This window comes from Gossypium arboreum, chromosome 12, assembly GCF_025698485.1.
Source record: "Gossypium arboreum isolate Shixiya-1 chromosome 12, ASM2569848v2, whole genome shotgun sequence".
Classification (NCBI taxonomy): Eukaryota; Viridiplantae; Streptophyta; class Magnoliopsida; order Malvales; family Malvaceae; genus Gossypium; species Gossypium arboreum.
This window is the reverse complement of record NC_069081.1, coordinates 66,427,573-66,499,661: the sequence shown is the minus strand read 5'-3', so window position 1 is coordinate 66,499,661 and position 72,089 is coordinate 66,427,573. Positions and strand designations below refer to the sequence as shown.

General features: G+C 36.2%; 2 protein-coding genes across 2 annotated transcripts; both read left to right on the top strand.

Moving 5' to 3' along the window:
- Nucleotides 1-43,224: 43,224 nt before the first annotated feature.
- On the top strand, nucleotides 43,225-43,800 carry LOC108477469 (uncharacterized). The gene is made up of 2 exons (XM_017780016.1): nucleotides 43,225-43,602; nucleotides 43,696-43,800. The coding sequence occupies exons 1-2, from the start codon at nucleotides 43,225-43,227 to the stop codon at nucleotides 43,798-43,800; spliced, it is 483 nt and encodes a 160-aa protein (XP_017635505.1).
- Nucleotides 43,801-46,225: 2,425 nt separating this feature from the next.
- LOC108477470 (uncharacterized) lies at nucleotides 46,226-46,600 on the top strand. The gene has a single exon (XM_017780017.1). The coding sequence runs from the start codon at nucleotides 46,226-46,228 to the stop codon at nucleotides 46,598-46,600; it is 375 nt and encodes a 124-aa protein (XP_017635506.1).
- Nucleotides 46,601-72,089: the final 25,489 nt, after the last annotated feature.

The window sequence follows — 72,089 nt, the reverse complement described above, 5'->3', positions numbered from 1 at the left end:
ATATCTTCTATGTGTGATATTGCATGTGTGAAAAATTGATGTTTTAATTTAGTTTATTGAATGTAAATTTTCTTGAAAGGACTTAGTTGAGAAAATTAGAAAATATGAGAGGTAAATATGTAAGGACATAATAACTACAAAGTTTGAAAGCTTGGGTTTGCATGTCAAAATGCCTAAAATACATGTAGTTTCCAGCCAAGCAATGATGTTCTTCCACTAAGTTTAATTAATTATAATTTCATATTGACAAATGATTAAAATAATCTAAATAAAAAAAAGATGAATAAAAGAAGAAATGGAAGGAGAGAGAGAGTGATCATCTTCTTCTTGCAAAACCGAAACTTAAGTGAAAGAAGAAGGAAATTGGTTAAAGACATTCGGCCATCTTAAGGGTTAATTAAGGTAGGATTTCATGTTATTTTCATTAAACTTTATGAAAATTTAGTTAGTAGTCAAGCTCTTATTATAACCCATATGTTGATTTTTTTTATTTGGTGACAAAATGTGCATACGGTTATAATGGTTAATGTTAAGAGGATAGTGTTTTGATGCTTTGGATGGAAATATTAGAAAGGTGAAGAATGAGTTAGCTAATAGATATATGTGTATTTGAATGATGGTATAAATAAATGTGGAGTTTTTGCTAGTTAGAAGTATTTGGTCAAAATGTTTATGTGGTGAAACTATGTGTTAAATGAAAAAGTGATGTACAATTGTTATTTTGGTAGTGATAATGCATTCGGCCTTGAGACATTAGATAAGCATTAGTTGAGGTTTTAATGTCTTGAACAAGGATGGTTGTAAGATGAAGTGGAAACCATCAAATTTGTATATGTGAGTAATTAGCAAGGGGTGGTTGCCTTATAGACATATATATATGTATATAGATGTGCTTCATTGAAGTATTGATTGGTTATCGATAGTAATTGGATATTAGGTGGTCAATAGCCGAATGGCTTAGTTTTCATAAAAGCATAAGGTGGATAAAAACCAAGTTTATGTCGTGTGATTCTTGTGATATGAAACTATTAATAGTATGGGATATAATTAACTAACAAGGTAATTAAATTATTAAATTTATTTATTCTAGCTCAAGAACCCAAAGGAGGGGAATCAAGCAAGAGTAAAGCAAAGAGTATCGAGTAGTCGATTGGAACCATTTCATCCAACATAAGGTAAGTCCATAAGCAATTATAAGATTGGTTATTTTATACATAAATGGTGCTCGCATATCATGAAAGAATTTCTTTTGTTTAGATATTCTTTTGATTGATAAATATATGTGGCCATATATATTATTTGAATTAAATCAATTGCTTTGCTATAATGAAAAGACATTGGCACTAAGTGTGCGGATTTTGAATGGCACTATGTGTGCTGATTTGAATGTCAATACGAGTGTGTGGATTTCTAAGGCACTATGTGTGCGGGTTAGCATGGCACTAAGTGTGCGGATTTGAATAGCACTATGTGTGCAAATCGATTGATGATATAATAAGTGCAGGAAATGAATGAAGGGTTAGAGCTATTGATTGAAATAAGAAAATTGGAGACATGAAATGTATATGCATGGATCCATCTAGTTCATCATTGTTTAATACTTTGAGAAAAGGATTTGAGCCATCTGGTTGTTTGATATTTGATTGAATAGCAAGACTTGACTTGTAGTTGGATCAATAATCTAAGTAATATAATGTATAGCTCGGTATGGCTGAAATAGTTGATTTTATTTTATTTTTTTTTTATGATCTCAAGTTAATGGTCTTCATTATATTGCTTACGACTTACTGAGTTGAATATTCATTTAGTGTGTTTACTTGTCTCTCATTTAGATTTTCTTTTGATCCATTTTGTGTGCTCGTGACCATCGTCGAAGTCATCACACCTGCCTGCAACGTTTTGGTACTCCTTCTTAGTTAATCTTAAGTATAACATTATGGCATGTATAGATATTATATTTGGGATTTCCATGTTATAATACTAAATTTTGTAATTCTGGCCATACGAATATGGCTTAACCTTTAATATTTCAAAAATGGCTATGTTTGTTTTTATAATACAACTCTTTTGATTAAGTAAAATGTTACTAAATGGGTGGTTAAATTATTATATTAATAGGTCAAAGTTAGGCTTATGGAATGTGGTTATTTAATTGTGTATATGAACTAAATACTATATGTATTTAAATTTTGCTATGCATTCGACCATTACGGCAAATCACGAAATGAATAGTGATCCTCTTTTATGATGCATGTGTGTGTGCAAGGCACGTTGCACATCAAATATATGGTTGGGTTATGAAATTGTTTAATTATAATAAATTAATACCTTGTAAATTCGGTTTTGTTTTAATTGCAAAGATCGGTGAAATAATTATCCACTATTTAATTTTGTTCAACTGTTCGCTCATGAAATTTTTAGTAATACTCCGTAACCCTTCTGGCGACGGATACGGGTTAGGGGTGTTACAAAGCAATCATCCTAGCTTAAATAAAATTAAGCTAACATTGTTGTAAACAAGAACAAAGAACACATAGTAAACATCTTTAAATTAAACTGAAGAAAAGAAATATTAAACCCAATTCAAAGTGGCTGTCAACCAAGACTTTAACTGACGAGGCTCCTTCGTTCCTTTGCTTCGCTCATTTGCTGATGGCTCTCCAAGGTGGTCAACCAAAGGTTCTTTAAGAGGCTCAAATGCTAAAATCTTTATGAAAAGATGATGATAGGCGTGGGGAGAAAAGAAGAATTCTAAGAGAATTTAGAGAGGAGAGAATGATGAATGATGAGGGATGAGTGATGAGGGATGATTAGAAATGTGAGAATGAGGTCTTATTTATAGGTGAGGAGAGGGGTATAGTTTACTAAAAATAGGAGTTTTCATCTTTTGAAGCATCTTCCATGGGTGGTCGGCCATAAATGGAGGAAGTTGAGCTGATTTTTCATTGATTTTTGGTCAATTTGAGTGCCATAACAACTCAGGACTGAGACTTGGTCAAGTGCAAATCTTCAGGTAAATATCTAATTTCTTCAACTCTTCAAGGACCTTGTGCAATTAAACCAAAAATTGGTTTATGGACAGCCATGTGCAGCCAAATTTTGGGTTGACTTGGTCCCTAATTTGGACAGTTTTGTAATCCAACAAAGCTATCTGACCTATCTAGAATAAATCAACAAGTTAGAGGACCAAAGAATAAATTTTATTCAATTTAATTAATTAATTTAAAACCAAAATTATTAATGAAATATTTTAAAATGAATTCTTAAATATAATTTTATATTTTATTATTTAATTTAATCATGCATGGCCCATTTTATGTCTTAAAATATAATATATTCAAATTAATATAAAATAAGTCATTTATTGCATGAAAACTATATAATAAAGTATAAAATCACATTTTAATAATTTCTATGTCCTAATTTCATATTTTCACATATTTCATTAATTTATTAAACAATTACTTAGTTTTAACAACAATTTTAAGTAAAAAGGTGATAAATTACATAGGAAAAATCCTATATATTTTTCCATTTACACTTTCCTGCAGACTTTTATGTAGTGAAAATGGAAGAGGATAACACTCTTGGGTCTTCGGACATCTTGCTGGTCTGACCTTTCTTTAGTACCGCTAGCACTAAGATTGACGTGCGTAGCGGAACCCTCACGGTGGAATTTGACAAGGAGATCGTGAAGTTTAACGTTTACAATGCTATTAGTCACCCAAGTAAAATCTTGAACGTAAATCGTGTCGACATAATTAACTCATTAGTAGCAGAAACTTTTGAGTCACCTTATGAAGATAAAACCTGAAACGATGTTTGATGATTTTGAATCTGTTAATGAATTGTTGTCTCTGATGAACACTAAATTTCTACCTTCTATTGTGCAGGCACCAGTTTTGGAATTGAAACCACCTCTCGAGCACCTCAAATATACATTTCTGGGGAAAGATAATACCTTACCAATCATTTTCTCAAATAGACTCTCCGAGCTCAAAGAGGAAAGTTTGATACAAGTACTAAAAAACCGTAAGGAGGCGACTAGCTGGACCATTGCTTGTAATAGCCCGTTTTTAGTCAAATTAGAACTGTGGTTTTGGGATCATAAATCTGAAGTTGAAATAATTATTTTATTATTATTTTAATATTTATAGCATGATATTATGATTGTGTGAAAATTTCATCGTTTGAGTGCTTAATTTGATAAAAATGACTAAATCACGTAAAGTGTAAAACTTGTGTTCTATTAGCTAAAGGTGTCTAATAGCTATAGAACTTTAAAGTGGAGGTCCTTATGTGGTAAATAATGCAATAACATGATAATGGATGATAGTGGCTTGGTAATTTTAAAATTTAAATTAACTTTAAAGGTTATAATTGTAAATAGGTAATAAAATGATAAAATAAATAAAAAAAATTAAGTATCATCTTCCATTATCATTTTAGCAACCGAAATTAAGAAAGAATGGCAGCCATGGTAGCTTAAAGTTTCAAAAACCCTAATCCCTTTGATTAGGTATGCATTTTTAATTTGTTTTTGATGATTTCTATGTTTTTGAAATCGTTTGTACCTTAGTCTAGCTAGTTCAGGGACTATTTTACAAAATTGTTAATAGTTTAGGGTTTTTCTATTGATGAATCTATATGTGCTTTGATGTTTGATGATAGAAAATGTATGCTTGTTGTTAGATAAACAACATTTGTAAAGTGATTTTTGACAAAATTGTCAATTAGGGGTTAAATAGTAAAATGTGTAAATTTTTTAGTTAAATTGTTAAATAAATGAAAAATATGAAATGATAGGGACCTAATTGAAATTCGGCTAGCATGAGTTTTGGTTGAATTGCATGAATTTATAATTTTATGAAATAAGGACTAATTTATAAAAAATGTGAAATGTTAGGGGTAAAAGTGTTAAATTTCCTTAATGTGTATTTTAGACTAAATTGAGTAGAATGATAATTAAATAAGTTAATTTTGATTATGATTAGATCAAGAAAAATGAAATACGGAGTTAGATCGGGGAAAGAACAAGATTTCAGATTAATCGACTTAATTCACGATTTTTACATTCGAGGTAAGTTCGTATGTAATAAGCTTTGTTATAATTGTATTTTAAATGCTTTAATATTGCATAAATTGTAGGTATGACTCTACGAACATGTTCAATGACGATTTGGAAAATGAGAAATCCCGATTGAACCTTAGGAATAGATTAGGATATGAATGACATGTCATTAGGAGTTATGTGATTTGGGTGTTGTCCGTACGTCTTACCGGTGTCTGAGTCATCCAGCATGTATTGCTGAACTTGTCAGCTTGTGTAAGCAGCATTGTGTAACTTCATTATGATCGTCAGCTTGTGTGAGCAGACCCGTTGATAGCTCTAGTGTGAGTATTATATGTGATACAAGATCGAGATAGCTTCGACTATATATGTGGCACTTGGGGTGCGAGTTTCCCGAGTATCCGATAGTATTCCGAATTGTACAACAGGTAAATTAAGGATAAGGATGAGCATGAGATCGATATAAGTCTGTATAGGTATGTATAAGAACTGTACAAGTATTGAATCGATGAAACTTGAGAAGTTCCTATTTAATCTTGAGAATGAACATGTGAAAGGTTTGTGAATCATTAAGAATTATGTTATGTTATGCTTAATGCTTAAATTGTATTTTAATGGTAAGTCAAGTTTATTATCATACGAGCTTACTAAGCTTTATAGCTTACATTGTTTATTTTTTTCGTGTTTTATAGTGAAATCAAAGCTAGCTCAGATTCGGGAATTGTCAGAGACTTCATCACACTATCCAACTATCACTTTGGTACTTTTGAACTTAAGTATTTGAGTATATGGCATGTATAGGGACTTTAGTCATTTTGGTATGTGTTGTTAATGAATTTCTTCATTTGAAATGACTTGTAAATATTAATAGTTTGGTTTTGTATATAGCCATGAGAGTTGGCTTAATTTGGTTAGTTTGGTTGTGTATACATATATGCATATGGTTTTAGTTATGTGTTTAATGATGGATATGTTATGCTTGTTGATAATTGGTAATGAGGGATACAAATGGTTGACATTTCAGTTTGTTATGTTTGTGAATTTAGGTAAAATAATGCATGTTTAGAAAATGACCATATTGATGATTTGAGAAAGTGGAATTTGGTATGAAATTGGATGGCACATTGTGAGATTTTATATCTTGTATTTGTTCGTGTTGGAAATGGTATGAAATATGCTTGGTTGAGGTTGATTGAATGCCTATTATATGCTATGTTTTAGTGCCATTTGGGTTTATGTTGGTGTAAGCAAGTTTGGATGGCACAATGTCTTGGTGAATAGCCTATCTTTATCCACACGGGCAGAGACACGGGCGTGTGTCTCAGCCGTGTGTGGCACACGGTCAAGTTTCACGGCCGTGTGTCCCCTGGTGTTGAATTAAAAATCAAGTCAGTATGCTCCACACGGCCTAGCACACAGGTTTGCCACGGCCTAACACACAGCCTGGCACACGGATGTGTAAGGCCATTTCTTAGGGCACATGGGCGTGTGTGTTGGCTGTGTGACTCAAGTCAGAGAGTTACAAAGGGTAGGAAATGGGCTGGGACACAGCTATGTGATCCCATTTTGAATGTCCACACGAGCTGTGACTCGGGCATGTTTTTGGCCATGTGAAACACACGGCTAGGCCACACGGGTGTGTGTCCCCTATAGTTTAAAAAATTTTCTACATTTCGTAAAAATCTCTTGAGTTATCGGTTTAGTCTCGAACCACCCTGAATGCATGTTTTGGGCCTCGTAGGCTCGTTTTAGGGACAATATGATTGATGTTGATTGATGATTACATGAAGTTGAAATATGTATGTGAAATGTATGTTTGTTTGTGTTATAAGTCTAGTAATACTCTGTAACCCTATTACAGGTGATGGGTGTTACATTGCTGACTTAAAAGGGATAAGCACTTTGACATGCACACACAAGATTTACTTGGAGGAAAACACGAAACCAAAGTGAGAGGCATAAAGACGATTGAACCCGAACATGATGGATATGGTAAAAAATGAAATAATTAAGCTACTAGATGCTGACGTAATCAACCCCATTTCTGACAGCAAATGGGTAAGTTCGGTGCAGGTCGTGCCCAAGAAAACAGGCGTGACAGAAAAGAAAAATGCTGAGGGTGACTTGGAACCAACTCGAGTGCAAAATGGGTGGCGTGTCTGCATTGATTACAAGAAGTTGAATTCTTATACTAGAAAAGACTATTTCCCTCTTCCTTTTATAAGTCAAACGCTTGAACGTTTAACAGGAAAAACTTACCTTTGCTATCTTGATGGATATTTAGGTTTCTTCCAAATCCCAGTTGCACCAGAGGAACAAGAAAATACCACTTTTACATGCCCATTGGCATATTTGCATACAGAAGAATGCCATTCAGACTTTGCAACGCACTGGCCACTTTCCAGAGATGCATGATGAGCATATTTTCTGAATATGTAGAAAACATTATCGAAGTTTTTATAGATGATTTTACTGTGCATGGGGAATTTTTTGATGAATGCTTTAAAAATCTTATGATAATTTTAAGTAGATGCATAGAATTTAATCTTGTCTTGAATTATGAAAAGTGTCATTTTATGGTAGAGAAAGGTTTGATTCTACCACATATAGTTTCAGCTAAAGGGATTGAGGCCGATAAGGCAAAAACTAACATTATAAATTCTTTGTCATATCCCTCGACTGTAAGGGAAATCTGTTCTTTCCTTGGCCATGCAGGGTTTTACAGACGCTTTATAATGAACTTCTCAAAGGTAGCTGAACCATTGTGCGAATTATTGCAGAAAGATAAGAAATTTAAGTTCGACCTAAAATACAAAGAGGCTTTTGACACACTTAAACAGAAGTTGGTTTCTACTCCAATAGTACAAAAACCAAATTGGTACTACCCCTTTGAAATCATGTGCGATGCAAGTGAACGAAGTGTGGGGGCCGTGTTAGGGAAAACGATAGACAAAGAGCCCTATGTCATTTCTTATGCCTCAAAAACCCTAAATGCTACACAAAGCAACTACACCACCACAGAAAAAGAACTTTTAGTTATTATATTTACTTTGGATAAATTTCAGCCTTATCTATTGTGATCTAAAGTAATTATTTTTTCTGACCATATAGCTCTTAGGTATTTTATCACAAAGAAGGAAGTGAAACTGAGGCTTCTTAGATGGATTTTTTATAGCACTAAAAGGAACATAGGTTTTCCCCCTACTTATTGGTTAAATTGTTCCCATTTAGTTATCCTTAGCATACATTTTAGCATTTTCAATTTAGTAAATTGCATTTTATAATTGAATGAATCCTAGCCTATTTTATCATTAATTTTGCTATCTTATTATGTTAATGTCGTTGTATGAGTTAATTCCAGATTGCGTCCAGAATTATCGCTGCACCTGACAGCTTTCTGAAAAAGAACCAAAATTGCGTGAGCTGTCCATTATGGTATAACTGACCTGTACGAACAAGGACAAAATAATTTTAGGGAAAGGACACATGTACTGTAGGGGAGGACATAAAAGGTGGACATGAGAAGAAAAAAGGACCTTCTTGAGTTTTTTTTCTCTCCATCATCATCTTTATCATCCAACCTGGTAGCTTATGGCCATGGCAGCTTAAACTTTTCACGGGTGAGCCAATGTGAAAACCAGATGTAGACTAGCTCCTGATGAGAAAACCTGAGTGCTTGACAAGTGGGAGTAGAGAGATTCAGTCAAGTTGTCTAGGGATAATATTCTCCATTCGGTTCTTTCTTATTTATTTCTAAATTTTGGTGATTACTTTCTGATTGTTGATTGTATGGAAGTACTGATGAATTCTTGGTGAAATGTTATCTTATTTAATCTTGCTTTAATGGTTTAATCTTGGGGTTTAAATTTTTTTAACACGGAAGTGTTATTGCAGCCACTGACACTGGAAAGTGCAGTGACAGTTTGAGCCAACAGGCATTACAATGAAAGTTGAGTGAGGATTAGAGGAATTTAGTCCACTTGTAACACCCCGTACTCGTACGCGAGACCGAGACCAGGTATGAGGCATTACCAAGCATGTATTCAAACATTTTCAGGAAATACGAGTTATAAAATTTCGTTCCAAATTTAAAACCAATCAGGCAACATCTTAGTGTCCCTATTATGGGCCTACGAGGCCCAAAACATACATTCAAAATGGTCCGGGAGTAAACCGAGGACCGATGAAAATTTTTAGAAAATTCCTAGGTTAATGCCTCCTACGCTAGTGTAGAGGCAATGTACACGCCTGTGTGCTTTAGGACACACCCGTGTCCTCTACCCGTGTGGAATTAATTGAATTTATTTCTCATTTTGAACCTACAGGGGTTTTCACACAGCCAAGCACACACCCGTGTCCCTGGCCCGTGTCCTTCACACGGCCTAGACACGCCAGTGTGGTCATCCATGTCCAAAAACTCGAGCATTCTGTTTATGACGTCAGCATGCATTTAAGGACACACAGCCAAGACACACGCCCGTGTGCTAGGCCGTGCTCTCCACACAGTTGAGACACACGGCCGTGCCTCTACCTGTGTGTTTACTACCATGCATTCTGACTTAAAAATTTTAGGTGCAGGGGACACACGGACGGACTACACACCCATGGGGCTACCCGTGTGGACCTTATTGGGCTATTTTCTAAACCTTTGGTCACCCTCTAATATTCATATCCACCTATAGTTTTCAATAACACTTAACATGGTCTAATTATACTCTTAAATGACCTTAATATGCCTCATTGCATGTAAGCCTCATCTTATCAGTTTTTATACATGCTAGGTTATCCCCTTTATATTAAGGATTTCCATGACTTGTAACTTAATTAAGCTTGGCTCGTTATCTTAACTCATTGCCAAATTGTGGCCTAAACACCTCATTTGATTTGGTCATATTATATATGACTAATTGTAACACACCGTATTTAATTATCACAAGAACATTGGAACATAACATGCACAATTAGGTCGTAACCTACACCAAAATGAGTCAATTCCCCTGGCCATATACAAGTGAATATATATACTTTTATAAGCCTTCATATTGGCTAATCAAATGACACGTATAACAAAATAACAAAAGCCCTATACATGCCATTGAACAAAATAAAAGTATCTATATACCAAAGCTAGACAAGATGATAGTATGAGCTCTGTAAGACAGAGAAAAGAGAGGGTTAAGCATTTACATGCTTAGTAAGCCCGAATAATTGGAAAGTAAACTTATCGATTAATTAGTATGCATCCATATTAAGCAATAAAACCAATAAGCATGAAATAGTTTCCCTATCACATGCACTCAATCAACAAGTTAGTCCAATAACAATACGCCATGTAATTTTAGTCCCATAACAATACGCCATGTAATTTGTCTCAGATGAGCTCATCATCCAACAAATTTCATTTTTACATCTCGTATTAATCCTATGGAGTTCCTCAAAAATCTCGATGGATTATCCATTTACTGTCAAATCGTAAGAGCGATCGTCTCTAGTACGCACTCCCACGAACCTCTCATCATACGGCGGGATTACCAGTCTAGGCTAAATCCCCCGTAATGTAAACTCATAAGGTGATGTCGGGATTACCAGTCCAAGCTAAATCCCTTATAGCGACAAACACCCTTAATGAGCTTAGATCTGAATTACCAGTCCAGACTAAATTTAGATCTTAATTGGATTACCAATCCGGGCTAAATCCACAATGCACACATGTGACACCCCTAAAGTGACCCCAGTCGGAAAGTGGTTTCGGGACCACAAAACCGAGTCATAAAAATAATTAACCATTATAGTTGATGCTCATTATATGTACATATGCATGTGTGAAAATTTCATGTTTGAATTTTGTTAATTGTAAGTGAATTTTATCAAATAAGACTTATGTGAGAAAATTTAGAAATGTGCTAGGCAAATTTAAAGTGGCCAAATAATGCGTGAGTTATTGACATGAGGGACTTGCATGTCAAATGGACCACTTTTAATTTAGTGGCCGCCATGATGATGGTTGATAGATATTATATGCATTTTTTTAGCATGATAATAGTTAATGGTTTTATAGTATGGAAGAAAGATTGATTAAAAGAATGGAAGAGTGATAGAAACAAGGCATGTTCATCCTCCTTCCCCCCATTGCCGTACCTAAAGAGAAAAATGGAAGTTAAGGCATGGGTCACCTTTAAGGAAATAAAGGTAAGAGTGTTCATCTTCCTTACCTTCTTGCACAAAAAACAAAAAAAGGAAAGAGGAAGGAGCTTGTCTAGGGCATTCGGCTATCTTGGAGGTTAAATAAGGTAGGAGTTCATGTTATTTCTATTGATTTTTATGAGAATCTAGCTAGTAGTCAAGCTCTTATTGCAACCCATATGTTGATTTTTCTTTAGTTTTGGTGACAAATTGTGCATACGGTATTATGGGGTAAATGCAAAAAAGGATAGTGTTTTGATGTTTTGGATAGAAATATTAGAAAGGGGAAAATATGAGCTACCTAAATAGATATATGTGAATTTAAAAGATGGTATGAACAAATGTGGAGTTTTGCTAGTTTAGGATTATTCGGCCAAGTGTTTATGTGGTGGAAATTAAGTGTTAAATGAAATGAAAATGATATTATATGGGGTATATATATTCGCCATATGAGTAGATATGATTGGCATGATTTGTGTTTTGGAGATGTGTTGTGATGTTGATTATATGATTCAAAAATGAGGTATGTTAATGATGAAATATAATCGGCCATGGAAGTAGCTCATTTTGGGAGTGTGATTTGTGGTATATTTTTCTTTGTGGTTGATTATAAAAATTTGGCTTAAGTGAGGTAATTGGTAAAAGATGTGTTTATGATGTAATACATATGTTCTCATAAGCTAAGTTATGTATATGTGATATCTTGCATATTGGTTGTTATGGTAAGGTTTGAGATATTGACGTATGAATATGTTTTGTTTGTGGTTCGGCAACTAATGGTTAAGTTGTTAAGTTACATGCTTGAGTAGTAAATATGTTAAGAATGGTTCTAAAATGTATATGGATGTCGTGTGATTGTGTTTGATTGGGAAGTAAATTATTTGATTTAGCTCAAGAGCCTAGAGGATCAAAGTCGGATAAGGGAAAAGAGGAAGTAAACGGATAGCCGTGCATATCTAGTCGTCGACCACTTTCGAGGTAAGTTTTAAGTGATTAAATGTTGAGTAAATTCAACTATAATAGGATATAATGAGTTGATTTAATAAGATGTGATGTGGCCATGATATGTCTTAAACCCAAATGGTAAGTTCATAAGTGTTTGGACTTGGAAATTTAAGAGCAAATTGTAATAAATTGCTTGGACAGCAGCAGTGATGCGATTTTAGAAAATCACTATAAATTGTTGGTGTGGAATTATAGGCTGAATAACATATGTAATCAAAGCTTAGTTGGCCTAGTTTCTTATAAAGGAGACCGTGGAAACAAAAAAATTTCCTATAAAGAGATATTTAAAGTTGTGTGGGACAGTGTCGGAATGACTCCAAAATCCCCTGTTCGGTTTTAAGAAAATCACTATAATTTGTACAAAAATGGTTACAAGATAAAATTTATATTCTTAGACTCCTTAATGAGTCTAGTTTCAAATGAAATCAAGTAGAACATACTTTGAATTCTGTACAATGAGAATTTTGATTTGTAGTGAAGACTGGTCAGGTTAGTCAAACAGTGAAACAGGGGAAACTTTAAGAAAAATCTGGTATTGATTGGCAACACCTAAAATTCTGAAAATTTCATGGATGAAAGATACATGAATCTACATTCGGGGAAAATTAACGGCAATTTATTTTGAGTTTTGTAGCTCCAGTTATAAATAATTTAGTGACTGTTGCTCAGGAAAACTACTTGTAGTGAATATGTGATTTTGTTGAAAATTTTGATGAAAATATTTGAGTTGCTTATAAGCTATTGCTGAAATTGATGTGCAAGAAAAATATGAAATATGTATGAGATATATATATGTGATAAGGCCTAATGGCCGATGTGATGAATGTGAAAGTGTATGTATATGTGATAAGGCCTAATGGCCGATGTGATGAATGTGAAAGTGTATGTATATGTGATAAGGCCTAACGGCCGAGGTGGTGAATGTGAAAGTGTATGTATATGTGATAAGGCCTAATGGCCGATGTGGTGAATGTGAAAGTGTATGTATATGTGATAAGGCCTAATGGCCGATGTGGTGAATGTGAAAGTGTATATATATGTGATAAGGCCTAATGGCTAATGTAAAATATATGTGTGATATGCATATGTGGTAAAGCCGAATGGCTAATGTGAATGTTGTAACATGTGATTAAATGTACATGAAACTTGGAATATGTTCCGGGTGAGACCCGATGATTGCGTGTGGAGATTATGACCGGTAAGACCCGATGACTACGTGTGGAGATTATGTCCGGGTAAGACTTCGTAATAAGAATTGCTTATAAATATACGCAATGCGAAAGGTTAAACAGGTATGTACTCCAAGTTTATATGTGAGCTTGATTTAAACTAAACCATAAGGTAGTTATGTGATGTATACGAGAGCAATCTATGAGACTATTCCTATGATTATGATGAGATGTGCATATTCGGATAAAGGGTGGTATACCAAGGAAGGGTGAAATAAAAATACGAACAACTATGTTATAACTTGATTGTTATCTGTTGACACTGCTTGAAACTTACTAAGCATTGTAATGCTTACTCCGTGTACTTTGTTTCCTCCGCTTTATAGATCTCATTTGGAAGCTACAGTGCTCGGGATCGTCAAGAACTAGTCACACTATCACTATCCACTGTTTGGTACTGCTATGTTTTGGAATATCTTATGGCATGTATAGAATAGACTAGTAGTGAGAGGATATCTTGGTTAATGTATAGGACTACCCTTTTGTTGTAGGTCATGTACCCTTCGGTTTTGTGTAAATTTTGAATAGCCATGCGAAAATGGCTTATAAATGTTTTGAGCATAATGTTATAATCATTTGGTATGTATATGCTCATTAAGAGGCACGGAAATGTTTGGCAATGACCAGCCATTAGAATGGGTCATCATGATTATATTTTGGACTATATATGAAAAAGGGTGGTTGAATCATAAAAACTATGTGTTAGAGAAAGCCTACCCTAGAAATAGATGCTGGCAGCAACAGTGACGTGGATGTGAAAAATCACTAAAAATAGTAGGAATGGAATTAAATAGTGAATAAATTATTTAAATGAACCTTGATGAATCCATTATCATATGGAAGAAACGAAACGGTCATATGAGTTGTATGTTAAAAGATATTTGGGTTTTCGTGAAACAGGGCCAGAACGGTTTCTGGATTCCCTGTTCCGACTTTGAAAATTCATTATAAATTAACCAGAGATAATTAGGAGTCATACCATATATGTATAAATTCCTCTTTGAGTCTAGTTTCTATAGAAACAAACAGCATCAGTATTGAAGCCCTGCACAGGGAGTTATTCGAGTTGTAACGCACGAAGGTCAGTGTAGTCGACCCCTGTAACATGGGAGACTTTAACTAATAAACTGTACTAATTGGCTTGACCAGAAATTCTAGAAAAAAAAATCTGTAGATGGACATATGAGTCTAGTTTCAGGGAAAAATTACAAAACTGATTTTTGAGTTGTAAAACTCAAGTTATGATTTTTGAAGCGACTAGTACACAGATTGGCAGCTTGTCTGGGAAATTCTCAATAAGTGGTTTGAAGTCTATTAACACCTTGTGTTCGACTCCGGCGACGGTCTCGGGTTCGGGGTGTTACAACACATATTCTTTGGGAGGCTTGATCACTCAAGGAACACCCATCTGGGCTAGATCCTTTCTATATTTGAGATCAACGGATTACCCGTCCGGGCTAAATCCTTTTCTGCAACATATGCGGGATCTCAAGTCATGTAAGGCATGGTTTATCCATCGAATCTCCCTTTTTATTTCAACCGGGACATTTATTATCATATCATTATTATTAACACATTTCATGGATTTTCATGCCATCACTATAACCAATTATCTTACAATCATAAAACATGCAATAAACATACTAATAGTTTACTTAAAGTTATTCAAACTTACCTTGTAGTCGTTTCAGTTTCGTGTTTCAGTTATTCTGAAACTTTTGTTTTCTTCGATCGACCTCCGAAATTTGTTCCTCGGGGTCTATAACAATAAAAATGAATTATCAATATCTCACATTATTCTTTTCGAGTCTAAATTTCACCCCTGGATAAAATAATCGTTTTGCCCCTAACCTTTCACATTATTTACGATTTAGTCCCTAGGCTCGTATGATGAAATTCATGAAATTTCTACATTACCTAAGCCTGGCCGAATGTTTTTCCCTCTTATGGCAGCCCACATTTTTCATTATTTCACATTTCTACCACATATTTTACACCTATTGCAAAAAGGTCCTTTTAGGGGTTTTTTATGAAAATCACCTAGAAAAAGATATTTAACACACATCCAACTTTCATAGTCCTCTATAAAATATCAAATAATAAACATGTCACACATGGGTCACTTTGCAAAAATGAACCCTAACTCAAAATATGGGTAGAAATGGAGAGAGTAGGCTACCGGGATTTCAAAAATACGAAGAACATTAAAAACGGGGCTTGGGAGCACTTACTATTGAGCTTGAAAATGTCGAAAACCCTGGATATGGAGGGCTTGAGAAATTTGGCTGGATGAGAGAGAATAATGGATATTTTTGCCTTCATTTTCCCATTTTATTTCATTAATTAGCTAAATGACCAAAATACCCTTAAGCCATTTCTTTCAAATTTTATCCATACATGCCCATTTTTGTCCAAAAACTTAGAAATTTGGAAAATTGCTCTTTAAGACCTTCTAATTAATAATTAAAAGCAATTTCATACAAATTGCTTCTAGAATTTAAGTTTTGCACTTTATTCAATTTGGTCCTTATTTTCCAATTGGACACCTTGCTCATAGAATTTCTTCATGAAACTTTAACACATGCATATTTTCATATTCTAGACCTTATAATAATCATAAAATAAACATTTCAATGTCAAATTTGTGGTCCCAAAACTACTGTTCCAACTAGGCCCTATTTTGGGATGTTACACCACTTGTTCTCAATAGTGTCATACTGCCATCATCGAAAGGTGAAGTTAATATGCATGGTTAAGTCTGAGATTAAATAGAGGAGTAACACTAAGTAAGATATACATTGAATTTTATTGCATCGACAATCACCTATACTTTTATACCTTGTGAGCACTTAGTATTCTGCTAAAGATTCATGTTGGGGATCCCAGTTTATCATCATCATATTCTATTTTATTATTTTTAAAGTTATTGCATCAACAACTATCCTTACAATTCATCTCGTTTATATCCAGTTATTATACCGACATTAATAGACAAAAGACACCCATCCCTGTGGGATCGATATTTGGCAGACTTACATCTGTCTATTATACTTGCATTGACAGTGTACGCTTGCACATTATTTCTATGATGTTAAACAGCCAATCAAGTTTTTGGCACTGTTGCTGGGTATGGTGTTTTTGATTTTTTTTTGTGTTTTTTCACTTTATTTTCCTTATATAATATTTAGTATTCACTAACTGTTTCTTTTTATTTGTTGTTATTTCTTTAATTTCATTTTAGGTGTTTTATGACTAGAAGATATTTGGACTTTCTTGCTACTTTTGATCTAGAAATTGAAAGGATTGTTCGAAATAGACTTCGAGAACAAAGAAATATGGCTCTACCAGGGAACAATGTAACCATACCCCCAATACAACAGCAAAATGATAATAACCAATTATTGTCGCAAGATGCTTGCATACAAAATAGGACTATACAAGATTGTGTAGTACCTGTCTTGGATGATTTGCAACCAGGAGTTGTTAGGCCAGCAATCCAAGCTGGGAATTTCAAACTCAAGCCAGTAATATTTCAAATGCTGAATTCTAATAGACAATATGCTAGACTGCCACATGAAGATACGAGAGAACATCTTAAATCATTTTTATTGATTTGTGCTTCCTTTAGTCAACAAGGCATTCCTGATGATACCTTAAAGATGCAATTATTTCCTTATTCCTTACAGGGAAGAACACGTACTTGGTTTTTTAGACCACCTGCCGGATCAATTATTTCTTGGGATGCACTAGCAACACAATTTATTTTGTGATTTAACCCGCTGACAATGAATGCTCGTCTTCGAAATGATATTACTGCTTATCAATAGTTAGATGATGAAAATATCCACACCATATGGGAACGTTAAAAACTTTACTCCGACGTTGTTCAATGCACGACATTCAACCAGAAACGCAAATTGAGATTTTTTTATAATGGGCTAAATTCAAATACAAGAAATCTTGTCGACGCATCAGCTAATGGGCCTCTACTGGATTGTGCTTATAATGATGCTATGAGAATTCTTGGGAGAGAATTGACAGAATGATTATCAATACCTTTTCTCTAGAGCTGCATAAGCAAAAACTAGTCTAGGAGTTATTGAATTGGATGCAATAACCATACTAAGTGCTCAAGTTTCTTCTCTCACAAACATGACTAAAAATATGCAAGGGGCGAGTGGCATTACACCTATACAAGTCGCTCAGCAAGTTGATGTTCCTACTTTTTCTTGTCAGAATTGTAGTGACAACCATAGCTATGAAGACTGTCCACAACATGCAGAGAATGCCTGTTATATTAGTAACATCCGCAACAATTCTTATGGAAATTCTTACCACAACTCTACACGCAACCAACCGTTTTAGGGAACTCAGAATGCTGGTGATAAACCCTAATTTATACATATTTTTATCCCATGCTTAGCACATTTATGGATGATTTCTCCTTATATTTGGTGAATTCAATGCTCCTAATTCTTTAATTTCATGTTTTATACTTAGGTGAGCACAAGAGAGTAAAAGGAATGAGAAACGGGCCGAAAACGGAGAAAATGGGCCAACGTGGGAAATCAACACAGCCTGTACTTCCTTACACAGGTAGACTACACGCTCGTGCCTATTGAACAGCCTTGAACACGGATTGAAGAAATCACACATGGGCGTGTCCCTATCGAGTCCAAGTCTAATTCTATTTAGAAAAGGGCACTCTTTAGGGCTTTTAGGCATTCTAAAGCCTATTTAAACACACTAGAGGAGGATTAGAGGAGACACACAGAGTAGGAGGCAAGGAATTACTCAAGGAAAGTCGATTGATCCATCTCAGAAGCTGGATTCATCGTCAAGACTGAGGATCTCCCTTCAATTTCCTTCAGGAGTTTTGGGTTTTCTTTATGTTTTGTTATCTTTATTCTTTTGAGATGTTTTCTTTCATAATTATGAACTAAACCCCCTAAATACCTAAGGGGAATGAAACCTAAGATGGATCTTGTTATTATTATCTGAATTGTATGATAAATATTTGACTTGTTCTTAATTATGTGTTCTTAATTCTTGTTTTAATATTCCAGGATATTGATTCAAGTTAATGTGCTTATTCAGAGGAGAAAAATTCCCTATCTAAGAGTAAATTTGTCGTAATTAAGCGGAGTTGATTGCACGCCTAGAGATAGGGTGACAAGATTTTTCCATATTAGGGTAAAACCTAATAAGGGAGTCTATAGATCGAGTTAATGCAACACTAGGGAACACTGAATCTAACCCAGACAGCACTGAAGAATCAACAAGCGTCGATCCAAGGGCTCGAAACTCAGATAGGCCAACTCACCAAATTGATTTCTGAATGACCACAAGGTAGCCTGCCGAGTAACACTGAATTTAACCTAAAGGAACAACTCAATGCAATTACCATCCAAGATGAGGAAGGGTTAGTTGAACCTAAACCAGAACCGAGGCAAGGAATTGTGGTAAGTAAATGTAAAGGCGAGGTAAACCACAGTGAGTAGAAACCTGTAAGTAAAGTGTACAAACCACGAGTGTCATACCCCAATGTGACGATGAACAATTTGGTAAATTCCTTAAACTATTAAAGAAATTACATATTAACTTACCGTTTATTGAAGCTCTTTCGCAGATGCCAAATGCATTCAAATTCTTAAAGGAGCTTTTAGCAAATAAACGGAAGTTAGATGAGGTGTCGCATGTGGAGTTAAATGCAGTTTGCTCAGCCATTCCACAGAAAAAGCTTGCCAACAAATTGAAAGATCCAGGGAGTTTTATGATTCCTTGTTTAATTGGTAGCTTAAATGTTAAATGCTTTGGCTGATTTAGGGTCTAGTATTAATGTCATACCCTAAAAAATGTTTAAACAACTAGGTCTTAGGAAACCCAAACAAACTAGGATGAGTATCCAGTTAGCCGATAAAACTATCAGATTTTCTAGAGGCATCATTGAAGATGTACTTGTAAAAATTGATGAATTTATGTTCCCAATCGATTGTGTTGTTCTAGACATAAAAGAGGGTAGTGACACACCTCTAATTCTAGGAAGGCCCTTTTTAGCAACTGCTAGAACCGTTATTGATGTTGGTACAAGTGAACTCACACTTCCTGTGGGTGATGAATCAGTTACTCTTCAACCTCGTAATCCTATTAATACTGACCATGTGGTGCAACCTTCTTTATAGGAAACACGTTTGAAGAGCGCACATGAGCCTTGTTCAAGTAACAACAAAGAACCCATCTATGAAAAACGAAGGCTACAAATCGAGGAACTAGATGAATGGTGAAAACATAAACCAAGGACACACGATAAACCAAAACCACGCCATGACAAGTTCAATATTTCACCAAATCAACTTAAGGTTGGAGACAAAGTACTACTAGATGCAGCAGACCCTCGTATTGCCACTTCTAAACCTAATGGAGCAATCCCTTTTACGGTACTCAGCATTTTTCCATACGGTACAGTCGAGGTAATTCATCCCAAATTCGGCACTTTTAAGGTAAATAGTACTCATTTAAAACCTTATTTTGATGAAATTGATAACAGGGATGAGGAGTGTAAACTCCTCGCACCACTATGATCACGCAAAAGAGAGGTAAGTTGAGTTTAGAATCCAAATAAGCGCTTCTCGGGAAGCAACCTGAGCACTAAAAGTATTGATTTCTTTAAAATTTTTGTTTTTAACATCTAATCACTAACTGTAATATCCCGAATTAGGGCCTAATCGGAATAGTGGTTTCGTGACCACAAATCCGAGATAGAAATAATTATTTTATAATTATTTTGATGTTTATGATATGATTGCATGATTGTATGAAACTTTCGTGATGAAATCCTATGCCTAAAGTGCTTAAATTGAAATTAGGGACTAAATCGAATAATTTGCAAAATTTGCATTCTAGGAGTTTTTAGTATGAAATTGCTTTGGAATATTAATGAGGAGGTCTTAAATAGAAATTTGACCAATTTCTAAGTCTATGGAAAAAAATTGGACATGGATTGTAACACCCCATACCCGAGTCCGCTGCCGGAATCGGACACGAGGGGTTAACGGCTTAAACCATTCACTTTCACAGTCCATTTTAAAAATTTTCCAGGCAGTTAGCTAACTGCGTCACAATCACTTTAAAAATCATATCTTGAGTTCCAAAACTCGAAAACCAGTTTCGTAATTTTTCCCTGAAACTAGACTCATATATGCATCTACAAATTTTTTTCTAGAATTATTGGTCAGGCCAATTAGTACAGTTTATTAGTTAAATTCTCCCCTGTTGCAGGGATCGACTACACTGACCTTCGTGCGTTATGAATTGGATATCTCCCTGTACAGGGCTTCAATACTGATGTCGTTTGTTTCTATAGAAACTAGACTCAAAGAGGAATCTATATATATATGGCATGTCTCCTAATTATCTCTGGTTAATTTACAATGAATTTCCAAAGTCGGAACAGGGAATCCAGAAACTGTTCTGGCCCTGTCTCACGGAAACTTAAATATCTCTTAACATACTATTCATATGATCGTTTCGTTACTTTCCTACGAAAATAGATTCATCAAGGTTCGACTACATAATTTATTCACTATTTAATTCCTTTCTACTATTTTTAGTGATTTTCACATTCACATCACTGCTGCTACCAGCATCTATTTTAAGGTAAACTTTACCTATTTCATGATCCTCCATGGATCAACTAGAGTTTGTCATACATATACCAAAAGTGATCATGAATGACCATTCCCATGGCTAACCGTTACCAACATTTCCATACCTCTTGACAAACAACATACAACGATTATAATGCTATGATCAAAGTATATCTAAGCCATTTTCGCATGGCTATCCGAATTTACACAAAACCAAAGGGTACATGACCTACAATCGAAAGGGTAGTCCTATACATTAACCAAGATATCCTCTCACTACTAGTCTATTCTATACATGCCATAAGATATTCCAAAACATAGCAGTACCAAACAAAGGATAGTGATAGTGTGACTAGTTGTCGACGATCCCCGAGCCTGTAGCTTCCAAATGAGATCTATAAAACAGAGGAAACAAAGTACACGGAGTAAGCATTACAATGCTTAGTAAGTTTCAAGCAGTGTCAACAGATAACAATCAAGTTATAACATAGTTGTTCGTATTTTATTTCACTCTTCCTTCGGGCATACCACCCTTTATCCAAATATGCACATCTCATCATAATCATAGGAATAGTCTCATAGATTGCTCTCGTATACATCACATAACTACCTTATGGTTTAGTTTAAATCAAGCTCACATATAAGCTTGGAGTACATACTGTTTAACCTTTCAGCATTATGCGTATTTTTATAAGCAATTCTTATAAAAGAAGTCTTACCCGACATAATCTCCACACGTAGTCATCGGGTCTTACCCGGTCATAATCTCCACACGTAGTCATCGGGTCTTACCCGGTCATAATCTCCACACGTAGTCATCGGGTCTCACCCGGAACATATTCCAAGTTTCATGTACATTTAATCACATGTTACAACATTCACATTAGCCATTCGGCTTTACCACATATGCATATCACACATATATTTTACATTAGCCATTAGGCCTTATCACATATACATACACTTTCACATTCACCACATCGGCCATTAGGCCTCATCACATATACATACACTTTCACATTCACCACATCGGCCATTAGGCCTCATCACATATATTATCACATATACATACACTTTCACATTCACCACATCGGCCATTAGGCCTCATCACATATACATCCACTTTCACATTCATCACATCGGCCATTAGGCCTTATCACATATACATACACTTTCACATTCATCGCATTGGCCATTCGCCTTATCACACATATATGTATATCATACATATTTCATATTTTCTTGTACATCAATTTCAGCAACAGCTTATAAGCAACTCAAATAGTTTCATCAAAGTTTACAACAAAATCACATATTCACTACAAGCAGTTTTTCTGACCAACAGTCACTAAGTTGTTTATAACTGGAGCTACAAAACTCAAAATCAATTGCTGTTAATTTTCCCGAATGTAGACTCATGTATCTTCCACCCATAAAATTTTCAGAATTTTAGGTTTGGCCAATCAATACCAGATTTTTCTTAAAGTTTCCCTGTTTCACTGTTTGACTAATCTGACCACTCTTCACTACGAATCAAATCTTTCATTGTACAGAATTCATAATGTGTTCTATTTGACTCCATTTGAAACTAGACTCATTAAGGAGTCTAAGCATATAAATCGTAACTCATAACCATTTTTGTACGAATTATAATGATTTTCCAAAAACAGAACAGGGATTTCGAGTCATTCCGACACTGTCCCGCACAACATTAAATATCTCTTTATAGGAAATTTCTTTGCTTCCACGGTCTCTTTTATAAGAAACTAGACCAACTAAGCTTTGATTACATATTTTATTCAGCCTATAATTCCACACCAACAATTTATAGTGATTTTCTAAAATCACCTTACTGCTGCTGTCCAAGCAATTTATTACAATTTGCTCTTAAATTTCCAAGTCCAAACACTTATGAACTTACCATTTGGGTTTAAGACATATCATGGCCACATCATATCTTATCAAATCAACTCATTATGCCCTATTATGATTGAATTTACTCAACGATTTATCGCTAAAACTTACCTCGAAAGTGGTCGACGACTAGATATCCACGGCTATTCGTTTACTTCCTCTTTTCCTTATCCGACTTTGATCCTCTAGGCTCTTGAGCTAAATCAAACAATTTACTTCCCAATCAAACACCATCACACGGCATCCATATACATTTTAGAACCATTCTTAACATATTTACTACTCAAGCATGTAACTTAACAACTTAACCATTAGTTGCGAACCACAAACAAAACATATTCATACGTCAATATCTCAAACCTTACCATAACAACCAATATGCAAGATATCACATATACATAACTTAGCTTATGAGAACATATGTATTACATCATAAACACATCTTTTACCAATTACCTCACTTAAGCCAAATTTTTATAATCAATCACAAAGAAAATATACCACAATCACACTTCCAAAATGAGCTACCTCCATGGCCGATTATACTTCATCATTGACATATCTCATTTTCAATCATATAATCAACATTTGTTCAAGACATCAAACCTCTTTAATTTCGGCTATTACTAATATAAACATTCACAAATATATTCTTAGGAAGACCGATTTCTTTCCATAACACATTCATCATCAATACACCATCACATGCACCATTACAAAGCTTCACTTTTAGCATGCAAATGATATCAACACAATCTTACCTTAGCCGAATATCATCTCCATGACATAGTAAGGATTGGAACCATGGCTAGTTAGAACTCAAGCTAACTACTAAAATATACATGAATCTCATGGCAAAACATCAAACTTACCTTAATAGTGACCTAGGATAGCCGAATGCTTCACTCCCTTCTTCCCTTTTTCCTTCAAATTTTCGGCCAAAAGATGAATCAAAGGATGAACATTTTTTTTTTCTTCTTTGTTTTCTTTCTTCCATTCACGGCAAGGGGAGGGGGGAGCATGGATGAGACCATTTTTTTTCTTTCTTTGCCCATGCTCTTTAATTTATTTTTCCACCCATGATGCACCAACAAAACATGTCTATGACATGTTTTGCCCATCATCCTTTGTCATGGCCAGCCACTAGCAATTAAAAGGGGAATTTGACATGCAAGTCCTCCTTTTTGTTTACATGCACTATTAGATCCTTGTAGATTAGCCTATCACATTTCAAAAGTGTCACACAAGTCCTTTTGACTAAATTCACATGCAATTTACTAAATCGAAGCTTAAGATTTTCGCACATTCATATTCACATATTTTAGACCATAAATATCACATCCAAATAATTTGGTGATTCGGTTTAGCGGTCCCGAAACTGAATTCCGACGGGGGTCACTTTAGGGCTGTCACATGGATGGAATTTTTGGAAAGTTTAGTAGTAAGGGCATTTTGGTCATTTAGTTATTAAAATGAATTAAAAACAAAATTAAAAGCCAATTTTTGTCCATCTTCTTCATTAGGACAAAATTTCAAGGGTTATCCATAGCTAGGGTTTGTTTCAAGCTTCCAAGCTCCATAGTAAGTGATTCCAAGCCCCGTTTTTAATGTTCTTTACGTTTTTGGAATCCCGGTAGCTCGAATTAACTTATGCTAGCAATAATTCAACCTAGGGTTCATATTTGGAAAAATACCCATAGGTTAAATTTGTGTATTTTGGTGTTTTATGATAGAATATGAGGTTTTAAATTATGTTAGACAACTTGTGCTACTCGGTTTTAAGCGAAAATGAGTAAAAGGGCTTAATCGGTAAAAATACCTAATAGTCATAAGTACATGTTAGAGTGTGAATTTGATGTTGCCATAGAAGGGGAAAATGATTAGCATGTCATAAAACATAAGAATAAGGGATGAAGTTTAATTCCCGAGCCTAGTGGCAAAAGTGTAATTATGCAAAAGTTTAGGGGCAAAAATGTAATTTTGCCAAAGTTCGTATTAAAGACTGTTTTGATGAATGTATGTATTAAATAAGATTAATTTGGCATTATAGATCAAGAGAAACGAGATTCAAGTCACAATCGAGGGAAAAACAAAGTTTACGAAGAATAGGCTCGATTGCTAATATTTTGTATCGAGGTAAGTTCATGTGTAAATGTAGTAACATAATTGTCATTTTGAGCAATGTAATGTTGTTTATATGATATGATGCTTATTATTATCATGAATTGTTATGTTTTGTGGTTACTGTTGAATAATATGTAATTATTTGAATTACTTGATGAGTATGAACTACAACCGAGTATCGGTTCCGATATTCCATGGAAGACGGAAAAGATGTGAGATCAAGGAAAAAGCCCGTTTGAACCTTAGAAATAGATTAGAATACAAGTGACATGTCACTAGGATACTTGAGTTCCGAACTCGTTGAGTTGAGTCCGAGTTCACTTATGGATGCGAATGCCCGAGCTTGTTGAGTTGAGTCTGAGTTCACTTATGGGCGGGTTACATGGTAGCTTGGCTACATAAGTTCCATGAGCTATTGAGTTTGTCTAGGCTGGGTATGGCACTTACGCTCATGAAATCCGTATTCAATTATATTCGATGTGTTCAACGGGTGAATCTTAAGTGAATGAGAAGAATGCCTAAAATGAAGGTGACATATTGGTAAGTGTGATGAATGAGAAAATTTGACAGGTATGTGCTTAAATCCTCGGGTTGAGAACTTGGTATGATGAAATCGTAGAAAGATATTAAATGCAAATGAAACATGAATGTCTTGGTGTTGTTTATACAAATAATGTTTTATGTGGAATTTCATGATTATGTTACTTGCTATTTGCATGTGAACTTACTAAGCATTTATGCTTACCCCCTTCTTTTCATTCATTGTAGTTGTTGACAAGCCGGCTTGAGAATCGGGATAGGTCGAAGACTTGTTTACACTATCCGAAGGCCTAAATTGGTAAAATGGCTTGTGTGTTTTGAATGTGGCATGTATGGAAAAATACTCACTTTGTGTAAATGATCTTATGATATGGCTATGGTTTGGCAAGAAAAGGGCTTGTAAATGATTAGCCATTGGAATGACCAATCTAAGTCATATTTGATGTTATGTATGTTTAAAATGCTATTTAGTCCATTAAAATCTATAGTAGAGTAAAATTTGCCATTAAACAGAATCTGACAGCAGCAGTGATGTAAATTTGAAAAATAACTAAAAATAGTATAAATGGAATTAAATGATTAGTAAGTTATTAAATTGAAGCTTGATGAGTCTGTTTTCATATGGATGGAACAAAACAGGTATATGAGTTATATTTTGTGAGATATTTAAGTTTTGGTGGAACAGGTCGAGTGATCTCAGATCCCTATTTTGACTTTAAAAATTCACTATAAATTTTAAAAAAACAATTAGGAGTTTTATCTTACATTTGTGAAATCCTTATTGAGTCTAGTTTTATAAGAAACAAACGGCATAGTCATTGAAACTCTGTACAGGGAGATATCTGATTCAGTACACAGGGTCGAGTAGTGAACCCTAAAATAGGGAGACTTTAACTAATAAACTGTACTAATTTGCTTGACCAAAAATTCTAGAAAAACATTAGTAAATAGATATATGAGTCTAGTTTCAGGAAAAATTTACGGATATTAATTTTGAGTTTCTGAACTCGAGATATGAATTTTTAAGCGACTGTGATGCAATTGGCCAACTTGTCTGGAAATTTTAAAAATAAATTGTTTGAGTCTGTTAAAATAATGAATTAAGTTTAGTAACACCTCAAGCTCGACTCGTGACGGTCTCAAGGCGTGAGGCGTTACATTTGGTTATATAATATAATATATAATATAATATAATATAATATAATAATATAATATAATAACAATTTCTTATATTTTAAGTAATTCTTTAGTTGTATTACAAGTGTATGTATTTAATTTATTACACATGTATTTATAATTACCATACAATTGTTAAAATAATATTATAATAACATTAATATAAATTACAATATAATAAAATAATAATATAGTCTTATTAAATAATACATTCATGAAAAAAAATCTAAGATTTTTATCCACATTTGCCGCCTCATTTATGGGACTTGGTATATTTACTTATTTGGTCCCTTTAACTTTTCTTTAATTTATAATTAAACTTTCACACTTAATTCAATTTAATCCTTTCCACTAATTACTCTTAATTAAGCTAAATTTACTTAATTAAAGTCTAATTAACCACTCAATTGACTTCGTAAATATTTTTAATAAATATTTACGAATCCATTTTTCAGAAATGGAGACCTGAAAATTCACTTTCCCGATAACCGTAAAATTTGGGTCATTATAATTCTCTCCCCCTTTAATAAATTTCGTCCTCGAAATTTGCCTAAAAAGAGGTAGGGATATAAAAATCTCACTGTTTCTTTCGGTTCCTGCATTGCTTCCTCAATATCATGAATTCATCATGCAAGCTAGTATCCCAAATAGTTTTTCTTCATACGATAAATCAGATTGAATCTCAATATCCTCTGTCAATATAACATGTAAGAGATCTGATCTATACCATCTTCTGAGCTTCAAATCATGAAAAATTATCATAACTTTATGTAACTTCAGAAGCAAAACGAAACAATATTTTACCGATCCGACTTTTCTACAACTTCACATAGCCCAACAGAATAAAAACTCAATTTCCTTTTCAACCCGATCTTCAAAATTTTCTTCCAAGGTGAATCTTTAAGAAATACCATATTACTAACAATATACTCAATATCCCAACGTTTCAAGTCTATATATGATTTCTCTCTGTTAAAAAGTGATCTCTGTATCCCCTGTTCTGACTTTAAAAATTCACTATAAATTTTACAAAAACAATTAGGAGTTTTATCTTACATGTATGAAATCCTTATTAAGTATAGTTTTATAAGAAACAAACAGCATAGTCATTGAAACTCTGTACAAGGAGATATCTGATTCGTAATACATAGGGGTCAGAGTAGTCGAACCCTAAAATAGGGGAGACTTTAACTAATAAACTGCACTAATTGGCTCGAACAAAAATTCTAGAAAAAAATTAGTAAATAGATATATGAGTCTAGTTTCAGGAAAAATTTACGGATCTTAATTTCGAGTTTTGGAACTTGAGATATGAATTTTTAAACGACTGTGATGCAGTTGGACAACTTGTCTGGAAATTTTAAAAATAAATTGTTTGAGCTGTTAAAATAATGAATTAAGTTTAGTAACACCTCAAGCTCGACTTTGGAGACGGTCTCGGGTGTGAGGGCGTTACATTTGGTGGTATTAGAGCAGGTTTAGTCGGCTCTTGGACTAATGTGTTGTATGTACGGGTTTTGCTATACATGCCATATATATATTGTGATAGTGTGACGACTTCTGATCTTTTAAATGATTTTTTATAGTAAATGGATCCCAATCCAGTTGCGGCTGATGATGTAGAAGTAATGCACCAGCTCCAGCTGAAGGGGCGGTGCCAACTAAAAATCCACCTTCTACTGTTGGTCAAGGAGGAGGAGAAGGGGCTCGGGAAGCCTTTCTCCAGATGATGAGTGCTTGGTATACTGAGTGAGTTCGTACGAACCCGAATGCACAACCTCCCCCACCTCCCTCGATTCCTCAACCTGTACCCCCGATGCCTCAAGGTGTAGATCTGATGAAATTTCACAGAATCCGTAAGCAAGGGGCCGAAGAATTCAGGGCAAATATTGATGATGATGTCGAGAAAGCAAAGTTTTGGCTTGAGAATTCTATTCGGGTATTTGATGAATTATCTTGTACACCTGAGTGTTGGAACACCAGTGCCTCCAAGGCGCAGCGAAAAATTAAAAAAAAAATTCCGGCGATCCAAACCAAGGATCCATATGTAAGGAATGAATCAGGGTGATAAAAAGGTTTCGAAATTACCGAAACTTCAATCTGAGTAGACAGCGACGCCTAGGCAACAGGAATACTGAACCACTATCGAACCAAGCCGCAACCTTTTCCAATGTCGGCCTCTCGTAGTCCACCCGATTGACAATGAACGGTAGAAATCCTGAAAACTATTTTCGAGAGTATTTTGCTAAGCAATTTGCTAGACCACTTTGCATATTTTCGGCTAGTTTTTATATATCCTTTTAGGTTTTTACCCTTGCTATATATAACTCCTCTTAATTGGTATATATTTATAACGAATTTTAATTCATTAAAATTAATCCGAACATAATAATTATCATTCAAATAAATATAATAATGTTTAACCGAAAAATTATAATTACATTAATTATAATAAAGATTTGATAAACAATATTTATTTAAACTTATATACTGAACTAAATTCATATATCAATAAAATTATGTTCGATTATGTGTACAACATCCTTGTACATATAGTATGTTCAACAATTTGATTGCCCAATTAAATTAATTTTATAATTAATTTAATTCATGTGACAACCAAGCAATATACCAACTATGTTTTACCTCGTTCATTTCAACCATAGGGTGTGACCCTATAGGTTCTTGTAACGTTAGCAGTAATATTAGTACGATTCTAATGTTACAAACAATGAGTGGCATCTAGCAATGCATCAATGCTACCTAAGTTACAAGAAGTCATGATTCGACATAACCTTTTGTGATTAACCTTTCATGCATTAATCCTTAAGTCCTATATCTTTGGAATGGACACAAGTCATGGAATAGTCACACTTGCATAGTCCATCCCATGTTTCTTGATACCTTGAGTAGACTATGATACACAAATAAGTATGACATCTCATATCAACTTATTTTAGCATGGCCATGCATTTCTAGCCTCACTCAATCAAGTGGTCTGAGATATTACTCCCATTATGTAGGAGGGACTTATCCTATATTGATCAATTATATCCCTCAACATATATTGTGGTATATCCAAGATCGCCTTTATAGAACAACCGATTCGGTGTTTGTTTGATCAGTATCAAAATATACAACTCACGATGTTGGGATAAAGATGATCTCAAGTATGAGGATCATATACATATTAATCACTATGAGTAATGTTGTGACAATTACATAATAATCCAAGAAACATACTCATAGTGGGTCAATCCAATATGTTGTTCTCTAACACACATATTCATGCATTGATTCTGACACTCCATATCAATAACAACTCTTTATCATCAATCAACTACATGTTAGTCTTAATGCATTATTATTGTCCTAGCCAACAATAATACTTGACTAAGGATCTTTTAAGAATAATCATATTATTCTCAGGACATTATTATAAAACAGTTTATTTATGCACACAGAAAAGAAACTGAAATAATAATGGCAATGCCTTATATTAATAAACATGATAAACCAAGTATGTTATTACAACCATCTCGTGATTGATCTTTGGGCATACTCTTACACTAAGGAATGCTTAAAATGTGCTATATCATTGTTGAGGGATTCAGCTTATCATTGGTGGAAGACATTGACTTCAGTAGTACCGAAAGAGAAAATAACTTGGGAGTTCTTTCAAGAAGAATTTCGGAAGAAATACATCAGTGAAAGATTTATTGATCAGAAGCGTAAAGAATTTCTTGAATTAAAGCAGGGGAACATGACAATTACTGAATACGAAAGGGAGTTCGTCAGGTTGAGTAAGTATGCTAGAGAATATATTCCTATAGAAGCTAAAATGTGCAGACGATTTGAAGACGAACTCAATGAAGACAACAAAGTATTTGTTTGGATTATTGAATTAAAAGAAATGGTAGTACTAGTTGATCGAGCTTGCAAGGCTGAAGAACTACTTAAAGAGAAGAAAAAAGTAGAGGCTAAGACTAGAAATTGGAAGAAAAGACCGATGAGCAGTTCATTCTCACAGTAATCCAAAAAATCTAGAAATATGAATCCTCGTTCACAGGTTTCGACTGGACAATCGTATGAAAATTTTAAGAAGCAAAATATGGGTCCTAAATCTCAAACTACTTCTACGGCTAGTGTGGGAAATACGATATTCGTTAAGCCCGAGTGCCAGCGGTGTGGCAAAAATCATATTGGCCTATGTAGAGCAAATGAATGTTTTCGGTGTGGTTCTCCGAATCATTTTATTAGAGACTGCCCAGAGAGAGTTGAGAAAGAAAAATTTCAGAGTGTAAAAGTTAGTGGTGCAGATTCGAGGGGAAGATATTCGAGAAAAGTTGGACATGAAGCAAGCAGCAAGAATGTAGCCAGAGATTCAGCAGCTAAATCTGAAGCAAGGGCTCCAGCTAGAACATATGCTATAAAGGCACGTGAAGATGCTTCATCACCCGACGTGATTACTGGTATTTTTTCTCTTTATAATGTTAATATTATTGCTTTGATTGATCCCGGTTCTACTCATTCATATGTATGCATGAAACTGGTGTCTAGTATGAATATACCTGTTGAGAACACAAAATTTATGATTAGAGTGTCGAATCCGTTAGGTAAATGTGTGATAGTTGATAAAGTATGCAAGAAATACCTTTTAATGATTCGGGGTCATTACTTTCCGACCGACTTGATGTTGTTGCCGTTTGGTGAATTTGATGTTATTTTGGGTATGGATTGGTTGACATTGCATGATGCTATAGTAAATTGCAAAGAAAAGGTTATAGAATTAAAGTGTGAAAGTGGTGAAATTCTGCGGGTATCTAGTATGATTTCTTTGATGTCGGCTCAGAGATATTTGAAAAAGGGTTATGAAGCTTATTTGGTGTATGTAATTAATACAAAAGAAGTTGAAAAGAAAGTTGAATCAAGTCTTGGGTTGTGTGTGAATTTGCGGACGTATTTCCGGAAGAGTTCTTGGGTTTGCCTCCGTCGGGGAAGTAGAATTTGGTATTGATTTGATATCGGGAACAGCTCCGATCTCGATTGCTCCATATAGAATAGCACCAGCAGAGTTGAAAGAATTAAAGCCGCAATTGTAAGAGTTGACTAATAAAGGCTTTGTGAGACCGATTTTTTCACCTTAGGGTGCTCCCGTATTATTTGTGAAAAAGAAGGATGGTTCTATGAGATTGTGTGTTGACTATCGGCAATTAAACAATGTGACAATCAAAAACAAGTATCCATTGCCAAGAATTGATGATTTGTTTGATCAGCTAAAAGGAGCGACATGGTTTTCAAAGATTGACTTGAGATCTGGGTACTACCAGCTGTGAGTAAAAGAGTCGGATGTGCCTAAAACTGCTTTTAGAACAAGGTACGGTCATTATGAATTTTTAGTTATGCCATTCGGGTTGACAAATGCTCCTACTGTGTTTATAGATTTAATGAATCACATATTTCGGCCATACTTGGACAAATTTGTTGTAGTGTTTATAGATGACATCTTAATTTATTCAAAAGATGAGACAGAACATGTTGAGCACTTGAGGATAGTTTTGCAAATTTTGAGAGATAAGCAGTTGTATGCTAAGTTTAATAAAAGTGAATTTTGGCTTCGGGAAGTTGGATTTTTAGGTCACATTGTTTCAAGTGATGGTATACGGGTTGATCCTAGTAAAATTTCAGCCATTATTGATTGGAAACCACCGAAAAATGTAACCGAGGTTAGAAGTTTCTTGGGGCTAGCTGGGTATTATCGGTGGTTTGTAAATGAATTTTCTATGATTGCTGCTCCTATGACTAGACTACTTCGAAAGGATGTTAAATTTGAATGGACGGAAGAATGTCAACAGAGTTTTGAAGGATTGAAAAAGTTATTAACTGAAGCTCCAGTGTTGGTACAACCCGAATCAGGTAAAGAATTTTTGGTGTATAGTAATGCTTCTCGAAATGGCTTAGGATGTGTACTTATGCATGGCTTATGCTTCGAGGCAGTTAAAATCTCATGAAATGAATTATCAGACTCATGATTTGGAATTGGCTGCTATAGTGTTTGCTTTGAAGATTTGGCGACATTATTTGAATGGTGAAAAGTGCCGAGTATATACCGATCACAAAAGTCTTAAGTACTTATTGTCACAAAAAGACTTGAATTTGAGACAGTGGAGATGGTTGGAGTTATTGAAAGATTACGAGCTTGTTATTGATTACCATCCGGGAAAAGCGAATGTGGTTGCCGATGCTTTAAGCAGAAAGTTGCTATTTGCTTTGAGAGCTATGAACACTCGGTTAAAGGTATCAGATGATGGTTTGATTCTAGCAGAGTTAAGAGCAAGACCGATGTTTTTACAAGAGATTTGTGAAGCTCAGAAAAATGATCAAGATTTGCAAGCCAAGAGAAAGCAGTGTGAAGCTGATACGGGATCAGATTTCAGAATCGGTTTTGATGGTTGCTTGATGTTTAAAAATCGGATTTGCATAACGAAAAATGATGAGTTGATTCAAAAGATTTTGCATGAAGCACATAATGGTTGTTTGGCGGTTCATTCGGGCAGTACGAAAATGTATAATGACTTGAAGAAAATGTACTGGTGGAGTGGAATGAAAAGAGATATTTCCGAGCTTGTATCAAAGTGCTTAGTTTGTCAACAAGTGAAAGCTGAACACCAAGTACCTTCGGGATTACTCCAGCCTATCATGGTTCCTGAATGGAAATCGGATCAGATTACTATGGATTTTGTATCAGGGTTGCCATTAACTCCGGGGAAGAAAAATGCCATTTGAGTAATAGTTGATAGACTGACTAAATCGGCTCATTTTATTCTGGTACGTACGGATTATTCTCTTAATAAGTTGGATGAATTGTATATCTATGAGATTGTTAGACTTCATGGAATACCTTTGTCAATCATTTTGGATAGAGATCCGAGATTTACTTCACGGTTTTGGCAAAAGTTGCAAGAGGCATTAGGTACGAAGTTAAATTTCAGCACTGCCTTTCATCCACAAACTGATGGACAATTAGAGAGAGTAATTCAGATTCTTGAAGACATGCTCAGATGTTGCGTATTGGAATTTCAAGGTAGTTGGGAAAGATACTTACCGTTGGTAGAATTTGCTTATAATAATAGTTATCAGACGAGTTTGAAGATGGCACCTTATGAAGCATTGTATGGTCGTAAATGTCGGACGCCATTGTATTGGATTGAACTCAAGGAAAATCAGATTTATGGAGTTGATCTAATAAAAGAAACCGAAGAAAAGGTGAAAGTGATTCGAGATTGTTTGAAAGCTGCTTTGGATAGATAGAAATCTTATGCGAATCTAAAACGAAAGGAAATTGAGTTTCAAGTTGGTGATAAGGTATTTTTAAAAGTGTCTCCATGGAAGAAAGTCCTTAGATTTGGACGGAAGGGCAAGTTAAGTCCGCGTTTTATTGGACCGTATGAAGAAATTGAAAGAATTGGACCAGTAGCTTATCGGCTAGCATTACCACCTGAATTACAGAAGATGCATGATGTGTTCCACGTATCTATGCTACGTCAGTATCATACGGATCCCTCACATATAATTTCATCAACAGAAATTGAACTACGACCGGATATGACTTACGAAGAAGAACCGATTAAGATTTTAGCTCGAGAGGTCAAGCAACTAAGAAATAAAAGTGTCGCTCTCGTGAAAGTATTGTGGCAAAAGCACAGGGTAGAAGAGACTACATGGGAACCTGAGGAAACTATGAGAAACCAATACGCACACCTGTTTACCGGTAAGATTTTCGAGGACGAAAATCCTTAAAGGGGGAGAGTTGTAATATCCCGAATTAGGGCCTAATCGGAATAGTGGTTTGTGACCACAAATCTGAGATAGAAATAATTACTTTATAATTATTTTTATGTTTATGATATGATTTCATGATTGTGTGAAATTTTCGTAATGAAATCCTATGCCTAAAGTGCTTAAATTGAAATTAGGGACTAAATCGAATAATTTGCAAAATTTGCATTCTAGGAGTTTTTAGTATGAAATTGCTTTGGAATATTAATGAGGAGGTCTTAAATAGAAATTTGACCAATTTCTAAGTCTATGGACAAAAATTGGACATGGATGGAATTTTTGGAAAGTTTGGTAGTAAAGGCATTTTGGTCATTTAGTTATTAAAATGAATTAAAAACAAAATTAAAAGCCAATTTTTGTCCATCTTCTTCATTAGGCTGAAATTTCAAGGGTTATCCATAGCTAGGGTTTGTTTCAAGCTTCCAAGCTCCATAGTAAGTGATTCCAAGCCCCGTTTTTAATGTTCTTTACGTTTTTAGAATCCCGGTAGCTCGAATTAACTTATGCTAGCAATAATTCAACCTAGGGTTCATATTTGGAAAAATACCCATAGGTGAAATGTGTGTATTTTGGTGTTTTATGATGGAATATGAGGTTTTAAATTATGTTAGACAACCTGTGCTACTCAGTTTTAAGCGAAAATGAGTAAAAGGGCTTAATCGGTAAAAATACCTAATAGTCATAAGTACATGTTAGAGTGTGAATTTAATGTTTCCATAGAAGGGGAAAATGATCAGAATGTCATAAAACATAAGAATAAGGGATGAAGTTTAATTCCCGAGCCTAGGGAAAAAAGTGTAATTATGCAAAAGTTTAGGGGCAAAAATGTAATTTTACCAAAGTTCGTATTAAAGACTGTTTTGATGAATGCATGTATTAAATAAGATTAATTTGGCATTATAGATCAAGAGAAACGAGATTCAAGTCGCGATCGAGGGAAAAACAAAGTTTATGAAGAATAGGCTTGATTGCTAATATTTTGTATCGAGGTAAGTTCATGTGTAAATGTAGTAACATAATTGTCATTTTGAGCAATTTAATGTTATTTATATGATATGATGCTTATTATTATCATGAATTGTTATGTTTTGTGGTTATTGTTGAATAATATGTAATTATGTGAATTACTTGATGAGTATGAACTATCACCGAGTATCGGTTCCGATATTCCGTGGAAGAAGACAAAGATGTGAGATCGAGGAAAAAGCCCATTTGAACCTTAGGAATAGATTAGAATACAAGTGACATGTCACTAGGATACTTGAATTCCGAACTCGTTGAGTTGAGTCCGAGTTCACTTATGGATGCGAATGCCCCAGCTCGTTGAGTTGATTCTGAGTTCACTTATGGGCGGGTTACATGGTAGCTTGGCTACATAAGTTCCACAGGCTATTGAGTTTGTCTAGCTGTGGGTATGACACTTACGTTCATGAAATCCGCGTATTCGAATTATATTTCAATGTGTTCAATGGGTGAATCTTAAGTGAATGAGAAGAATGCCTAAAACAAAGGTGACAAATTGGTAAATGTGATGAATGAGAAAATTTGACAGGTATGTGCTTAAATCCTCGAGTTGAGAACTTGGTATGATGAAATCGTAGAAAGATATTAAATGTAAATGAAACATGAATGTCTTGGTGTTGTTTATACAAATGATGTTTTATGTGGAATTTCATGATTATGTTACTTGCTATTTGCATGTGAACTTACTAAGAATTTATGCTTACCCCCTTCTTTTCATTCATTGTAGTTGTTGACAAGCCGGCTTGAGAATCGGGATAGGTCGAAAACTCGTTCACACTATCCGAAGGCCTAAATTGGTAAAATGGCTTGTGTGTTTTGAATGTGGCATGTATGCCAAAATACTCACTTTGTGTAAATGATCTTATGATATGGATATGGTTTGGAAAGAAAAGGGTTTGTAAATGATTAGCCATTGGAATGGCCAATCTAAGTCATATTTGATGTTATGTATGTTTAAAATGCTATTTAGTCCATGAAAATCTATAGTAAAGTAAAATTTGCCATAAAATAGAATCTGATAGCAGCAGTAATGTAAATTTGAAAAATAACTAAAAATAGTATAAATAGAATTAAATGATGAGTAAGTTATGAAATTTAAGCCTGATGAGTCTATTTTCATATGGATGGAACAAAAGAGGTATACGAGTTATATTTTGTGAGATATTTAAGTTTTGGTGGAATAGGGTCAGGGTGATCTCTGTATCCCCTATTCTGACTTTAAAAATTCACTATAAATTTTACAAAAAAAATTAGGAGTTTTATCTTACTTGTATGAAATCCTTATTGAGTCTAGTTTTATAAGAAACAAACGGCATAGTCATTGAAACTCTGTACAGGGAGATATCTGATTCGTAATACACAGGGGTCAGAGTAGTTGAACCCTAAAATAGGGGAGACTTTAACTAATAAACTGTACTAATTGGCTTGACCAAAAATTCTAGAAAAAAATTAGTAAATATATATATGAGTATAGTTTTAGGGAAAATTTACAGATATTAATTTTGAGTTTCGGAACTCGAGATATGAATTTTTAAGCGACTGTGATGCAGTTGGCCAGCTTGTCTGGAAATTTTAAAAATAAATTGTTTGAGCTGTTAAAATAATGAATTAAGTTTAGTAACACCTCAAGCTCGACTCTGGCGACGGTCTCGGGAGTGAGGGCGTTACAAACACAGCCGTACGACACAGCCGTGTGAACCAACAGGCCCATAGAACACAGGTATGGGACGAATTTTAGACGCGCCCAAATTTAAAAATCGCGAAACACAGGGACTAAAATTAAGCACGACCGTGTGCCAAAAATCTATATAAACCCCTCACTATTCATCATCCCCTTCCGCAAAATCCCTAACCCTAGCCGCTGCAACTCCTTAACATGCCCCTCTTGCCACGCCCGTGTGCCGACCACAACACTACCATCGATGACCCAAGCTCCTCCCTCTACCAAGCTCTTGCGTTTGTTCATTCTTTTCTCTTCATTTCGTTTACTAATTTGATTTTTCTTGTTTTATTTTGACTGTTAATCTTCATAGTTCTAATAATAGCAATGCTTATACCCTTTGTTTCTTGCTATTCTCGTTGATGGATTATGGTACATTCATTCTTGGGTTGCCATGGACTTCAATCTATTTCTCATATTATCATTCCCATATGCATTCATTCATTAGGCATTATTCTCGTATTCCTATTCATAGTAATGACTTAAAATATCTGATCAGGTTATTTTTTAGCATAATCTTTTTTAGTACATGACTCCTATGAAGTATCTCTATTTAGTTCTAACATGCATTGCATATTTTTCCATGCAAATGTTAAGGAGTGCTTTTATTATTGTTTATTTCATCTTGCCATTGTAGATATCATGTCAAATCGTGGTAAGAAAACTGTTGTCCCCGCTTCAAAGAAGAGGAAAGGAGCAGCGTCCTTCTTGGGTCCTACCGCGGAGATCAGGCACCCCTTTATTCAGTTTTCCTTGGGACCCCAAGAAGAACTCTTTCAGATACTTCGGGCCCGACCCTTAGGTGTGGGCCGCTACATTGACTGGGCCACAATTGAACAAGTCCAACTGGCTGACGCGGTCAAAGCCCTTCTGTCGACTGATCCATGGGAGCTCTTCTTTGAGATCATCGAACCGACATACCTCAGTGCTCACACTGGAACTCTGTTCGACCTTTCACTTCCAAATCGTTATGATAGAGCTTGATGATCCAGGAACGGTCCAGTTCTGCCTTGGTGGTTTGGTTAGCCAGTTGAGCGTACCTGAGTTTGGAATCGCACTGGACTGTACACGGAGGAGTTCATGGACGACAACGAACTCGACACCTTCCATCGCCATATCCAGTATTCTCCTTCGAAGTGTTGGAGTGCTTTAGTCCCTGACTCGACCACCTATGATCCTAGCCGCTCTAAGGCATCAGCCCTCGCCCAATCCTTGTGGTACCTACACGCCATCTTGGCCCACACTCTGACAGGACGGCGAGAGAGCATCGGTGTCATCAACACTCACGACGCCTATTTCTTGTGGAGCATGGTGAACGGGCACGTCTTCGACCTTGCCTATTTCATTGCCCTCACCATCCGCCATCAGACAGAGCGGCATAGGAGATGAGTCATCTCCATTGGCCCCTATGTGACTAGACTAGCACGGTATTACGAGCTCCTCAACACAGCAGCACAATCATCCTCCCTCACCCTTATCAGCCAGATGTCCCCATAGAGCATCTCGAGCATGCTTCATATGAGGATAATCGAGCGACGACATGGAACCAACCCTCCTCAATATTACCTCGTCCAATCAGCCGAGCAGAAGGATCCAGAGGACATTCCTGATAATGTCCCTCTACGACACGAGGACCCACCATCTCAGTTACCACCCATCCATCGTCTAGTTCATGCGGCGGCTTCATACTATGACATCTCTGAGCACCTTACTCGATTTGAGCATAGTGTTTTTAGCGCTTTGATCACATTGATGCTACTCTTCATCAGATTTCTCAACACCTTCACATCTCATTGCCACCACCACCTCGCGAACCATCCGGCGATGACGATGTTTAAAAACTTGTTATTTATTATTTTTATTTTCACTTTTATCTTTATTTATCTTCTTATAGTACTTTTTATTTTATTTTCCTTTAATACTATTTCATTTTTAGGTTTTATAATTTTTATTGAACAATTTATGCTTTCAGCTATTTCTTTCGAGTAATTATGCTTCTTTATATTTCCTAAAGAGTTCTTGATTTTATCATAGTCATTAAGAGCTCCAAAGCTCACCATCACTTAGGAACTTGAAACTCCACTGGAAAAGGTTCTCCACGGCTGCCATGTCTCGCCCGACCACCACGATAACATCTTCGCTAGACACTGTGGTTGTAGAACCCAACCTCTACCACCACCGGAGTATCCTCCTCCAATCTTATCATTGCCTTGGCCTATTATTCTCTATAACTCCAATTCAAGGAGTCCATTCATCATTCAGGAAGTTTCACTTCTCTCCCTATCTTATGATCTTATATCTATATCGTCGTAAATCTAACTTTGTACATTGAGGGCAATGTACATCTTAAGTGTGAGGGGGTTGTTTATATCTTTATCAGAAAAATCCCTAAATTTTATCTTATTCTTATGTGATCTTCTCATATCAATATTAGAATGAATTTTGATTAATTTATGATATTTATTGATATGTCTTGAATTAAAACATAGGCATTCATGCATTGATGGTTTAAACTTTAAGGAATTAGAGAATCAAGCATGATAAGTTGATTTTTGAGTTTTAAAAATTTTTAAGTTGTTTCCCTAAGTTCAGGTATTATCTTGAGTTGAAATTCACAGGTTTAACATCAAAAAGCCATAATTTTTGTGAGATCTTGAACCTTTAAGAGCATTTATTATTTCTTTCATGCTCACTTTTGTTGTTGCTTTGAGTGCGTCAATCTTGATTTGTTATTCTAGAACTTTCTTGATTATGCATGTCAAGACTACACCATTTGATTTGATATGACAAGATGATAAAGGCACTTAGGTTTAACCCACTCACTCCATAAAAGCCTACCTTCACAATTAACCTTTAATGAACCCTCTTGAGCCTAATAACCCATTCATTGATTTACCCTTAATATTAACCCATAACCAATTATTGTTGAAATCCTTTAAATTAATTTTATCCCTATTTTTGGCGATATTTGATTTGAATAAATTGCTTAGCTATGTTTTATTTTTGATAGATAGCCTATGTTATTTGACTTGTTCTTAAAAAAAAATACAATACATACATATATATTAGTAGTAATTTGTTGTTTTTGAGCTTAAGTGTTTAATTCCATATTCTGAGAAGAAGCTCACTTGTATTCGATTGATAATTAGTTATTTTTCTAGTTAGGTAATTTTTCAATTCAATCTCGATTCTAACCTGTTCTTTCAGTTTGTGACCACAACCCCTAACCAAAGCCACATTACAACCCTCTAAAGACCTTTTGATTGATGTATCATCTCAATATATAGTGGTGGAGATTTGATTTTCATGCAAGCCTATGGTAATAACTTTTCATATTGACTAATGAGTGCTTCATTTATCGTCCTCAAACAACTCGAGTGATTTGAGTGAATCTTTAGTGAGGATTTTAAACTTTGTGATATTTTGAATCAAATGTAATCATTTAGATGAGGGGAGACACATATGTTTTCATGATAAAATGCTCAACTTGGAATGTTTGAAACTTTGATGTTCTTCTAGTTGATTTCTCATTGTATGATTACTTATGGTTTATTTTGAGATATTATTCATAGGGGTTATAAGTTGAGAAGAATTTTTTTTGATTGTGAGTTGAGGATTTTGCTTGAGGACAAGCAAACGCTAAAGTGTGGGGGTTTTTGATAAACTGTAATTTATACATATTTTTATCCCATGCTTAGCACATTTATGGATGATTTCTCCTTAGATTTGGTGAATTCGATACTCCTAATTCTTTAATTTCATTTTTTATACTTAGGTGAGCACAGGAGAGTAAAAGGAACGAGAAACGGGTCGAAAATGGAGAAAATGGGCCAACGTGGGAAATCAACACGGCCTGGACTTCCTTACATGGGTAGACCACACGCCCGTGCCTATTTAACAACCTTGAACACTGATTGAAGAAATCGTACACGGGTGTGTACCTGTTGAGCCCAAGTCTAATTCTATTCGGAAAAGGGCACTCTTTAACGCTTTTATGCATTCTAAAGCCTATTTAAACACACTAGAGGAGGATTAGAGGAGACACATAGAGTAAGAGGCAAGGAATTACTCAAGGAAAGCCGATTGATCCATCTCAGAAGCCGGATTCATCGTCAAGACTGAGGATCTCCCTTCAATTTCCTTCAGAAGTTTTGGGTTTGCTTTATGTTTTGTTATATTTATTCTTTTGAGATGTTTTCTTTCATTATTATAAACTAAACCCCCTAAATACCTAAGGGGAATGAAACCTAAGACGGATCTTGTTATTATTATCTGAATTGTATGATAAATATTTGACTTGTTCTTAATTATGTGTTCTTAATTCTTGTTTTAATATTCCAGGATATTGATTCAAGTTAATGCGCTTATTCAGAGGAGCAAAAGTCCTTGTCTAAGAGTAAATTTGTTGTAATTAAGCGGAGTTGATTGCACGCCTAGAGATAGGGTGCCAAGATTTTGCCGGATTAGGGTGAAACCTAATAAGGGAGTCCATAGATCGAGTTAATGCAACACTAGGGTGTTAATTAGAAAAAGATTTCAATTAATCAACCTAGGGTTAGACGTTATTAGTCTTGAGAGAGATAATAATAGAGATTTCTACGGATCAAGTCAAATGAATAAATCGTCTGAATCAGAGTCAAATAACAAGTGAAGTCTAGGTGGATTTTTCCTTGGGTATTGTCTTAATCAATCGAGTTTTACCAAAAGCTTTTCCCCAATTTTCTCTCTATGCACCCTTAGTTTAGTTAATTAGTTTAGATAAACAAATCCCTTAATTTTTAAGCTAGATAATAAAAAGAAAGTAATTACAAGTACTCTTAGTTCCTTTGGGTTCGACAATCCAGTCTTGTTAAAGCTATACTTCTGTTCGATAGGTACACTTGCCTTCATCGTGATAATAGTTAGTTTCAAGAATGATTAATTATAAATTTTAAACCTGTCGCGAATATCACGTATCAGTTGGACAAAATGTTGTGACATTCAGATATGGGAATACATCTACTTAGGGCAATTACAATCCCAGACAAGGAAATTACAATTAATAGCAGTAGAACTACAATCAGCACACTTAGATAAATCCACAACAAGGCCAAACACATCCACGCCAAAATCTGATGTAGCCACAAAACTCATCAATACCAAATCAACATGTTTAAGGACATCGGTAACAACTGTACACTCAAGCTTCAATTTCTGACCTTTTAGCAACTCTTTAGGAGTTAATGCGGGAGCATATTACCGTACAGAAGCTATGTTTAAGGGAATTCATCTTCCATTTGAGCATTGGAGGTACAGTTAGGCCAATTTGCTTCAAATCTAAATACTAGACCACCAAGTTCTTTACCTAGTGACACGAAAAATCCTAGTCCAAGGGGGAAAGAACATTGTAAGGTTATCATTCTTAGAAGTGGTAAACAAACTAGGAAACCATTTATCGACTCTACTACAGCACCTCAAGATGCGAATGGAGTGATCACTGGTGAGAAGTTTGAATCTGAAGAATTTTTCAATGCATCAGAAAAAGAAGTTCCACAAATTGTAACTCATATGCCTACTATTCGACCTTTAAAACTATCAATGCAATCAAAGGTGTCGGTGCAAGTAGATATATCCCTGCCTTTACCCTTCCCACAAAGATTCAGGAAGAATGAGCATGACAAGCAATATTAGCATTTCCTGGACACACTGAAGCAACTGTAGATCAACATTCCTTTAGTTGATGCTTTAGTACAAATTTCAAGTTATGGAAAATTTATGAAAAACCTCTTGTCCAAGAAGAAAAAGCTCGCTGATATTGAAACTATTGCACTAACAGAAAGTTGTAGTGATATTTTGACGAACAAGTTGCCCCCTAAATTGAAAGATCTTGAGAGCTTTACCATTCCATGTTCAATTGGCAATCAGTATTTGGGTAAGGCTTTATGCAACTTGGGAACTAGCATTAACCTAATGCCACTATCTACTTTTAGGAAGTTGGGAATTGGTCACGTGAAATCTACTATGGTGACATTACAACTCACTGATCGATCCTTGGCTCAACCTGGACGGCAAATAAAAGACGTCTTAGTTCGTATGGATAAATTCATTTTTCTGGCTGATTTTATCATACTTGACTATGTGACAGACAAGGAGGTTCCCATAATCTTGAGACAACCATTTTTAGCCAGCAGTTGAACTCTGATTGATGTGTATAAAGGTGAACTAACCATGCGACTTAATGATTAGCAAGTCACCTTCAGTGTTTTTGAATCTGTTCCATGCAATAACAAAGAAGAATGCCATACTATTGATGTGCTAGATGATCTAATTGAGGAAGAATTCAATGGCTAAAGCATAGCACTCTTTCAAGAGTTTGTAGTGGCATCTAATTTTGAATTCTTAGCTGATTGTGACAGCACGGTTGAAGCTCATAATCTTCAACTCAAGCATGGATGGCAGATTGAATCCTTAGACCTAGCCAATAGAATAACCCCAATTTTCAAACCATCTATTGAAGAAGCTCCCACTCTAGAATTGAAACCACTACCTCATCATCTTTAATATATCTTTCTAGGTGATCACAATACTCTCCCCATTATTGTCTCCGCAACACTAGACGCAACTCAAGAAGAGAAATTGGTCCATATTCTCAAGCAATATTAACAAGCTATTGCCTGGATTGTTGTCGATATTTAATGTATTAATCCTTCTTTTTGCATGTATAAGATCAAGTTGAAAAATGAAGGCAAGCAATTAATTGAACATCAAAGAAGATTAAATGAGAAGATGAAGGAAGTTGTCGATAAGGAAATCATAAAATGGCTTGATTATGGAATTATTTACCCAATTTCTAATAACAATTGGGTGAGTCCAGTGTAATGCGTGCCTAAAAAGAGTGGCATCACTATGGTTCACTACGATAAGGATGAATTAATTCCTGCACACATTCCCACGGGATGGCGAATTTGTACAGATTATCCCAAATTGAATGCGACCACAAAGAAGGATCACTTCCCACTTCCTTTCATCGACCAAATGCTGGATCGACTTGCTAGAAAAGCCTATTATTGCGTTTTAGATAACTATTTTGGGTACAATCAAATTGCTATTGCACTGGAGGATCAGGAGCAAGCAACGTTCACCTGCCATTTTAGTACTTTCTCTTTTTGCCATATGCCTCTTAGTCTTTGTAACGCATCAACCACATTTCAAAAGTGCTTGATGGCAATATTCTCATATATGATCGAAGACTCTTTAGAGGTGTTTATGGATGATTTTTCAGTCTATGGGAATGATTTTGATCATTGTGCTGACAATTTGGATAAAGTACCGAAGCAATGTGAGGACACACATCTTGTCCTGAATTGGGAAAAATGTCATTTCATGGCAACTGAAGGCATTGTGTTAGGACATTGCATCTATAGTCAAGGCATTCAAGTAGACAAAACTAAGGTGGAAATCATTGAGAAATTACCTCCACCAACCAACGGGAAAGGTATCTACAGTTTTTTGGGACATGCGGGGTTTTACTGACGGTTTATTAGAGATTTTTCAAAAATTGCAAATCCCTTATGCTCATTGCTAGAACAGAATCGAAAATTTTTCTTTGGCGATGCATGTCTGAATGCCTTTATTCAGTTAAAAAAGAAGCTAGTGAATGCACCCATTGTCGTTGCACCTGATTGGTCTCAACCTTTTGAAGTTAAATGCGGTGCAAGCGACTTTTTTGTGGGTGTAGTGCTAGGACAATGACAGGGAAAAATATTTGACGCCATTTATTATGCTAGCAAAACTCTTTCATATGCTCAACTCAATTATACCACAACAGAGAAAGAATTGTTGGCTATAGTCCTTGCTTTCGACAAGTTTTGTTCCTATCTTGTTGGCAAAAAGGTTACTGTATTCACTGAACATTCGGTGTTAAGATATCTCTTTTTGAAAAAGGATGCCAAACCAAGACTGATACTTTGGATATTATTGTTGCAAGACTTTGACATCGAGATAAAAGACTGTAAGGGTTCAGAAAATCAAGTTACAAACCATCTATCTCTGTTGGAAGTTAGAAGTAAAGAAGGAAACATACTTCAAATTGTCGACACATTCCCATATGAAAAGTTATTTGCTGTAGATGCAACCCCTTGGTATGCAGATTTTGTTAATTATCTAGTGTGTGGAAAACTCTCATTGGGTGTCACAGGCCATCAAAAAGAAATATTTCTTCGTGACGTAATGAAGTATCATTAGAATGAGCCATATTTATTCAAGGTATGCAATGACAACATTATTCGACATTATGTTCCGGAAGAGGAGATGCTTTCAATCCTGAAGCATTGTCATGATGCTCCTTATGGAGGTCATTTTTAGTGGTATGAGAACTACTGCTAAAGTTCTCCAATCAGGATTCTACTGGACGACATTATTAAAAAATGCCCACAATTTTGTGAATCAATGTGATAGGTGTCAGTGCACTGGTTCTATATCCTGACGCAATGAAATGTTACAGCAGCCAATTATGGAGGTTGAATTATTCGATGTTTGGGGTATGGATTTTATGAGACCGTTTCTGAGTTCATTTGGAAATCTATATATATTAGTAGCTATTGACTACTGCTGTTGTAGTCCCAAAGGGTAATGCAAAGACAGTGCTAAACTTTTTTGTCACAAGTATACACTCACCCAATTTGGCACACCAAAGGCAGTGATTAGTGATCAGGGTACACACTTTCATTGTAACCAAGTGGTGACCGCACTGAACATATATGAAGTTAATCATAGAATGGCTACTACTTATCATCCGCAAACCAATAGACAAGTTAAGAACATTCTTGAGAATTTTGTAAACCCTTCGAGGAAAGATTGGTATTCCCAACTAGATGACGCTTTATGGGCATTGCGGATAGCATACAAAACTCGTTTAGGGATGTTGCTATATCAATTAGTTTATAGGAAAGCATGTCACTTGCCAGTTGAACTGGAACACAAAGCAATGTGGGCAATTAAGCAAGTGAATAGGGATTATGAAGTGGTTGGAAAGAAAAGATTGTTAGATATCACTAAACTAGAGGAAATTAGGAGAAATGCTTATGAAAATGTTGCAATTTACAAGGAAAAGACCAAACGATGGCATGACAAGATTATTTTACGGCAATAATTTATCATAGGTCAACAGGTTTTATAAATCAATTCTCGATTTAAATTGCACCGAGTTAAATTACGTTCACGTTGGTCTAGACCTTTTTGAAGTTGTTGCTATATTTTCTCATGGTACAGTCACAACTCGAGATCTACGTGATGGACACCAGTTCAAAGTACATGGACAGATGCTGAAACACTATTTTGGAAATAATGATCAAAAGCAAGCAGAGAACATTAAATTGGTCAAAAAATTTTAATTTTTAATCAGTATTTCGTGATTTTAGTTTATTTTATTTTATTTATGTTTTGTTAAAGTTTGTTTTCTTTCTTTTTTTTAGAATAATTAGGTACAATTGTCAACTCATTAAAGTCTTACTGTCAGCATATTCCATATGTCTGAACTACCATTTATAGCTTTTCAGAATTCAGAGAAAGTCATATTCCATAGTTGGATCAAAACTCACTTAGTTGTTTGATCCTTATAAGCAGTCACAATTTCTGTTGGACACAGCTCTTCCTACCTGCCCTATATCTTTCCACAAAACAACACACCTCTCCATCTTCCTCTTTCACTCACTATAAATGCTTCACTGTACCGATTGTAACGCATTCAAGCAACCATTTTTATTTCTTTTATCTTCTAAAAATCCTATCTTTTTACCTTTAAACCTTTTTCCCTCAACAAAAGATGGCAAAAACAAGAGGCTCGGTCAAGAAAGCCATCAAAACTATTAGGGAACATGCATCCTCTATTGCCACAATCTGTGAATCGGAATCCCCCAGGCCAATGCAGACAAAAGAGCCAGTAGTCTTTTTGAATAAAGCGGCAAAGGAATGATTTCACAATAACACATTGAAGTGCAACTTTCATCCCAAGCAAGGCATTTCTCTTTCGCCATAACAACATTTGGGTAAACAAGTCTCTAAAACCATCTCAAAGTTAAAGTGGAAAACTTTTTGCAACCATCCTAGAAGCTACTCGCCTTCACTGGTACGTGAATTTTATGTGAATCTTTACGGTCATGAGTTATTGTTTATTTTCATTCGAGAAAGTTTAATACCACGAGACGTTGCAAACATCAACGAGCTGTACAAAACCAAGGTCAATGTCGACGAACACTCTGAGCTCATGGATGGTATCATAGACAAAAAATGAGACATGTTTGTGAGAGACTTACGTGTCGAGGAGCAGTTTGGACGGGTTCCCATCAAAAGAACTATACGATGCACCGTCACTTCCTTAAGCTGCAAGAAAGAATAACTCGAGCAAGAATATGCCGATACTGAAGGAGGCGGAGACCAACAAGACAAAAAAGGGAAAAGCCAAAGCCGACAGTAAAAGAACTAACTTGAATACAAATACATCTTTATGGTGCAAACTGAAGGATGTCAAAAAAATGGTAAATTCCATCAACAATAGGCAGATCAAGCTTGTCACTACAGTAGAAGATATAGAGAGATCCTAGAATTTTTTTTATGCTTATAGAAAAGCTTAAAACAGTTTTATTATAGCCACATTAGGCCAATTGAGCCCATCCTTACTACCAGAATTCCCTATGTTTCCACCAATCATTCACAATTATGACCTCTCTTCCTCAGGTGACGACTTAGAAGACCCATTGTGCTGGTCTCTGATAATGAGAAAGAATAGGAATCCAAGGACATTGAAGAATGCTTGCGAAAGATTGATAGCTTATTTTAGGATGGTATTTTTGCTGATCAAGAAGACACTGTTGTTGAGAAGGAAGTTGATGCTACAGAAGCAGAAGTTGTTGCTGAAGAAGAGGAAGTCGCTGAAAATGAGAAAAAAAAAGAATAAGAAGATTTTGTTGAGAAGGTTGTCACTGCACCCGAGTCTATGGGTGAAAATATTGATAATTTGGAGTGAATAAGAGTGAGACTGGTAGAAGTTGTTGAGGTCACCAGTGAGGAGCAATGCAATTCATAGGAAATAGTGGTCTACACTAGACCACTCCAAGTGGCCTCTCCTACACAAACAGCTGCAGATGATGCCGGGGCTGAGCTAGGAACTGAAGAGCAGTTTGACAACCGTGCAAAGCCCAAAGAAAAGAAAAGAAAGTGCTCTAGGGATAAAAAAATGAAAGAAAGAGGAGAAGAAACGGAGGAGAAAAAAACATCATGCAGCCACATCGACGGTTGTAGATAACTGAGTTTTGTTTTAAAACTTTAGTTATACTATTCATGCATTACAAGTAGCTGTAGGTTTTATTTTGATAAGTATACATTGTCATTGCATTTTCATTGTCATTACACTTTAGTGTTAGTGCATTAGGGACAATGTAAACTTTAAGTTTGAGGGAATGCACATGGGGCTTAGAAATGTACCCACATTTCAAAATTTTTGTTTTCAGAAATGAAGCTTGCAAGGTTTAATTATAGTAAATAAAAATTGTTTAAGAATTTTTTATTACATTCGATGCTTAATTCTTAAATCATGTAAATTTGCAATGAATGAGTTGGATAAATTTAATAGAAGGTTGTAGCTTCAATTATTTGATGAATGGATTAGGTTGCATTAGTAATGGATGACTGCTATCATTCTTTAAATCTTGAATGAATCTACTTTGTACAGTTGCTTATATATGTATATATAGTTATAAAGTAGAGACACTCCAAAGTGGGTGTAGTATGGAATGTTAAAAAGGGAACACTCTAATACAAGCCTTAGAAAAATCAATCTGGCCAAAGGTTATCGCTGTATGAGTGTGTGTCAACGCAATTACGTACTCCTTGGGGGTTTGTTCACCACATCGTTACTTCTTAGGAATAAGGGTATAGTAATGCAACGATATCCCTTATTCCAAAAAAATGTATATATGTACTTAGTATTATGCAATAAATGTTGTAATGGTAGATAGAACTTAGGGTTTGAAGCATGATGCTATCATGATAAAGTTGCAACCTTATTCATTCATGCTTATGAATTTTTGACGTAATATTCTTTCATATGAATGTGATTCATTCATTGGGAATTTAGAGGGTTCAAGTTGTTAGAATGATCATTTGCCTTAGTAAAATTTTTTGTAGCCTTGCTAGTTTCTTTTTTTACTTAAAGACAAGTAAAAACTCAAGTTTGGGGGTGTGATAGCACTAGGAAGAACATAGATTTTCCCCCTACTTATTTGTTTAGTAAATTGCATTTTTAGTTTTACTTAGCATACATTTTAGCATTTTCAGTTTAGTAAATTGCATTTTATAACTCAGTGAATCCTAGCTTATTTTATCCTCAATTTTTCTATCTTATTGCATTAATGCTGCTGCATGAGTTAATTCTAGACTGCATCCAAAATTGTCGCTGCACCTGACAGCTGTCCGAATAAGAACCAAAATTACGTGAGCTGTCCAGTCTGGTATAACCAACCTGTACGAATAAGGACAGAATAATTTTAGGGAAAGGACACATGTACTGTGGGGGAGGACATAAAAGGTGGATATGAGAAGAAAAATGGGCCTTCTTGAGTTTTTTTTTCTCTCCATCATCATCTTCATCATCCGACCTGGGAGCTTGCGGCCATGGTAGCTTAAACCTCTCACGGGTGAGCCACCGTGAAAACCAGATGCAGACTAGCTCCTGACGAGGAGACCTAAGTGCTCGACAAGAGGGAACAAAGAGATTCAGTCAAGTTGTCTATGGATATTATTCTTCATTCGATTCTTTCTTATTTCTTTCTAAATCCTGATGATTACTCTCTAATTTCTGATTGTATGGAAGTATTGATGAATTCTTGGTGAAATGTTATCTTATTTAATCTTGCTTTTATGGTTTAATCTTGGGGTTTGAATTTTTTTAACACGAAAGTGTTATTGTAGTCACTAACACTGGAAAGTGCAGTGACAGTTTGAGCCAACAAACATTACAACAGAAGTTGACTGAGGATTAGAGGAATTTAGTCCACTTGTTCTTAATAGTGCCATACTGCCATCATCAGAAGGTAAGGTTAATATGTACGGTTAAGTCTAAGATTAAATAGAGGTGTAACGCTGAGTAAGATATACATTGAATTTTATTGCATCAACAATCACCTATACTTTTATACCTTGTGAGCACTTAGTATTCTGTTGAAGATTCATGTTGGGGATCCTAGTTTATCATCACCATATTTTATTTTATTGTTTTTAAAGTTATTGAGTCAACAACTATCCTCACAATTCATCTCGTTTATATCCAGTTATTGTACCGACATTAATAGACAAAAGACATCTATCCTTTTGGGATAATATCCAATAGACTCACATCTATTTACTATACTTGCATCGACAGTGTACGCTTGCACATTATTGCTATGACATTAAGCAGTCGATCAATTTTACTGCTCTAGGAATTTGACATCGAGATTCGAGACAAAAAAGGATGCGAAAACTTGGTGGCTGACCACTTGAGTAGGTTAAAAACACCTTGTGATAACACTTCTATAAAGGACGAATTTCTTGATGAAGGCCTATTTTTGACTAAAGCACATGTCCCATATGTGGATATGGTAAATCTCCTTGCTACAGGATCATTGCCCATTGGATTAGCACGTTCCATAAAGGACAAGCTTAGAAGGGAAGCTCAATATTACATTTGGGATAAACTATACCTGTGGAAACAAAGCTAAGATCAGATAATAATACGATGTGTTCAAGAAACCGAGGCATGTTCTATTTTACTTTTTGTCATACCAAAGCTTGTGGAGCTCACTTTGGCACTAAACGGACTGCTCATAAGGTATTGGAGTGTGGGCTATACTGGCCTACAATTTTTCGAAATACCTATAATTTCTATAAATCTTGCGATAAATGTGACCATACAAGTAACATAACTAAGCAAAATCAAATGCCCCTATCCCCAATCCATGTACGTGAGATTTTGATGTGTGGGCATCGACTTCATGGGTCTGTTTATTTCCTCATTTAGAAATATGTATATAATTATTGCAGTAGACTATGTTTTTAAGTGGATAGAAGTAAAGCCTACTCATAAATGACAATGCTAAGACTGTTGTGGAGTTTCTAAAACGAACTATTTTTTCTAGGTTTGGCACACCTCGAGCCTTGATTAGCGATTGTGGAACCCATTTTTGCAATAGAGCCATGGACGCACTTATGAAAAAATATGGAGTTCACCACCATATAGCTACAACATATCACCCCTAAACGAACTGCCAAGCGAAAGTCTCGAGCCGAGAAATCTAGACCATTTTGGAGAAACTGGTTCGGCCTAACCAAAAGGATTGCAGCCTTTGGCTAAATGACGCACTTTGGGCCTATCGGATGGCATATAAGGGACCAATTGGTATGACCCCATATCAGCTTGTTTCTGGCAAGGCTTGCCACTTTCCGGTAAAATTGGAACACAAAGCCTACTAGGTCGTACGACAATGTAACGTGGAATTGGAACCTGCGAGAAAAGCAAGGAAATTAGACATCTAAGAATTTGAGGAAATTCGTAATGATGCCTATGAAAATGCTCGTATCTATAGGGACAAAACAAAATTGTTCCATGATAATAAAATATCCCGAAAGCATTTTTCAATAAGACAAAAAATGTTACTTTATAACTCTGTACTAAAATTGTTCTCCGGTAAGCTTCAGTCTGATGGCAAAGACCCTTTATTGTAACCGAATTATTCACACATGGTACAGTTGAAATAGAAAGTGAAGAGTCGAGGAAACGGTTCACAATCAATGGTCAAAGGTTAAAGCCATTTTATGAGAATTTTCAAGCCTATATGGTATAAAAAATTCAGCTAGAATCTCCATAATACTAATAGAGACGTCAAGCTAACGATGTAAAACAAGCGCTTGATGGGAGGTAACCCAATATTTATTTTTATTATTTATTACTTTATCATTTTATTTTATTTTATTTTATTTACATGTTAATAAATTTTTCTTCTTCTATTTAGGAAAACCGACGAAAAAAATTTATATTGGAACAACATCTTGATGGAATGGGTATGCTTTAGCAAAACCCCATATTCTACCCTTATCCACATAGGAATAGCACATCCCTACTTTAAACTTATCCAAACCTACGTCCAAACACCTACCCTATAGCCAAACACCCTTCCTTCTACACCTTCAAACCCTAATTTTCCCCCACTTTCACCCAAAAATCCCTCAAGTCGCTGTTAGCCCTATCCTATACCCCGACAACTGATTTTAGAACCACCATGGTTAGGACTAGAAGCCCTACTATCGTTGAACCCTCCTTCACCGTTAATAGCCACTGGCATTGGTTCTCGACACCCCAACACGTCAACCTAGGTAACGTCGAACATTCTCCATCTCCCTTTCCTCTACGCAATGCCGAACCTTTCTCTTCTCCCTTTCTTCCACGCAAACCTTTTTCTCCTTCTTCCCCTCCACTCGCACCTTCCCACTCGACTTCACTGCCACTCTTACAGATTTCCTTTCCCCTATCATCGCCTTCGCTGATAGCTTCACACCCACTATCACCGCCATCATACTCGGCTTCCGCCCCCTCTCGTCGTTAGACCCGTTGACGGTCACAAGTTCCTTCAGCCCAACCAGTAGCCACGTCCAACAATACCACCTCCTTTGAGTCTGTCGACCCTGAGCCAGCGTCTAACTTTGACGCCAGCGTCTAACTTTGACGCCAGCACCCACGACCGTCCCATACGTTCCGATTCATCAGGGAGTCACGATGACCACTGACCGTTGCCCACCCGAGGCAAAACTTATCGGTCTCGAGTGAATATTCTACCCCCGGAATGTTGTTTAAATGGTAACTTAAAATTTGATAATGTTGTTGATCAGGACAGTTATGATCGTTTATGACATAAACAAGTAGTACCTTGCAAATGTTTATCGCTGCCTATTTTGAATGCTTTGCATATTGACATTATTGTTACCGGTAATTTTTGCAATATTGGTTGGGTTGGTAATTTTGGTGTCATTCACTGCATTTATTACGAACTGATTTTAGAATTTTATTCCACCTTTCATTTTCAACGGCATGGCCAATTCTCGTTGGACACACCTTGATTATAACATTTCGACTACTTGGTACCATACACAGTTTGTCCCTTATTGATTTTAATATTGCACTAACTTTTGTGATAGAGGATTACGTTATGTCCACTGACTATGAGAACAGTTTGTGTACTTTTCCAGTAGACTTCAAGGCTATCAAGGCCTTTGCTTTATTAACAGACAATGCTGAAACCACATATAGCCTTAAAACATCAAAGGATTTGTGGTTTCATAACCCTGCCTTATGTTACATATGTGACAGCCCAAAATTGACCCTAGTCGGGATGTGGTTTCGGGACCACAAAATCGAGGCGTAAAATTAATTTATAATTTATTTTGATGCCTATAATATGTGTTAATTCATGTGTGACATTTTTGATGTTTCGATTTAGAGTTATAAATGTGAATTTCACTAGAAAGGACCTAGTAGTAAACTTTGAAAGTATGATGGGGAAATATGTGATGACTAGTTGATAATGCATGCAAAAATAAGGGATTTGCATGTCAAATTTCCCCCCCAACATGAAGTGGCCGGCCATGACAAGGGAGTATGGGCTAAACATGTCATGAAACATGTTTTGTTGGTGCATTAGGGTGAAATAATAAACAAAGGTGTATGGGTGATAAAAGAATGAAAAAAAAATGTGTGTGAGTGTGGTATCCCCCCCCCCATTGCCGTGAGTTGTAGAGAAAGAAAGAAAAAAATTTGTTCACCCTTTCTTTGAGCCAAAACTAAGGAAGAAGGAGGGATTTTTGCTCCATTTTTGGTTTAGAAGAGATCTAGAAGGAGATTGGCTATACTTGCATCAAGATTAAGGTAAGTATGAGGTTGTGTCATGAGATTCATGCATGTTTTAGTTGCTAACTTGATGTTCATGTTAGCCATGGTTCAAATCCTTGTTATGCCATGGAAATGGTATTTGGCCAAGGTTGATATTGTGTTGAAGCCATTGCATGCTAAATGTGAAGCTTGCTAATGATGCATGTAATGACGGATTGACTACTCTTGAAATTTCTTTTTAGTATTCTTGAGTAGGGCATTGAGTCCTTTGTTTAACCATGACCAAAAATTAAGAGGAGTATGGTGTGTGAGGTGTTCGGCCATGGTATGCTCATGAGCATGGTTTATGCTTCTTGCATGATAGTTAAAAATTGTGTTTTGCATGGTTATGGACACCTTGAAATTCGGCCTTGCACCTATATGTGTATATACGTTTGCACATGATGTATTGGTATGACATATATACTACCTGTAACACCCCAAACCCGTGGCCGTCACCGGATTTGACCACGTGGTGTTACCGGGCTTACTTCCCTTATTTCTCTCTTGGAAATATTTAATTTCCGTTCCAGGCAGGCTAGCTAACTGCATCACTGTCACCTTAAAAATCATATCTCGAGTTCCAGAACTCGAAAATCAGTTTCGTAAATTTTCTCTGAAACTAGACTCATAATCCCATCTAAAAATATTTTTCTAGAATTTTTGGTCGAGCAAATTAGTACAGTTTATTAGTTAAAGTCACCCCTGTTTCAGAGTTCGACTACACTGACCTTTGCGCATTACGACCTGGATATCATCTCGTACAGAGCTCCAATGCTCATGCCGTTTGTTTCTAATGAAACTAGACTCAAAGGGGAATCTATGCATATAAGGCATGACTCCTAATTGTTTTTGGATAATTTATGGTAAATTTTCAAAGTCGAAATAGAGGATCAAGAAACCGTTCTGGCCCTGTCTCACGAAATCTCGAATATCTATTAAAATACGGCTCATATGGTCGTTTCGCTTCGTCCATATGAAAATAGATTCATCAAGGTTCAATTTCATAATTTATTCACTATTTAATTCTACTTCTACTATTTTTAGTGATTTTTCCATCTCACCTCACTGCTGCTGGCAGCATCTGTTACTAAAGCAAACAATGACTATTTCATAATTCTTCCATGGCCAACTATTTCATCATACATAATACAAACTATGGCCACCTTGTAAAAATTAAGGTTTCTAAGGCTCGAAACTATAGGTTTTAGAATCACACTCAACCGACCACATAGGCCATTTTCGCATGGCTTAACGTTTACAACCCAAAATTCAACAAAACAAAATAGCCTATACATGCCAATTGTTCTCCTAGTTCAACTACGAAGACAATACCAAAAGATTTCCAGCCGGTGTTATGACTTCAACGACGGTTCCGAGCACGCAAACGATACGAGTCCAAGAGACCTAAAATGGGTGACAAGAAAACACCGAGTGAGTTTATAACTCAGTAAGTCATAAGCATTCGACAACCATCCATTAATAAAATTATCACAACATGAGACAATAAACGAGGCTAGGTACTCCATCCATATCGAAACTATACCATAATTCCTCGGACCTTTCGGTTCAATCTCATACCAAGTCATACATCCACATTTCATATTCTATACAATAAGATATTTGAGGCATTTTTACACACCAACTCATTTTCACCACAATCATACAATTGCAATCATCACATAGATTTAAAGCTTACCAAGCTCAACCCCGAGCATGAACATATTGCCCATTCGTCATGAGCTCAAGGTACTTACCCGATCCGCTGTCCGGGATTAACTCGATAATGTCGCACACTCAGTGCCAATTGTAATGCAAGAGCATATAGTGAATCCGCACACTTAGTGCTATATATATTCAGCTCACACACTTAGTGCTATATAATCAAACTCGTACACTTAGTGCTGTACAATTTTAAACCCGCACACTTAGTGCCACTCTTGTCACCGTGTCCATTTATACCCGCACACTTAGTGCCGAGACCAATACCTTATGCATTTTGCTGCCTTTATACATTCAAGAATGGCATCATTCCATACACATACATTTCCATTTACACATCAACTCATTTAAACACAATTGCATATATATTATGATCATTTAAATCAACACCAAATATATGCTTAATGACTTACCTTGTGTTGGGTAAAATGGTTCCAACTCGCTATTCGATGTTCTTTCCTTTGCTTTTGCTTGATTCTCCCCTCTAGCTTCTTGAGCTAATCAATAAATTAACTAGTTTAACCATCTTGCCAAATATTTATACATATATACATGACATCAACAATACTATCATCATTAATTCATCAATTCACAAAGTTTTATTTCACGAACATTTGACCCATTTTTACCCCATATGGCGAATGCTACATTCATTACGCAACTAGCCATTCAACAATTTTCAACCTCATTACCACCCTTTTTATGTCTAATTGTCTAAATGAGATCATAAACATGCCTAACTATAGCCGAATGTGCAACATTAATCTAGCATTTCCATTGCATTTAACACTTAACATTTACCCCATCTAGGCCAAATTTTGCTAGCACACAAGCCTTTGGTCGAATGTCCTTGACCTCTAGTCACCCAAAATTTCTTTGTTCTTTAAAATTCATCCAAGACCACATTCGCACTTCCAACTAATAATTTAGGTGCTCTCAAGCTCATTCACAAGTACTATTATATATCACATTAAGCATTAAATCATTTTGCAACATAAATTTTATAGCATGGCCGAATACTCATGCACATACACACATAACAACAAGAACTCAATGGCACAAAAATCTCCTTTTGGTTAAACATTCAACTCACTCATCTCCATGCTTTCATCACAACAACATCAAAACACTAATTAGGAAATACAACATTCTTGGCGAAATTTAACTCACCTAACAACTTAGTTTCGATCCAAGATTCAAGGAAAAATTTGAACCAATCCTCCAAACTATGCATGCATTTTCAAGAGTGGCATAAAACATACCTTCTTGTATCAAAACACCTTAGTCTAGTAAGCTCCCACTTTGATTTTCTCAAGCTTTCCCCTTTCTTCTTAGTACATTCGCCATGCAAAGAAAAATGAGAGAATGGACACTTTTTTTTTCTTTGTTTTCATCATATTCCCTTTTTTTTTTTCAATTTCATTTCTTTATTCTCCCTTACATCATGCACTAGGCCAACATGTCTAGGACATGTTTTCCTTGCCCATCACCTTGTCATGGCCGGCCACTCACCTTAGGAAAGGGGTTATTTGACATGCAAGGACAACCATTTTCCCACATGTATTAATAGGCCACCTTACATTTGCCTAGCACATTTCTAAATTTTCTCACATAAGTCCTAATCACTAAAATTCACCTATAATTAAGCAAAAATTCAATTAAGAAATTTTCACACATGCTTATTCACATATTTAGACAGTAACTATCATACTCAAAAAATTTAGTGACTCGGTTTAGCGGTCCCAAACCGCTTTCCGACTAGGGTCACTTTCGGTCACACAACTCTCCCCACTTAAGAAATTTTGTCCCGAAAATCTTACCGTAAATAGGCTCGGTATCGCTCTTTCATAGAGTCTTCAGGTTCCCAATTGGCTTCTTCAATTCCGTGTTTATGCCACAATACCTTCACTAATGGGATTTTCTTATTGCGTAACTCTTTTACTTCACGCATCAGAATGCGAACCGGCTCTTCTTCATAACTCAAATTAGGCTGAACCTCGACCTCAGATGGAGTGATTACGTGTGTCGGGTCAGACCTATATCGTCGAAGCATCGAAACATGGAATACGTTGTGAATTTTTTCAAGCTCAGGGGGTAAAATTAATCGGTACGCTACTGGTCCAACTCGTTCGGATACTTGATACGGACCGATGAACCTCGGACTCAATTTGCCCTTACGGCCAAATCTAAGCACCTTCTTCCAAGGTGAGACTTTGAGAAATACCTTGTCTCCAACTTGATATTCAATGTCTTTTCTCCTCAAATCCGTATACGACTTTTGGCGATCCGAAGCAGCTTTCAAACTTTCACGAATTACTCGTACTTTCTGCTCGGCATCCTTAATCAAATCAACCCCGAAGATTTTACTTTCACTAAGTTCAGTCCAAAATAATGGGGTACGGCATTTACAACCGTATAAAGCCTCGTAAGGCGCCATCTTAATACTTGATTGAAAGCTATTGTTGTAAGCGAATTCAATCAAAGGCAAATATCTTTCCCATGAACCACTAAACTCAAGGATTCAACATCTCAACATATCCTCAAGGATTTGAATTATCCGTTCGGATTGACCATCGGTTTGGGGATGAAAAGCAGTGCTAAAATGCAGCTTGGTACCCAAAGCCTCTTGCAATTTCTTCTAAAATCGCGATGTAAATCTTGGGTCTCTATCCGATACGATAGAAACAGGTACCCCATGCAATCGAACAATTTGGGAGACGATAATTACGCCAATTTATCGAGTGAGAAATCCGTATGACGGGATAAAATGAGCGACTTGGTCGGTCTATCAACAATAACCCAAATCGCATCCTTCTTACTCACGACAATGGCGGTCCGGATACAAAGTCCATGGTGACTCGATCCCATTTCCACTCGGGTATCGTGATCGGTCAAGTAATCCCGATGGCACTTGATGTTCCGCTTTCACTTGTTGACATATCGACACCTTGAAACAAATTCGAAATGTCTCGTTTCATACCGGCCACCAAAATTGGCGTTTGTGTCATTGTACATTTTAGTACTACCCGGGTGGATTGACATTCGACTCATCGTGAGCCTCACTCAAAATCATCGAAACAAGTTCAATTCCTTGGAATACATAATCGACCCTTGAACGTCAAGCAGTCATTGTCGTCAATCTGAAATTCCGATTCTTCATCCAAAACACATTCGGCTCGCTTAGCGACCAATTCAACGTCGACCTTCTGAGATTCAAGTATTTGACGAATCAATAACAGTTTGGCCTCTAATTCGACTATTAGCACCTCATCGGGTGAAACGGATAGGTGAGCATCCATCGTTCTCAAGGCAAACAGTGCCTGGCGACTTAAAGCATCAGCCACCACGTTGGCCTTTCCCGGGTGATAATCGATGATGAGTTCATAGTCTTTCAACAACTCAAGCCAACGTCTTTGTCGTAGGTTTAAATCTCTTTGAGTCATCAAATATTTAAGACTCTTGTGGTCCGAATAAATATGACACCTTTCTCCAAACAAGTAATGCCGCCATATTTTCAAGGCGAACACTATGGCTGCTAGTTCAAGGTCATGGGTCGGATAGTTTCTCTCATGCGGCTTTAGTTGTCTCGACGCGTAAGCCACAACTCGACCTTCTTGCATCAACACATAACCTAACCCAAGCAAGGATGTGTCATCAGATATGACAAACTCTTTCTGGGACTCGGTTTGTACTAGTACCGAGCTGGATTAAACAGTTTTTAGTCGATCGAAACTTTCTTGACAAATTCCGACCACTCGAACTTAACATCTTTTGGAGTAGTTTCGTCATCGGTGCAGCTATCATCGAAAAAACCTTTCACAAATCGTCGATAGTATCCGCAAGCCCCAAAAGCTCCTAACTTCGGTAACATTCCTGGAGGTTTCCAATCGACTATGGTCGAAATTTTGTTCGGTCCATCCGACACCGATGCGACACCACGTGCCCCAAAAAGCTAACCTCTCTCAACCAAAATTCACATTTATTGAACTTTGCGTATAATCGCTTATCTCGTAAAATTTGCAACACTAGCCTCGGTGTTCAAGATGCTCGTTTCATCTCTCGAATAGACCAAAATGTCATCGATAAATACAACTACGAACCGATCCAAGTATGGCTCGAAAGTTCTATTCATTAAATCCATAAATACCGCAGGGCATTAGTGAGCCCAAACGGCATCACTAAGAATTCGTAATGACCGTACCTCGCTCTAAAAGCGCTTTTGGGTATGTCCGATTCTGGACCCTCAACCGATAGTACCCGACCTCAAATCTATCTTTGAAAACACCGAGGCTCCCTTTAATTGATCAAACAAATCGTCAATTCGTGGCAACGGATATTTATTCTTTATCGTCACTTTATTCAACCGGCGATAGTCGATGCACAATCTTATAGTTCCATCCTTCTTCTTCACAAACAATACTAGTGCGCCCCATGGAGAAAAACTCGGTTGAAATAAACCTCTATCCGTCAATTCTTGCAATTGAACCTTCAATTCCTTTAATTCAATTCTCGCCATACGATACGGGCTATTGAAATCGGCGTAGTACCGGTACAACTTCGATGTCAATTCCACTTCTCGAATTATTAGGGGCATCTCTTGCACACTTTATCAACGATACGATTGACCCAAAGGGTTTGACACCGAATTATTTAACTCATGAGACTCAGCAGTAGAGTCTTCTTTGGATGCTAAGGTTTCACATACATATGAATGAGTAGAGCCGGGTCAATCAATGCAATCACACTAGTATCAAAGAGAGTAAAAGTACCAGTGATAACGTCGGGGAGGATGCCTCCTCTCGTCGCGGATGGCATATGCTCTAGCAGAGCACGGGTCTCGGATCGAATGACCATATCGAGGCTCCTCTCGATTTCCACCCCTATCTCCGTAAATTCTCGGGGCCTACCTCCACCGTTGTTCCACTAGGTCTTGCACCTTGCGTCTTATTCCTCTCATCTAGCTCCGTGCAATCTCTAATGAAGTGGTCCTCGAACCGCATCCATAACAGCCCTATTAAGACTTACCCCAACATTCACCTAGGTGTCGTCTTCCACATTGGGGCATTCGTGTTTCTCTTGACGATTATTGCCCACACTAGCTACCAAGTAGCTCGAGTCGATCAATGGTCTGCCTCGATGGAAATCCCGCATGCCTCGACTTATTAGTGTCCTCCACGAACTTCTTTACCGCGAGAACGGAGCTTTACTCGCGATCTTTTACGATAATCTCTTGCTTCAAATTCAGCCTTCTTCTTTTCCTTTCCAAGTTCTTCCGCCTTGCGAGCTCGTTCGACTAGTGTTACGAACTCCTTTATCTCCAAAATACCCACTAGCGACTTTAAATCTTCATTCAATCCTTCTTCAAATCTTTTGCACATAGCAACCTCATCACCACACACTCCAGAGCATACCGACTAAGTCTTACGAACTCATGTTCAGATTCAGATCTGATCATACGGCCTTACTTGAGTTCCAAGAATTCCTTACACTTCGATCGATGAACTGTTGACTAATGTATTTCTTTCAAATTCGATTGAAAGAAATCCCAAGTAACTCGCTCGTTTGGGACTATGGAAATTAAAGTCCTCCACCAATAGTAAGTCGAGTCTCGCAACAAGGATATAGCACACTTAAGACATTCATCGGTGTGCATGAGTTCATCTAACACTCGAATGGTGTTATCGAGCGAACTCGGCCTTTTCGGCATCATCAAGAACTATGGCCTTGAACTCCTCAAATTTGCTTCCTAATCAGGTCTCAGGTGGTTTACTCACCCTCACGGGATCGATGAATCAAGGCATTACGGGCTCTTGGGGTGGAGTATTTAAATTCGGAATTGTGGATATCGGATTGGTTCGGGCATATTATGCGACCCACTCATTCATCATGGTGAAGAAGGCTTGTTTCGCCTTCACTTGATTATTCATGGATGATGAGGCTCAACAGCGGTGTCCCTTGTGCGGAGCAGCCGCTACACTTTCAACGCTATCCGCCAAGGGTCTCTCTACCCGGGTTCCATTTGCTAATCAAAACAAAAATTTCAACCGTCAAGTCATCACATTTTTAAGCACAAACAATTTGGCATGTATAGCTAAACTCACACGCTATGGTAGTCCTAGAATCGACTAAACCATAGCTCGATACCAATAAATGTAACACCCCAAACCCGTGGCCGTCACACGGATTTGACCACGTGGTGTTACCGGCTTACTTCCTTATTTCTCTCTTGAAATATTTAATTTCCGTTCAGCAAAGCTAGCTAACTGCGTCCATGTCACCTTAAAATCATATCTTGAGTTCCAGAATCGAAAATCAGTTCCGTAAATTTTCCCTGAAACTAGACTCATAATCCCATCTACACAATTTTTTCTAGAATTTTTGGTCGGGCAAATTAGTACAGTTTATTAGTTAAAGTCACCCCTGTTTCAGAGTTCGACTACACTGACCTTTGCGCATTACGACCTGGATATCATCTCGTACAGAGCTCCAATGCTCATGCCGTTTGTTTCTAATGAAACTAGACTCAAAGGGGAATCTATGCATATAAGGCATGACTCCTAATTATTTTTGGATAATTTATGGTAAATTTTCAAAGTCGAAATAGAGGATCAAGAAACCGTTCTGGCCCTATCTCACGAAATCTCGAATATCTATTAAAATACGGCTCATATGGTCGTTTCGCTTCGTCCATATGAAAATAGATTCATCAAGGTTCAATTTCATAATTTATTCACTATTTAATTCTACTTCTACTATTTTTAGTGATTTTTCCATCTCACCTCACTGCTGCTGGCAGCATCTGTTACTAAAGCAAACAATGACTATTTCATAATTCTTCCATGGCCAACTATTTCATCATACATAATACAAACTATGGCCACCTTGTAAAATTAAGGTTTCTAAGGCTCAAACTATAGGTTTTAGAATCACACTCAACCGACCACATAGGCCATTTTCGCATGGCTTAACGCTTACAACCCAAAATTCAACAAAACAAAATAGCCTATACATGCCAATTGTTCTCCTAGTTCAACTACGAAGACAATACCAAAAGATTTCCAGCCGGTGTGATGACTTCAACGACGGTTCCGAACGCAAAACGATACGAGTCCAAGAGACCTAAAATGGGTGACAAGAAAACACCGAGTGAGTTTATAACTCAAGAAGTCATAAGCATTCGACAACCATCCATTAATAAAATTATCACAACATGAGACAATAAACGAGGCTAGGTACTCCATCCATATCGAAACTATACCATAATTCCTCGGACCTTTCGGTTCAATCTCATACCAAGTCATACATCCACATTTCATATTCTATACAATAAGATATTTGAGGCATTTTACACACCAACTCATTTTCACCACAATCATACAATTGCAATCATCACATAGATTTAAAGCTTACCAAGCTCAATCCCGAAAGCATGAACATATTGCCCATTCGTCATGAGCTCAAGGTACTTACCCGATCCGCTGTCCGGATTAACTCGATAATGTCGCACACTCGGTGCAATTGTAATGCAAGAGCATATAGTGAATCCGCACACTTAGTGCTATATATATTCAGCTCGCACACTTAGTGCTATATAATCAAACTCGCACACTTAGTCTTGTACAATTTTAAACCCGCACACTTAGTGCCACTCTTGTCACCGTGTCCATTTATACCCGCACACTTAGTGCCGAGACCAATACCTTATGCATTTTGCTGCCTTTATACATTCAAGAATGGCATCATTCCATACACATACATTTCCATTTACACATCAACTCATTTAAACACAATTGTATATATATTATGATCATTTAAATCAACACCAAATATATGCTTAATGACTTACCTTGTGTTGGGTAAAATGGTTCCAACTCGGCTATTCGATGTTCTTTCCTTTGCTTTTGCTTGATTCTCCCCCTCTAGCTTCTTGAGCTAATCAATAAATTAACTAGTTTAACCATCTTGCCAAATATTTATACATATATACATGACATCAACAATACTATCATCATTAATTCATCAATTCACAAAGTTTTATTTCACGAACATTTGACCCATTTTTACCCCATATGGCCGAATGCTACATTCATTACGCAACTAGCCATTCAACAATTTTCAACCTCATTACCACCCTTTTTATGTCTAATTGTCTAAATGAGATCATAAACATGCCTAACTATAGCCGAATGTGCAACATTAATCTAGCATTTCCATTGCATTTAACACTTAACATTTACCCCATCTAGGCCAAATTTTGCTAGCACACAAGCCTTTGGCCGAATGTCCTTGACCTCTAGTCACCCAAAATTTCTTTGTTCTTTAAAATTCATCCAAGACCACATTCGCACTTCCAACTAATAATTTAGGTGCTCTCAAGCTCATTCACAAGTACTATTATATATCACATTAAGCATTAAATCATTTTGCAACATAAATTTTATAGCATGGCCAATACTCATGCACATACACACATAACAACAAGAACTCAATGGCACAAAAATCTCCTTTTGGTTAAACATTCAACTCACTCATCTCCATGCTTTCATCACAACAACATCAAAACACTAATTAGGAAATACAACATTCTTGGCCGAAATTTAACTCACCTAACAACTTAGTTTCGATCCAAGATTCAAGGAAAAATTTGAACCAATCCTCCAAACTATGCATGCATTTTCAAGAGTGGCATAAAACATACCTTCTTGTATCAAAACACCTTAGTCTAGTAAGCTCCCATGGCTGATTTTCTCAAGCTTTCCCCCCCTTTTTTTTAGTACATTCGGCCATGCAAAGAAAAATGAGAGAATAGACACTTTTTTTTCTTTTGTTTTCATCATATTCCCTTTTTTTTTCAATTTCATTTCTTTATTCTCCCTTACATCATGCACTAGGCCAACATGTCTAGGACATGTTTTCCTTGCCCATCACCTTGTCATGGCCGGCCACTCACCTTAGGAAAGGGGTTATTTGACATGCAAGGACAACCATTTTCCCACATGTATTAATAGGCCACCTTACATTTGCCTAGCACATTTCTAAATTTTCTCACATAAGTCCTAATCACTAAAATTCACCTATAATTAAGCAAAAATTCAATTAAGAAATTTTCACACATGCTTATTCACATATTTAGACAGTAACTATCATACTCAAAAAATTTAGTGACTCGGTTTAGCGGTCCCGAAATCGTTTTCCGACTAGGGTCACTTTCGGGCTGTCACACTACCTCAAAGTATGTATTTTCTTGTGATTATGTTTTGATTATGAAGTAAATGATAGATGTCTATTGAGCTACAATATGTAAAGCATTAGCTAGTAAAATGTGTGCCATTCATGTGTGGTATTAAACATGTAATTGGCCTCAACATCAACATGCATAATCGGCCATGAATGAGTGCCTAAGAGGTTGTGTTGTTCGCCATGAGTAAGCATGTTGAAGGCTTGTGTGTTGAGTTGATTCATGAATTCGTACTTATGTGACTTTAATGTCTAGTGAATATATGTGGGCTAAGTGCCTTGAGTTCCTCTTTTCGATACTCAAATGATTGAATCAATTTATTTGTTAAATTAAGCTCAAGAGCAAAGGGGACCAAATCCGATAAAGGGAAGGAAAAAGTATTCAATAGCCATCGAATCGCTTCGACAACATCCGAGGTAAGTTTTCGAGTATCGAAACTTAGATTTTGATTCGATTGAACAAAGTAATAAGCAATCGAAATTGTGCCCTTGTATGTGGCCATTGAGTAAAATGATATTCTTGATTAAGTAAATTGTGCATAAAAGTTTGTTATGAAATTGAAACAAAGATGTGTAAGAATGTGCAAATTGTGATATCCGGCTAAGCTCAAGGCAATTGTGCGAGTTGTGATATCCGGCTAAGCCCAAGGCAATGGTGCGAGCTATGATATCGGGCTAAGCCCAAGGCAATTAGCGAGTTGTGATATCCGTGTTAAGTCCCAAGGCATTTGTGTGGTTACCATAACCGGCTATGTCCCGAAGGCGTTTGAACGAGTAGCTATATCCGGTTAAACTCAAAGGTATGTGATTTGAAAATTATAAGCTTGCTGGAAAATTTTCAGTTAATGCACTTGTGAAATTCCCAACAACAAGGTATGTGTTGTGTGTGCTTTGCACACTAGGAGTAAGTGCGTATGAATATTTGCTCCAATGATAAACGAGCTATCGGCCTTAACTAAGCCGTTATTTGTGTATGAATATAAGAGTTGGGATTGTGAAGTAAGCATGTCATTGAGAAATTGTGCATATGAATTATTGTTTAGCTACTTGAATGCTGTGCTTTGGTTGTGTGTAAATTATGGCTCGAAACTTACTAAGCATAAATTGCTTACTCCGTTCCTTTGTTTCTCTGTTTTAGATTTTGCTCGTTAACGATCGGATTCGGGATCATTGAAGTGAAGTCATCCACACTATCAAACCCCCTTTTGGTACTCTTTTGGTTGAACTTTGGATATGGCATGTATAGGACTACCCTCGGTTGTTTTCAAGTACTTTGTGATGTATATGTGTACGGCCATGCGAAAATGGTTCGTAAAAGTGAGTCTGGAATTAGACCATTTGTGGTTTGTAATTTTATATGGTTTCATGATGTTATTATGGATTGGAATGGGAGTGTTGGTCACATGATCAGCCATTGGAATGGCTAAACATGATCATATGCGGACCTATGTATGACTAGACTATAGTTGGTCCATGGAAACTACAAAATGGGTAAAGCCTACTTTAAAAACAGATGCTGCCAGCTGCAGTGACGTGGATGTGAAAAATCACCAAAATTTTTAGGAATGGTATTAAATAGTGAGTAAGTTATGTAAACGAACCTTGACGAGTCTATTTTCATATGAAAGTAACGAAACGATCATATGAACAGTATACCGAGAGATATTAAAGTTCTCGTGAGACAGGGCCAGAACTGTTTCTGGGTCCCCTGTCGCGACTTTGAAAATTTACTATAAATTATCCAGAAATAATTAGAAGTCATGCCTTATATGTGCAGATTCAATTTTGAGTCTAGTTTCATTAGAAACAAACGGCACCAGTATTAAAGCCCTGTACAGAGAGATATTCAAGTTGTAACGCGCGAAGGTCAGTGTAGTCGACCCCTGTAACATGGGTGACTTTAACTAATAAAATGTACCAATTGGGCCAACCAAAAATTCTAGAAATAAATCCATGGATGGATATATGAGTCTAAATTCAGGGAAAATTTACGGAATCAGTTTCTGAGTTTTGAAACTCGAGATATAATTTTTAAGGCGACAGTGACACAGTTTTCCAGCCTGTCTGGAAAGGCCAAATTGGTCGGCACTTTAAGAGGATTTGTCTCGTTAACCCCTCGTGTCCGACACCGGCGATGGTCTCGGGTTCAGGGTGTTACAACATACATGTTATTTAGCTTATAATTTTTCAGGCCGGAGAGATGTGTCAGCTACTGTCTCAAAGATGGAATTATTCTTATTATGGTGTATGTACACCGGTTGTTCGGTAAATTTGGGCTATTGGTATGCGTTTCAATTTGAGCATATTATAAATGCAAAGTGTCATCTAATTTTAGGTTATTTTGTTACACAACTGTTATTCTCTTTACGTGGCTCTAATGTTCCTATTTTAGACTTACATATTGCTTGCCAAGCCGATCCATTGGATGCACGCTGTCTCGACTCGATGGGATTGCTTCTTGGCACTCCTTCTTCCTTTCGTTTTGTCCCTCCAGGTATCCGATCTTCACCGACTGAGTGAATCTTTAGGCAGCAAAATCAGCAGGAGGTACCTAATCAAGACTGACCTTCCATAACCATTGAGCAACGTTTGGAGCGCATTGAAGCAAAACTCGACACCTTCAACCAGCAGATGGCTGATCTCATTACAGCTCAGCGTGAATGACACTTACTAATAGGGAGTTTTTCTAAACTCTTTTTCTTTATTTTTTTTTCATATCGAGGACAATGTATTTTAAGTAAGGGGAGGTATTCCTTATTTTTTTTTACTGTTTTGTTACTGTTGCCACTGCCTTGTGCTTGTTTTTCCCACATGTATTTTTTTAGTATATCCTACCCTTTTTAATGCCCAAGATTTTGACAAGGAATTACCCATTATTTGAGCTGCGAGCATGATTCTTATCTACTGAGTTAGTTATGGTTTTGCTATATTGATTTCATCTCCACTGTTTTATTTCTATTAGGCTAAAATAATTATGATATAATGAAGTTAACCCTATCTTGCTTATAGTAAAATCGATTAAGTTTAAATGAAAATAGGACATTTAATATGAATGTATGCTAAATTTATTTTCATGACTGATAGGTAATTGCCAAAACTTATTTTTGACACTTAATTGTTTTTCCTAGTCCTCCAAAATGAAAGTTATGTTTCATTAAAGAAATAATACTAATAAAAAATTTTCGTGGTTATGAGCACAGCTTAAAACGTGACTGACTGAGTACCCGGAGTAGGGTGCTTGGGTTGTCATCCTACTTCGCGTCAAAAGGTTGTGTGATGTGCTAGGCAATGCTCCGCTAACCAGAATTAAATGAATTCCATTAAGAGCGTGTTGGGCTAAGTAACCGGGGTGGGGTGTTTGGGTTGTCATCCCTCTTCGCATCAAAAGGTTCGATACATTCTTAAAAAAAAATAAGAGTGTGTTCGGCTGAGTAACCGAGGTGGGGTGCTTGGGTTCTCATCCCTCTTCGCGTCAAAAAGTTCAATACATTCCATTAAAAAGAAAAAAAAACAAACAAAAAAAATTTTATATATTGCATTTAGGGACTAAGTTTGGAACAAATAGGGTGTCTTGGTAAATTTAGTAAATTATCTAATCTTCATGAAATAATCCAAGTCGGTTTAATTTTTGTGTGTTTAAATTGGAATACTTTTTCAATTGTACTTAAAGCAAGCTAAAGGTTTTCTTTATTTTCATATGCATTATGCCTAATTTTTATAAAACTTTGGAGTAATACCTCTTTCATGACAAAATCTAAGTTACACAATGGATAACCACCAAACTTGAGGGCAAGCATGGGATAAGTAGGGGGAATATGATAATACTCTAAAATGACATATTTTTATGTATTAATTACGTATTTATTTTGAGTATGATCTTACTAATTTGGGCTATTTATGGGTTTTTATCTTGTAGGGACCAAATTGCAGGCAAAAGGGAGTTTGAGGGCAAAAAGCATGAAATTAAAGTCAAAACGGCATGCGAAATAGGGAAGAAATTGTGCTGAAAATATAAAGTGCAAAAGATTTGGGGGCAAAAATTCAAATAAGAGATTTATGAACAGAAGACTCTATTTAAATTCGAATTTTATTTTTAGGATTATTGTTAGAATTATTATAATATTATTAAATTTAATTTCAGATTATATTTTTATTTATCTTTTAAGAGTTTAAATAGGAGCAAACTAGGTTTCTATGAAATAGGGGATAGAGTGACTTGAATATTCACTAATCTTTTTTGTAAATGCTCTCTCTCCCTAATGCTCTAGCTTTTTTTTTTTTTTGTTCCATTTATTTTTCAATAAAAATTTCATTCCTTTAAACTTATTTCCTTTTTCCCGAAAAAATGAGCCACTAAATTCATCTAGCCAAAGGTTATCGAGATTCCCTAAAAAAGGTTCATGAGGCTTAGAAACCGCAATTAGCCTTCTCAACAAGTATTCGTCCTTTCTCCGCATTACGGGACGAGGCGTCTGTCCATGTCCTTCCAAAAATGATATTTTCATCTTGTGCAAAGGCGGCCACTTTGTATGTTTTGGGAAGGTTACACAGTCGATTTGCTAACTTATTGCGTCAGTGGTTGTCGAGCCTAAGAGAGAAAATGGAATGGTATTCACCATTGAGAAATGATGATATAGTGTAAGATGGTCACACAAAAGTAACGGTTGGCTAGAGTCAGGTTCCTTTAAATCGTAAGTCTAAAATCTAAGTGGAGCTGGTAGTTATAGGCGTCATCTTCCACTATAACTGGCTTATTCTGTTATGAGAAGGATCACCTAAAAGTCTAGAATTGAACCAAAGAAGGATCGAGAAAATCGGACGCTGGAATTCCACAAATAGAAGAATCTCTTTCCTTAATTCTGTTTCTTTTTACAATTTAAATTTCAATTTATACAGTTTCAACTCGTCCATATTTTTAATTTTGGTTTTTTTTCCAGGTACGCTGCTTTTCTAGGGCACGATTGTAACACCCCTCACCCGTATTCAACGCCAGAATAGGGTTATGGAGTATTACCGGACTTACAACACATTTATACATACTTTTCACATACATTTAATCAATTCATACAATCATCATTTAGTCTCAATCAATTTGTCCCTAATACGAGCCTACTAGGCCCTAAACATGCTTTGGGAGTGGTTTGGGACTAAACCAATAACTTAAGAAACTTTCACAAAACTTTGAATTTTTTTCTCAAAACAGGGGACACACGCTCGTGTGGCCAAGCCATGTGTCTCACACGGCCATCAGACACTCCTGTGTCACAGCCGTGTGGACATTCGAAATGGAAGCACATGGCTGTGTCCCAGCTTGTGTTCAACCCCTTGTAACTAACTGACTTGGGTCACACGGCCAACACACATGCCCGTGTGCCCTAAAAATGGCCATACACGCTCGTATGCCAAACCGTGTGCTAGGCTGTGCCAAATCTGTAGGGTATACTGACTTATGCCACACGACCAAGTCACACGCCCTTGTGTGAGACCATCTGGAGCATACTGACTTGATTTCTAAAACCACACCAAGGGACACATGGCCATGTACTTAACCATGACACACGTCCGTGTCTCTGGCCATGTGGACAAAAATAAGCTATTTACCAAACCATTTTGCCACCCTATTTTGTGCACACCTACACCAAATTCAAAGGCACCCATCCAATACACATTTATGAGCAAATAATCCAGCCAATTTATCATATATCATGCACATTCAATACTTACATATTACATATACACAAATAACCAAGACATGCTATACCAATCCTTATCTTCTCAAATCATCAAAATGACCATTATTTGACCATTATCAAATATACATTATTTGACCTAATTTCACAAACATACCAATAACCACAATTCATCAATTTAACACTTATAATACCTATTATCATCAATCATCATACAACGATTAACCAACTCAATCCACAAGACATAATCATACATATATGTACATGATTCAAATTTACCAAATAAACCAACATAAACCATCATACATGACTATATATACATACCAAAACATAAACATTTACAATGCCAATTCATATGGCCAAAATCATTATCAAGTCATAACTAAAATGATCAAAGTCCCTATACATGCCATATACTCAAAATACCAAAGTTCATAGATACCAAGAGATAGGTGGATAGTGTGATGCAATCTCTGACGATCCCCGAGTCCAAGCTAGCTTTGAAAACTATAAAACACAAAGAAATACACAAAGTAAGCTTTATAGCTTAGTAAGCTCGTATGAAATAGACTTAATGCAATAACATCAATATAATTCAATAATTTGAATACACCAACATGTAGCTTGCATTAGTTAACAAACCTTTTAAATACTTAATTGTGAAATTATACACTACCTTCACAAGTTTCTTTGATTTGAAGCTTATATAATTCATATATGTACCTGTATCATTTAACATCAATCTCATACTCATCCACCTCTTTCATTTACTCGTTGAACCATTTGGAATAGAAGTCGGATACTCAGGAGTCTTGCACACTAAATAACTATACCATGGCTATCCGAAGTACTGATATTATGATCGGAAGCCAAATAAGTCAATATTCATGACCCGAAGCCAAATCGGTATAACTCACACCTAAAGTGCTAATATCATGGCCCAAAGTCAACTTAATGTATCCCTTAATGACATGTCACTAGTATTCTAAACTATTCCTAAGGTTCAACCGGAATTTCGAATGCCGAATTACCATCGA

Excerpts from the sequence above, each read along its gene's own strand:
- LOC108477469 (XM_017780016.1), top strand. The coding sequence starts at position 43,225 with ATGAAAAACCTCTTGTCCAAGAAGAAAAAGCTCGCTGATATTGAAACT. Across the intron at positions 43,603-43,695 it reads ACTATGTGACAGACAAGGAG|CAAGTCACCTTCAGTGTTTT; the intron begins GTTCCCATAATC and ends CTTAATGATTAG.
- LOC108477470 (XM_017780017.1), top strand. The coding sequence starts at position 46,226 with ATGGCTACTACTTATCATCCGCAAACCAATAGACAAGTTAAGAACATT.